The following is a 72,089-nucleotide window of genomic DNA, read 5'->3' as shown; positions in this document are numbered from 1 at the left end:
AAATTACTTTTTGACTAAGAATCATTGTGTTTTTCCCCATGACATTTCTTTCTTTTATTAAGAGAGCTGGTGATGAGTATTCTTCAAAGAGCTGGAGCAAATAATCCTAAAATTTGTATGGAATCAGAAGAAACCCCGAATCACTAAGGAAATGTTGAAAAACAAAGATAAAACTGGGGGCATCACGTTACCTGATTTCAAGCTTTATTACAAAGCTGTGGTCACCAAGACAGCATGGTACTGGCATAAAAACAGACACATAGACCAGTGGAACAGAGTAGAGAGCCCAGATATGGACCCTCAACTCTCTGGTCAATTAGTCTTTGACAAAACAGGAAAAAATATACAGTGGAAAAAAGACAGTCTCTTCAATAAATGGTGCTGGGAAAACTGGACAGCTATATGTAGAAGAATGAAACTCGACCATTCTCTTACACCGTACACAAAGATCAACTCAAAATGGATAAAAGACCTCAACGTGAGACAGGAATCCAACAGAATCCTAGAGGAGAACATAGGCAGTAATCTCTTCGATATCAGCTACAGCAACTTCTTTCAAGATATGGACAAGGGGCATTAGAGAGGGGAAGGGAATTTGGGTAAATTGGAAGAGGAGATGAACCATGAGAGACTATAGACTCTGAAAAACAATCTGAGGGGTTTGAAGTGGCGGGGGGGTGGGAGGTTGGGGTACCAGGTGGTGGGTATTATAGAGGGCACGGCTTGCATGGAGCACTGGGTGTGGTGAAAAAATAATGAATAATGTTTTTCTGAAAATAAATAAATTGGAAAAAAAATGTAAAAAAAAAAAAAAAGATATGTCTCCAAAGGCAAAGGAAATAAAAGTGAAGAATCCATGAAACAAGATGGGATAGGGAGGGAGACAAACCATAAGTGACTCTTAATCTCACGAAACAAACTGTGGGTTGCTGGGGGGAGGGGGGTTGGGAGAAGGGGGGTAGGGTTATGGACATTGGGGAGGGTATGTGCTTTGGGGTAAATTGGAAGAGGAGATGAACCATGAGAGACTATGGACTCTGAAAAACAATCTGAGGGGTTTGAAGTGGCGGGGGGGTGGGAGGTTGGGGTACCAGGTGGTGGGTATTATAGAGGGCACAGCTTGCATGGAGCACTGGGTGTGGTGAAAAAATAATGAATACTGTTTTTCTGAAAATAAATAAATTGGAAAAAAATGTAAATTGAGAAAACAATTTAAAAATAAAAGATACTAAACCGAAAAAAAAAAAAAGAAAAGAAAAGAAAAAAAAGCGAAAATAAACTTTTGGGACTTCACCAAAATCAAAAGCTTCTGCACAGCAAAGGAAATAGTCAAAAAAACAAAGAGGCAACCCATGGAATGGGAGAAGATATTTGCAAATGACAGTAGAGACAAAAGGTTGATATTCAGGATCTATAATGAACTCCTCAAACTCAACACACACAAAACAGGCAATCATATCAAAAAATGGGCAGAAGATATGAACAGACACTTCTCCAATTAAGACATACAAATGGCTATCAGACACATGAAAAAATGTTCATCATCACTAGCCATCAGGAAGATTCAAATTAAAACCACATTGAGATATCATCTTACACCAGTTAGAATGGCCAAAATTAACAAGACAGGAAACAACATGTGTTGGAGGGGATGTGGAGAAAGGGGAACCCTCTTCCACTGTTGGTGGGAATGCAAGTTGGTGCAGCCATTTTGGAGAACAGTGTGGAGATTCCTCAAGAAATTAAAAATAGAACTTCCCTATGACCCTGCAATTGCACTCCTGGGTATTTACCCCAAGGATACAGATGTCATGAAAAGAAGGGCCATCTGTACCCCAATGTTTATAGCAGCAATAGCCACAGTCGCCAAACTATGGAAAGAACCAAGATGCCCTTCAACGGATGAATGGATAAGGAAGATGTGGTCCATATACACTATGGAGTATTATGCCTCCATCAGAAAGGATGAATACCCAACTTTTGTATCAACATGGACGGGACTGGAAGAGATTATGCTGAGTGAAATAAGTCAAGCAGAGAGAGTCAATTATCATATGGTTTCACTTATTTGTGGAGCATAACCAATAGCATGGAGGACAAGGGGCGTTAGAGAGGAGTAGGGAATTTGGGTAAATTGGAAGGGGAGGTGAACCATGAGAGACTATGGACTCTGAAAAACAGTCTGAGGGGTTTGAAGTGGTGGGGGGTGGGAGGTTGGGGTACCAGGTGGTGGGTATTAAAGAGGGCACGGCTTGCATGGAGCACTGGGTGTGGTGAAAAAATAATGAATAATGTTTTTCTGAAAATAAATAAATTGGAAAAAAAGATAAAAAAAATAATGATACTGTTATGCTGAAAATAAATAAATTTAATTTAAAAAAAAAGAGAACTGGTGATGGAACAGTTTTAAAAAGCATTTCATTATTACTTATGTTTTGTATTCAAAGTTGCTGCTGTCCATTGTGCAAGGTTTATGCTGTTATCTTCTTGATCTTAACATATTGTGTTAAAGGAAGGTTTCCTGATGACAACAGGACTCATTTTCCTTCCCCTAATGGTTCTTAAATCATTTGCTGATTAAAATGTTCAGGGGATACTGTTATCTAGTCCTATCATTAGGAACATCCACCAAGTTTGTATCTGCACAGGCAATGAGAACATCATCGTTTTCAGATGTCAATGTGAAAATGTAAAAAATATGCCTCTTAGAATCAATAAAATATGGCAGTCTGTATTTTTGCTATAACTAGAAGTCAATGTTATTTTTTAATAAAATCACAATAATTTTTAAAAAAAGGGCCACTCAAGAAAACATGCGCATATGTATACAAACAACAATGTGAAGTTATATACCAAGATATAAGACCTGACATTTGTTTGGTAGTTACTCTTGCCAGACACCATGCTAAGGATTTTACATACATCATTTCACTCAGTCCTTACACAGTCCTACCTAACACACAATCCTCTTGAAAACTTTATTTGATCCTTAAACAATCAACATTTGAACCCACTACCACTTGAGTATGCAATGAAAACATACCACCACAATCTCTCACTCAGCTGAGTAGGGGTCCAAATAGGTGGATAGAAACAGATTCAACTTGCCAGTTTCAATATCTCACTCTCTTTCCTAGTAAAGGCTCTTGCACTTTGATGGGACTCAACAAATATCAATGGTTGAATGAATGCCAGTGAGATACAATAATAGTCCAAATTATTACAGATTATTATAGTCTGTTGAGTGTGTAGTACATACAAAGTACTGTGCTAGGTGTTTTAAATAAACATGTTCTACCTTAATTCTTAGCAAATAACTTGCAAGGTAGGCATTTTAAAGAAGAACAACCTGAGCCACAAAGGGGTTAAGTGACATGTCCAAATTCATGCAATCAGTGAGAGAACTATGTTTGTATCACAGTAAAAAACACTTTGTCCACCACCTTCCAATAGCCTCAAACAGCCTATACAATCATATGCCCTGGAGGTACATTTAAGATTACCTGGGATTTCTGCATTTTCTAGGTTAGAATATAAGTCAGAGTCTAAGTTCTCAGGAATCTCTGAGAATGTTCCAGGGACAAATGAGGATGACTCTTGCTGAGTCACCATGAATGTTCATGCACCTCTTGGGTATTCAAATAGTCTGGCAGAACTTCCATTTCTCTTTTTAAGCCACTGACTCAATCTGCCTACCATAACCTAACCTGTAATTGAATTAGCTCTTAATAAAATGACATATACTTTGAATCTATCTTCATTGCAGCTTCAGAAATTATCCCTTGCCAATTTTTCTGGGTCAAATAACACTTTGTGTCAGGTGATTAGTGAGGAATTCTGATGTCATTCATTTCACTCTCTACATATCTCCCAGAAAAGGAAGAATTGGGATATAAATGACTGTGCTACAGAAACATATATTAGCTTAGGTTTATAAAGTTGTACTAACAAATCTTTAAGGCCCAATTCAAATCATTCCACCTCCAAGAAAACTCAGATTCCCTTGTTTCTCTCATTTTAAACTCTCATAGCAACTTGCTTATAGTTCAGTACTTAACATAGTCTACTTTCTTTTCTTTTCATAGTCTACTTTCTATTAAAATTATTTATGTACCCCCTCACCTATCATGAGTCCCTTGTGTCCTTCTTATTTACTTTTTCTTGGGTCCCTTATAGCACCATTTTTTTGTATATGGAATTTGCTCAACAAATATTTGTTGTAGTGGTCCAAATGTTCAATATTGAATACTAACTCTTATTCCAATTTTGATTTTTTTTATCATGATCCGATTAGTATGGTTAACTTTTTGAAATAATAGCCTAAGAAAATTCCATTCTTTCCGTTTCATTTTTTTTAAATACAGACAAAATGAAAACAAATTCCAGAGCCTGGCATCTTTCCAAGTACACCAATAATTGCTTTTCCTTTTTCAGTTGCATTGAACTCAATCAATCAACTTAACCCTTCACAAAACTCAGTGGCAAAAAGTGAGTATAGTTTGGTGAAGTTATGGAAATTATTGGCATATAAATGCTCCAACTTTCCCATGATGAGTTTTATCTTATTTACTTACTGTGATTTCTGGAAATTCCTTATCTTTACAGTGTGCTCTGTAGTAGGTACTCAATATTTACTGAATTGGTTGAATTATTCTTGGTTCCTAGATTCATTTACCAGAATCCAAACTAGTGTGTCTTAGAAAACTCTATGATAATGGGTTAATCACTCAGCAAGCAGCCAGAGAAGGTTTTTAATTTGTGACCAAGCTCATGCTGAATGTAGGTTCTGAGAAGTCTTCTTTTTTTTCTGAGAAGTCTTCTTTAAAACTGCAAATCAAACCATATTGGCATGTTTTTGTTTTGTTATGACTTAATTCCATATTTTCCACATAGTGCAGAAATTTAGAAATAAGGAAGATGTGGTCCATATACATTATGGAGTTATATGCCTCCATCAGAAAGGATGAATACCCAACTTTTGTAGCAACATGGATGGGACTGGAAGAGATTATGCTGAGTTAAGTCAAGCAGAGAGAGTCAATTATCATATGGTTTCACTTATTTGTGGAGCATAAGAGATAGCATGGAGGACAAGGGGAGATGGAGAGGAGAAGGGAGTTGAGGGAAATTGGAAGGGGAGATGAACCGCAAGAGACTAGGGACTCTGAAAAACAATCTGAGGGCTTTGAAGTGGCGGGCGGGGGGAAGTTGGGGGAACCAGGTGGTGGGTATTAGAGAGGGCATGGATTGCATGGAGCACTGGGTGTGGTGCAAAAACAATGCATACTGTTATGCTGAAAAGAAATAAAAAAAAAGAAATTCCTTCTAAATCTATATGACATTCAAACATTTTAAAAATTTTAAAAAATAATAATTGAGCAACTGAAAATATTCTTGGTATGTATTTGGTATCTAAATAATTACTGGAAGAACTATTCAAAAAACCTCAACCAACATATTTGGAAATGATTATAGCCCAGTGCCTTAGGTAGATTTGACTGTGACCTACTAAAGTGTCCTCTAGATGACTCCACTGAAAAATAAGCAACAACGTATACCCGAAGAATGCAGTTACCGCTGATTCAATTATTTTCATTAATATTCTCTGCAAGGCTCTTACCTGGCTCCTGACTTCACATACTTGAAGAGTTGTCATGGGCAATATTAGACTTGTATGTGCAGACCTAGGGCCAAAACAAGAACCAGATTAGTGGAAGTTACAAAGATACAGTTTTTGGTTTAATATTTTACAAAATATTTAATTATTATAAATTATATAATCACCAAAAATTTATTTACACTCACTGACTTTTTTATAATAGTAAATATAGAACTTTGAGGATGAAGGTGGAAAACTTTTAAAAAATCATTCATAGTCCTATCAACTGGAAAGAATCACTGCTATCTTTGTGACTATCATATATATACTATTTTAAGAAAACAATTTTCTCTCTTTCTCTCTTCAGTATGGGAAGTTGGGGTACCCCAACTTTGGAGGTGTGAAAACAGCAGCTGACCTCTCTGTCAAGGCTGTATGTGGACAGTAGGACACATGGGCCCTTTTAGAACTATGACTTGGGGGCCCATACCATGACTGTGAGGGTCCTCTGATTCATATGCATTCATATTTCTTTCACATTCATCAGTTTTATTACTACTTTCATATGGATAGTCTCTCTTTTATAGACTTTTTTAAGCTTTATTTAGGTAAAATTGACAAACCTGTATGATATTTAAAGCATACATGGGGATTATTTGATATTCATTTACATTGTGGAAAGATTCCACCCATCTAGTTAATTAACACATTCAACACCTCTTGGATTTACTTTGTGTGTGTGAGAGAGAACCATATTTATTTTTATTTGCTCTTTCAATAAATGCTAATAATTCACATTGCTAACATTAAAAGTGGCCAGGGCACCTGGGTGACTTAGTTGGTTAAGTGTTGGTCTATTGATTTTAGCTCAGGTCATGATCTCAGGGTCACAAGATAGAGCTCCACTATGGCCTTTGTGCTCAGGACAGAGTCTGCTTGAGATTCTCTCTCTCCCTCTCCCTCTGTTCATCCCCCAAATAAAGAATAATAATAATAATAAATAGTCCTCATCTTGGAAAGTCTAGGATGTAGAAAACTAGAAAATCTTTAAGACCACTTCCTTCATGCAGGTTTAAGCAAAGAACTGGATGTTTTTCTTCTTTGTGCAGTACTCATCAGCATAAGAGCTTTCCCATGTTGAGCCCTGAAATGAACCAGCCTTTCCTATTGCTGTAACCCACACAAAAGCCTTTGACTAGGTATTACTTTATTTTTCAATGGGGGCACTATAGATGAAGAATCAAGATTTAGGGAAATGAGGTACATTATTTGCCTCATTTCACAGAGGGAAAACAGAAACAAAAGCACCCTGTCCCTCCCATAATTGTTTAGACTCCACCTGTCACTCTGAGAGAAAAAAGACTGTGGTGGTTTTGGATTGTATATGTGAATGCTCAGATCCGCCTGTCAGGTGTCCTGAGAGTCTGCAGTGGCAGGGCCAGCCCGCAAGCAGCTGGCCCAAGCTCACTGGGTCCTGGTCCTGATTTTCAGTACCCAGGACAGCGGCTGGAGTTGCGAGGAGCAGGGCTGCAAACATTCCCAATACTCTCTCTCCCAGGCTCTTCCGTCTATCTTCCCAGAAACATCCCGTTATAGAGACACCTCAAGTGGTCTCCAGTCCTTCCCAAAGGTGAATATAGTCTTCCCCTCAGAGTCACAGAGCTTTCAGGCTGGACACCCACGTGCCTGGCAATTCTGAGCTGCAAGCCGGCCACATTTTCCGGCTCACATCACGGCAGAAAGCAGACAGACCTGGGAATGGTTATCGGCCAAGAGCTGCAGGCGAACAGCTAATCCAGTCCTGGAAGGGGGCACTGGTAGTTAAGCCCTTTAATGGCCTCAGTCCTATGATAATTAGTCCTGGCCTGGAGCTAGCGAATAGCGAGCCCTTCTAACCTGAAACGGAGCCTCATCCACTGCTCAACGCTAATCCCTTGCACAATGAAAGCCGAACTAATTCACTGGGTAAACACCCTCTCCAGTTACTTACAAGCTGTCTTATTTCAGCCCCAAACCAAATAGAGAGGCGGCCAGTGACTGGAGAGAAAATAAAATATTAAGAACTCATTTTGCCTGAAACTCCCCCTGGGATGCTTGCCTATCACAGTATTTTGTTATGGCAATCCACACTGACTAATATAGATGGAAATAATTTCATTTTAGAAAAATTATTCTGTACTTATAAACCTGATTTTTCATTTACTTATAAACCTGCTTCACAAACATTCAAGAGCAGTCTCCTGGATGCCAGGCGCTGTTCTAGGCATTAGGCATAAGAGTGGAAGAAAAGCTGGATACGCTTCCATTCTCAATTCTATGGGCAGAACAGTGGATGCCTGGTCTGCACAGAACTAAAAGCTGTGATATGCACATTTATGGGTCAGACAGCAGTTTTCCTGGGGACACAGAGCTGCCTGAATTAACCAGCTAACTACATTTAGAAAACATACAGTATTAGCACAGCCCCATTTCAAAGAGATTAAGAAAAACAGAGAAAACTCTTCCTGGACATGAATGCTACTAATTGCATTTTCTCAGTCCCAAGCACCTGCCTTTCAGAAACAGGAACAGCTATAACCTAAACTTTCAGTAGAAGATGACACTATTATAGAAAAGAAGATTTTTGTCCAGGAAGCCAAGATGAAAGCTCCCCATCTCAGTTTCTAGAGCAGAACATAAGAATTGTTCTCCTTTGAAAAGTGAGAAGATTCGAAGTATCTATATTCCTGTGCTTAAGGCAAGCAGAGAGTTCTTAAATGCTGACTATGTTTACCATGTTTTAATCTGAAAAATTCTTAGAAGAGTTGCATTGGAATATCAGATTTTCATGTTTCATGACTTTAGCAAACGGGAAAGCAGTGTTTTGTTAACCACCATAAGCACACAAGAGCCATTATCTTTCAAAAACTAAGCAATTTGCACGAAAAAAATCAACTCTTTCCAAAAATGTTTTCCATGGTGGCTTCTGCAGATTTGGGGGATTAAACTGCAATTGTCAAGCTCCTTCTGAACTTGCTCTTGATCCGATTTTGGGTTTCTTGAGAGTATAAACAATATGCATCATCTCCTGGACAAAGATGTGGTCTCCAGTGGATAGTCATGCATCATTCAATGCTTACCAAGCTCCACTAGTTCCAGGCACTTTCCTGCATCCTAGATGTAGGCTGCCTAGAGGCAAATGAGACAGACCTCTACCCCCCCCAATTATTTACAAGCTAACACTCGAGATGAGCAGGCAAACAAACATGGGTGGATATCACTGGCATAGCATTAATGGGGAATTGATACATACTCATGACAGAATACAGAGAATCATGAAACAGACATAGGTTTTCAGGCTGACCTTGGTTTGGATTATAGCTACTTTCTAGCTTTGTGAACTGGTGCAAAGCATTTAACCTCTCTGAGCTCTAGTCCCCTCATCTGTCACATGGAAGAGCAATGTCCAAATGTACAGGGTAGTTATAAAGATTAAATATTAAATTCTAACCAGTTCTCTAGCACACCGCCTATAACTTTCTGCTGGTCCAATAAATATTTGTTCTGTCTCTTTCAAATAACTGTCAATATTATTTGTATAAATCACTTATTTCATCTGAGCTACATATGATTACCTTCAAGTGATCAGAAATCCAAGTGGGCTATGGTAAGAGCAATTGAAGTATTTCTTGTAGTACTCCTAAGAACTTGGTTTTATGCTCAATATTTGCTTGATTTTTCAGAAAGCTGTTCTTCAGGATGTGGGCCTACCATGAATCCAGCAGACATGGAAGATGCCTTTCTCCAAGCCAGGGAGGGGCTAAATCAGGAGACAGCAGGTCTCCCTTGTAAAGAGAGGGTGGATCCTGGTGTCAAGAAGTCAGGAGGTCAACACTAGTCTTTATCACTCAGAATTCTGACCCTGGCTGGAAATCTGATGGGTACACAGGACCCTGGGTCCATGGGATAGGGGTGGAAGAGTGGAAGAAAATAGGAATCCCCCCAAGAAAGGGTTAGAGACTGCAGTACCACTTAATGACAGTAGACATTCAGGTGCAAGAGGACCAGGAAGGAAGTACAGCTGCCACCAAAGTTGTGTCAGGTCCATTAACAGTAGGGACCAGGAAGAGAAGTCAGGCTGGGCCCAGTCAGCTCTCAACACATTACCAGTGATTCCCTTTGAGAGCCTATGGCTTTCACCATTGTACTGTCAGCTGTGTCATACCTACCTGATGCTAGAATGTCCACTGCCACCTGCATTCATTCTGGGACAGCTGACTTTTGTTTCCGGTTTACTTAATCTGCCTTTTTTCTGAGACTTCCTTCACTTCCCAATTTTAGTTTCTGACTTGGGTTGCCTGCTTCAAAACTACTCAGCTTAAACTCCCACCTCAGTCCAGCAGGCTGGGGTCTTGTGCCCTGGGCGCCTGGACTGGGCTGGGGTTACCTGATTCTTACTGTGGGCATGGAGCCAATGATAATCTGAGACAATGTGTCTGGGGTGAAATTGAAGGGAAAACAAATCACATAATCCACTATGGGAAGGAGTGCAGCTAGAGGGGAGATGGCAAGCAGAGAGCATTTTTACGACCGCCCTCAACCCTGAGAAGAGGAAGAGCTAGGGTACCAAGCTTGGACACATCCATAAGCCCATGATCTCTGATCTCTGAAATTGCACATTTGAACACGAGAACATCTTGAACATTCGTCAAGGAAGTAGCATAGCAGGATACAAGAAGCTGTCTTTCTGTTCATGTGTTTCTACCTTCATGTCACACTGCTCATGCTGTGTGGAGACCACTTTCATCAGAAAGAAACTGAGATTCACCAGTCAGGAAACAACAGGTGTTAGCAAGGATGCAGAGAAAGGGGAACCCTCATACACTACTCGTGGGAATGCAAGCTGGTGCAGCCACTTGGGAGAACAGTATGGAGATTCCTCAAAAAGTTAAAAATAGAACTACCCTATGACCCAGAAATCACACTACTGGGTGTTTACCCTAAATATAGATATGTAGTGATCTAAAGGGGCACCTGTACCCCAGTGTTCATAGCAGCAATGTCCACAATAGCCAAACTATGGAAAGATCCTAGATGTCCATGGACAGATGAATGAATAAAGAAGATGTGGTATATATATACAATGGAATATAAGGCAGCCATCAAAAACCTCCAAATCTTGCCATTTGCAATGGCGTGGATGGAACTAGAGGGTAATATGCTATGTAAAATAAGCCAATTAGAGAAAGACAATTATCACATGATCTCTCTGATATGAGAAATTTGAGAGGCAGGGCAGGGGTTCATTGGGGGAAGGGAGGGAAAAATGAAACAAAATGTGACCAGGGAGGGAGACAAACCATAAGAGACTCTTAATCTCAGGAAACAAACTGAGGGCTGCTGGGGGGATGGGGGGTGGGAAGGGATAGGGTGGCTGGGTAATGGACACTGGGGAGGGTATGTGCTATGGTGAGTGCTATGAATTGTGTAAGACTGATGATTCACAGACCTGTACCCCTGAAACAAATAATACATTTTATGTTAATAAATAAATAAATATTTTTAAAAAGAAAAAGTGAAAAAAGGCAATTGAGGCTCTAGTCAATAATATTGTAATAACATCCTATGGTAACAGATGGTGACTACTTATTGTGGTGAGCACTGAGTAATGTAAGGAATTGTTGAACAAATATGTTGTACACCTGAAACTAATATAATATGGTATATTAATTATACTTCAATAAAAAATAAATAATTATAGATAAGGAAAAACAAAACAAAAACAGATTCACAGATACAGAGAGCAAATTGCTGGTTGCCACAGGGGAGGAGTATGGGGGATGGATGAAACAGGTGAAGGGTGCTAAAAGGTACAATATTCCAGATTTGAAATATATGTCATGGGGCTATAACATACAGTGCAAGGAATATAGTCAATAACATTGTAATACATTTCTATGGTGACAGATGGCAACTAGATGTATAGTGGTGACCATTTTCTAATGTATATAAACTATCAAATCACTATGTTGTACACCTGAAACTAACACAGTATTATGTTAATTATTCTTCAGCAAAAAAATAAATAAAAGCTGAAAAAATGAAGGCAATTGAAGGAGGTACTAGAGGTTTTCCCATTGCTGATATTCTACATCCTCAACTGTAAATTAGACTATATCATTCCTAAGTCACAGGGGAAGAATAATTGTGGAGTCTATACTGCTGAATCCTTATTGAGTGTTTTCAGGGTAGAAAGAGAACACTGGAGTCACACTAGTTAGATTTTAGCAACTACCAGGGAAACCTAAAAACTATGGTCACCAGTGAAAACAGGACGGTCACCCCTACCTGTGGAATCTGTACACCTCATTATCTGAAAGCACAGATAATTTAGCAAGTTAAGATGACAATCCTAAATCTTGACCACATTGGTCAGTTTTCTCATGTTTCCCCAGATTATGTGGGACCCTAAGAGTTAAGGGAAGGGTCTGAAGGTCCCTGACCACACTCCCTCTGTTACCTCCCCACAGTTTGGTCAGAGTTAAGGGAAGGGTCTGAAGGTCCCTGACCACACTCCCTCTGTTACCTCCCCACAGTTTGGTCCCTAACTTCTGCTAATTCCCAACTTTAGATACGTGACTCATAACCTCCTGGAGACTCAGCTTCCTCCTCTGTGAGGGAGATGGAACTAACGTGACTGACCTGTGTTTTAGGGTTATGCCAAGGATCAAGAAATATAATGGACAGGAAGGAGCCTTGTGAAGCACCACCCACATGCAAAGTATTATATTTAAGTAAGTGCTTAATAACTAATTTTACATGAAGATAACAATGTTACTTGATACTTAAGTTTTCTCAGCACTTTCCAGATTTCTGTGTTTGACAAGTTAATCCTCAATTCCATGTTATCTACTTTGTCAGCCAATAGAGGATCTTGGTCTCTTCAGGAAATTTAGTGAACAATGAAACAGAAATAAAGGCACAATTTGGGTATTTCATGTTCAAAGACTTGTCTAAAGTATTAACTTCCTATAGAGAGCTTAAATCAGGTGTAATCATACAAGATCTCAGATGTGGTGGAGACTTTTTTTTCAGTTTATAATATAGGGATGATAGGCCTAGGGAAAAATAACTTCTATTATTATTGATAGAAATGCAAAGTTATTATGCACAATGCTGGTTTTCTGAGCATTTTTCATGTACATGTTTTTGTCTAGCTATTTATCATTTTTTAGTCCATTAGTTGGTTCTTACCTAATATTCTGAGAATGTGTCCATCAAATCAGAATCTGAGGAGCTCAAAGCCACCAATCCCTTTCCTGATGAGGATGGTCCAGAACACCACAAAATAAATACTGAAGGATCTACGGGCAGCAAGGGCCTATAATTGATACAACTTTACAGGTACTTAGGGGTGACAGGTTATTTATAGATGGTTGGAAGTGACTACAACCCCAAATGTCCTACACCAGTAGCCACTGTCCTATCTCAGAGGACCATCAAACCCTCACCAGCAGAATCTGATTCTCCTTCAGAAGTGAGTCATCAGGCTAGAATGAGCCAGGTCCTAGAGACCTTTTAGACATATCATGATGGGGCAGACAGAAAGAGTCCCTTAGTAACATAAAAGTATTTGACATCAGGGAATTCTAAACTGTGCCATTGAGAAGGCACGACCTTTAGATTCTGGAGACAGACATTAAGAACAGACACAGACATTCATGTTATGACGCCAGATAGCCCCCACCACAGGGACTGAATAGGACTGGACTGGGGCAGAGGGTAGGCACTGAGAAGAAAGCTCAGACAAAGACCAGGCCCTATGGAACAATATTAGGGCCCTAGTGTACAAGGTGAGGGTTCAGACATAGAAAACAAGGTTAGAGCTACAATCTTGGAACCTGGATTTCAGGACAGAACATAAACAGTAGCAAGTCGCATGAGACTATGAAGTCTAGGAAACTGCTAGAGTTAGACAGGTACAGAGAAAAGACAGGCCTGAGCCATAGGTGGAAATAGTTGAAGGACATCTGGGAGGATAATTTGGCTAAGGGTAGGATTTTGAGCACCACTTGTTTCTGGAGAAATGGCCACACAGCATGAGCTTAGGCAGGTATAGCAGGGGCAGGCCCTACTGTGGCTGATGGTCAGTGCCCGAATAACAACATGGGGTAAAATTGGGCATGTTAAGTTGGACTTGTCACAGAGAGGGCAAAGTAGGGTCCCCATGACTACCTGCCTTGGTGTCAAGAGGACTGAGTTTTTGATTCTGTCATGGAGCTCTAGCCTCACTCAAGGAGGACCTTTCTCCAGGGATCTTAGACCTAGGGTAGCCAAAGATGCTCTAGATAGGCTGGAAGAGATGATCCTCACCTAGATAGGAGCCTTTCACTTTCAGATTACATGAGTTTTTCTCTCAGGGCTAGGATCTCTGTCTCATGGCCAGTGTCATTGTTACCTAATATCCAAGCTCGCCTTCTAACTAACTAGCAAACTGATTTCACTGGGACCAGTGCTGTGCCTGGCTTAAAAACCAAACCAAACCAGGGCGCCTGGGTGGCTCAGTTGGTTGGGCAACTGCCTTCGGCTCAGGTCACGGTCCCGGAGTCCCGGGATCGAGTCCCGCATCAGGCTCCCAACCCCATGGGGAGTCTGCTTCTCCCTCTGACCTTCTCGCCTCTCATGCTCTTTCTCAAATAAATAAAATATTAAAAAACAAACAAACAAACCAAACCAAACAGATTTCCAAGCCCCTTAATGAATATGCATAGCCTTATGATGTTCTGGTAAGTGAAGTATATAAGCTGAAGTTAATGAGGGAAGAAACTCTGAGCACTGGTAATTGCCAGGTAGAGTGCTTCTGGCAAGAGCCTTAAAAGGGGACTGACTTACTAGGCATATACCTTTCTACATGTGCCTCTTTACCCATTAACCTTTTTCTTTCCTCTTCTCCTTTTCTCATTACTCCTTCTCCTTCCTTCCTCTTGCTTCCTACCTATAACTCTGATGTGCTTGCCAGAACTACAGTGATAATTCTGTAACCAGGAGGCAACCCTGAGGATAGATAGAAACCATTGCAGAGCACCAGCAAGGTTGATGCCAACCTTCAGGCTTCATATGACAGACTCACTCCTTTTCCATGTTACTGTAGTTGGCATCAATATTTTGCTGCCAACCCTGACACTCTTTAGTGCATATCTCTTCTAGCTGGACCACTAGGGATGGGAAGTTCACATGGAGGGAGGAAGAGGCTCTCACAATTTAGGAGATCTGTTGCCTTTAGCTGCCATAAGTGGGTAATGGGATTTCAGTGATGACTTCCTTGACTTAGTTGTCTTCTCTAGCTGAGAGACCAGAAGAAGGTGGACTTTTGGGAGAACACAATGTCTAGAGGACACTTTGGCAAGGTCTTTTTCTCCAAGACTCCAAAGTCTGTGTCATGTAGTTGGTCTCTTAATATTATTTATGTGTTGAGGGGAAAAAAAATACTGGCTGCTTTCTTTAAATTAAGAACTCTTGGTCTGGAGAGTGTGAGCTTTTGAGAGCTTGATATTCTTGATCATGTCCCTAAATCTGGATCTTCTTGACTTTTGGAAATTTAGTTCTCTGGCCCCCAATCTACTCCTGCCAGTTCTCCAGCAGGAAAAGTCATGTTTTTTTAGGATTGAGGGATGACAGGGAAGAGAGTAAGAGATGTTAAAAGTTAAAAGCTTTTCTCAAACTTCCCCACAAGAGCTAGGTGATGTGATTGCAGATACTTGAAGAACATATTCCTTTCCTGCTTTACTCCTGAATTAACATAATTAATCACGTATAACATATATTCACTATAAATAATGTTTTTCTGTTCAGGCTATGATGCATCACCTATGGACAGCACAGCAAACTCCTTCCAGTGCTCCCACTTTCTTCCCCACCTTCCCCACCTCAATCTCCCAAGCCCTGCATCTGTTGAAGGTCCATTAAAGAAATCATTTCCCACCCTGCCCCCACTAGCACTGCACACCTGGTAATAAATAATATGATCGTTGCCTAACAGGCACTCGGAAGAGCCCTGTGATAAATAAAGAGACTTCTCATCTCTCCACAGGCTCTGCAGCGAGGGCTGGCAGAGGAGAGCTCGCTATTAAAGAACTCGCATAGCCACAGGCAAATTCTCTCATGCATCTCCTTGTGGAGACCTTTTCTTAAAAACTGAGATTGCTCTGATGGTTCAAGGTGCTATTGAGTTCTAACTCCAGTCACAGCATCTGAGACGATGCTTGTGTCTGATAAGGTTGCTGGAGAATAATGTGAAGGAGAGAGAGGCCTGGTAATGGGTTGCTGTAAGGATAGGACCAGGCATCTTTGCCCAGAGCCTGAAGACAGAAGCGCTGCTCTTGTGGAAAGGCCTCCCCTGCCCCACCCCCAGATTCTTTTCCATTTTTATTGCATTAAAAAAACACTCTCTAAACATGCACTTCAGAAATCATTTTTTTCCCTAGCTCCAAGCTAGTAATACTACTCACCAACTGATTTTGTATCATGAGAGGTTTTGAGAATAATTCTGTTTTTTCTCATTCAGGTTTTTTTTTTTCCTGTTTTGTATTGAGAAAACCAAAGACGGAACAATTGCATTTTGTGCCTTCCTTTTCTCCAGTTGTGTGTTGTTTCACAGAATTTTCTACCTTATCTTATTCTTTGGCCTTCAAAACCTTTTACAAAAACAAACAAACAAACAAACAAAACCCCACAGCCATTATTTCATGGTATTTTATTTTCCTCTTTTCATTTTCCTGTCTCGGGTCTGTGGTCTTTGGGACCTCTCTTTTTCAATTTGGATTCAATGAAAGTGAATTTCCAGGGTTAACTAAATTTAGAAGTTCAGGCCATTTCAGAAACCACAATACAAAAGACAAAAGATGTGAATTCAGTCCAAAGACAGATTATCTTAAAGCAACCTGGAGAGGACAGGGAGCAGAGATATGGGAAGGATTTTATTAGTTTGCCTTGCTCAGTGTGGCCAGATACCCTGCCTACTTAAGGCAGAACCAGTACAGGTGCAGTGGAATGGTTTAGGGGCTGTTACAACACACTTGTAATTCCCCCATTCTTTTCTTTTTCACTTTCGGACTCCAGGAGATATAGCATAGGTAAAGCCTAAGAGTTCTGTGAGTCAAAGGCCTAATTCCTTCCAAGTATGAGTGCATGCATGTGGTGGGGGGTGGTGGGGTGGGGAGCAGCATCAGTAGATGCAGGTTGTTTTTCACTCATGCCCTTCTCTTACCCACTGTTTGAGGTCATTTCTAAGGGTGAATAAGTTAACAAGAATACTTGCTCAGACTCAGAATACAGGAGAACTGGTTGTTTACCTCAAAGAACATAAGCTTGGGTAAAAATTAGCACAGGGAGATCAATAATGGATTAATAATACAAGAGTGTTATAGTGAAGTTCTGGGCTACAAGGTACATATACCAAACGCTGGTAGAACCCAAGTGGCGAAGCCTTGGATAGTCAGGGCCATCATTAAGGCCAAAGTGGGATTTATGTGGGCCTTGAAAGGATTAAAAGATCTCTTCTTGACTATGGGCTTCTAGAGAGAAGCCATTTAACAGCAGTCCTCCATTATGGATTGTCTCCGTGACTATGCACTGCCTGGAGCCTGTTGCATAGGAAGGTGAACATACATGTTTCTCTGATTCTAGCTTCCAGGTCCCATTTTGAAACTATGAACACTTGCTTAGAAGAGAGGGCACTGGATGTGGCATTCCTTCAGTACTGATGGTTTCTGACCCACTCTCCATTATCAGGAATAACATCAGACCTGCTCTAGACACCTAAGGCTCCAACATGGGTGATGTAGCACAGGAAATTAGATGAGACCTAGAAGCCGGTTCCAGTTCTCCCTGTCTAGAAATCACCAGCATTAACTTAGGGTGAATCTTTTCCTATTCTTAAACTTCCACTTCCTCATCTATTCTAAAGATCCAGTGAGATGGATTCTAGGGTCATTTTGGGCTGCAGCCCTCAGCATGGTGATGTACACGTCCTGGAGGTCAGCCATGCTTATTGGCCTTGCAACAGTTTATGGTGTTGACACCTGGCAATTGCAAACACACCATTCTGAGTTATACAAAGATCCAGAAGGATTTTCAAACCCTCACTTCTGGTGTGGCCAGTAGGTAATAGCCAAGCAGACATCTAGGATTAGTGATTTCTATTCCCAGGAAAGAACAGGATTCTAAAGGAGAGTTTTGGGCATGATCGCAGTGACAGCTGTCCTGTCATGTATAGCTTCATTTGAAGGCAAAATATGGGCATAGATTATGAGACTAGAATCCCTATGGTTTAAATTCAGAAGTCTAGGGCAGCATGTAAGAAATCCCAGGTGATTTAGGAAAAGAAAAATCTCTAGTTTTAAGTAATTTTAGAAAAATCAACCTGTCAATTGGTAGACCTGAGGCATGGATGAGCTATATAATTTGTGGGGACCTGTTCCAAACGAAGATGTGGAATCCCTCATTCAAAAATTAAGACTATCAGGGCATCTGGGTGGCTCAATCAGTTAAATATCTGCCTTCATCTAAGGGCATGATCTCAGGGTTCTGGAATCGAGCCCAACCGCAAGCTCCCTGTTTGGCAGGGAGCCTGCTTCTCCCTCTCCCTCTGCAACTCCCCCTGCTTGTGCTCTCTGTCAAATAAGTAAATAAAAATCTTTTTTTTTCCCAATTTATTTATTTTCAGAAAAACAGTATTCATTATTTTTTCACCACACCCAGTGCTCCATGCAAGCCGTGCCCTCTATAATACCCACCACCTGGTACCCCAACCTCCCACCCCCCCGCCACTTCAAACCCCTCAGATTGTTTTTCAGAGTCCATAGTCTCTCATGGTTCATCTCCCCTTCCAATTTACCCAAAAGCACATACCCTCCCCAATGTCCATAACCCTACCCACCTTCTCCCAACCCCCCTCCCCCCAGCAACCCACAGTTTGTTTCGTGAGATTAAGAGTCACTTATGGTTTGTCTCCCTCCCTATCCCATCTTGTTTCATGGATTCTTCTCCTACCCACTTAAGCCCCCATGTTGCATCACCCAAAGAACAAATAATCCAATCAAGAAATGGGCAGAGGACATGAACAGACGTTTCTGCAAAGAAGACATCCAGATGGCCAACAGACACATGAAAAAGTGCTCCATATCACTCGGCATCAGGGAAATACAAATCAAAACCACAATGAGATATCACCTCACACCAGTCAGAATGGCTAAAATCAACAAGTCAGGAAATGACAGATGCTGGCGAAGATGCGGAGAAAGGGGAACCCTCCTACACTGTTGGTGGGAATGCAAGCTGGTGCAACCACTCTGGAAAACAGCATGGAGGTGCCTCAAAATGTTGAAAATAGAACTGCCCTACGACCCAGCAATTGCACTACTGGGAATTTACCCTAAAGATACAAACGTAGTGATCCAAAGGGGCACGTGCACCCGAATGTTTATAGCAGCAATGTCCACAATAGCCAAACTATGGAAAGAACCTAGATGTCCATCAACAGATGAATGGATAAAGAAGATGTGGTATATATACACAATGGAATACTATGCAGCCATCAAAAGAAACGAAATCTTGCCATTTGCGACAACATGGATGGAACTAGAGCGTATCATGCTTAGCGAAATAAGTCAAGCGGAGAAAGACAAATATCATATGATCTCCCTGATATGAGAAAGTGGTGATAAAAATCTTAAAAAAGAAATCAAGACTATTAGTTGGCAACAGCAGAGCATCAAAGACCAGCAGGGGCCCTCACAAGTGTGGGGCCCTGTGCTATTGCATAAGACACACCCTCGTGAAGTCGGCTCCGCTGGGCACATGGAGGAGGTGAGGATGATGATTATTGGTCTTGCAGAATGAGGAAAGTCCCAAAAGGTCATTTAGCTTACTTAGTGCAATGAGCTCCGTGCAGTATCCAACTGACTGAGCTCCACACACATGGTGAGTATAAGACTGAAATTTTTTAGGTGATTCTAATTTAAAGCATTCTCTAATATTATTGCTCACTGCCTAGGTTTTATTGTCTTCTTCTTGTTTTGCTGCTCAGAAAGCATAGACATCAAGCATATAAAATATGTTCACTAATTTTTGGTCCTTTATTTCAATAAAAAACTATGTATTAGATTGTTATTCTTTGTTATACAAGAAGATGCAAGGGCTGCTGAGGACATTGCCCTGGCCTTCAAGGAATGATGGATGCTTCTCCATTCATCAGAGCAGGCCCAGATGTACCTCTCCATAGCGATACTTTGTCATGCATCAAAAGATGCAACTTTTTGTACTTGGGCACAACAAAATGGACTTCTTTAACAATAGTTTGTGAAGGGGACCTGTGACCTTTTTAGGCTTAGTACTCTGGGGTTTGGTAATTTAACAGAGACCCAAAGATGCTTAAAGTGTTATAGTTGAAATTTTTGCTGAGAAAAAAATTTGAATCAAGTCTGTAGACTGGAGTGGAGGAGGCAGGCAATTATATTGGCCACTTGCCTTTCACTGTGACTTCGGAGTTTTTCATTTATGATTACCTGTATAGATCACAGGACTAATTCTATGATGCAGTAATATTTACAAGGTGGGACATTAACAAGGGACTAAAAATTTACTTTTCTAAATTGTTAAGGGATGAATATGAGTGAAACTTGGAGTTATTCAGACTAGTAATCTCATAACTAGTTTAACACAGAGATTTTTTGCTGAATTTCTTTTTCTCTATCTATTTTTATACCCCATCGGACCCATTGGATTATAGTTTCCCACTATTTCTGACCTTCCTAAGTAGTCTGAAGTCTTTCAACATACGCCCTAAATTTGTGTCCTTTCCTACATTGGTGGCAGGGACTCAGTTTTCATATGCAGCAGAGGAGATATACTAATTAGCATGTTTAAATTAAAATACTTTATTTGCATAGTTTGCATTTGGGTGGAAGGATTTGTAAAGAATATTTTACTTGTAAGTCCGTTAAACATTTGGGATCTCAGGTCGTTAATAGTAACCTTAAAAGATAAGATTTATGAATTGCTGTTTATCAAAGCACTTATTTTTTTCTTTACAACTCAATTAGCCAACATATAGTGTATCATTAGTTTCAGAGTAGAGTTCAATAATTCATCAGCTGCATATAACACCCAGTGCTTATCAGTCATTTCATATGCCCTCCTTAATATCCAACCCAGTTACCTCATCCGGCCATCTACCTCCCCTCCAGCAACTCTCAATTTATTCCCTATAGTTAAGAGTCTTGTGTGGGTGCCTGGGTGGCTCAGTCGGTTAAGCACCTGCCTTTGGCTCAGGTCATGATCCCAGGGTCCTGGGAATGAGTCTGGCACAGGGCTCCTTGCTCAGCAGGGAGCCTGCTTCTTCCTCTGCCCCTTCCCTCACTCATGTTTGCATGCTCTTTTTCTCCTTTTTGTAAAAACAAATAAATAAAACCTTAAAAAAAAAGTCTCTCAAAACAATCTGAGGGTTTTGAAGGGGCAGGGGGTGGGAGGTCGTGGTACCAGGTGGTGGGTATTATAGAGGGCACAGATTGCATGGAGCACTGGGTGTGGTGCAAAAATAATGAATACTGTTATGCTGACAATAAATAAAAAATAAAAAAATTTTTAAAAATCTCTCATGGTTTGTTTCCCTCTCTAAGTTCTTTATATTGTTTCAAAGCACTTATTTTTAAAGATCCATGTGTCTTTAGTGCTAGGAAACCCAAGAAATTCAATAATGATCATCTCAGAAATCCCCAAGAGTCTTTAGATCAAGCGTTTAGTATGAAAGCCATTATAGGACTAGACAGTGGTGACACCTGTTATTAAGGAAAGAATAAGCACTTGTTTTCCCTAGGGAGACATTTTCTATGTTCCCCCCCCAGATTTTCAATTTCAGTATCATCCTCTCTCCACACAGCCCCTAAGGGAAGAAAGTTTTTCTGAGTTCCACATCTTCCATCCGAAGAACAATATCTCTTTTCAAAAGCATGTGCTACAAAAGCAACATGGACGGGACTGGAAGAGATTATGCTGAGTGAAATAAGTCAAGCAGAGAGAGTCAATTATCATATGGTTTCACTTATTTGTGGAGCATAACAAATAGCATGGAGGACAAGGGGTGTTAGAAGGAGAAGGGAGTTGGGGTAAATTGGAAGGGGAGGTGAATCATGAGAGACTATGGACTCTGAAAAACAATCTGAGGGGTTTGAAGTGGCGGGGGTGTGGGAGTTTGGGGTACCAGGTGGTGGGTATTGTAGAGGGCACGGATTGTATGGAGCACTGGGTGTGGTGAAAAAATAATGAATACTGTTTTCCTGAAATAAATAAATTGAAAAAATTAAAAAAAAAAAAAGCATGTGCTAAAAGCCCTCACTGATTCAAGAGTTAAATGTCAGGTCCAAAATATCATTGCTAAGACAATGTTGATGGTTAGGGAGCTTACCATTTCTGTTTTCTCCTAGGAGTTTTATAGTTTCAAGCCTTAACATTCAAGTTTTTAATCTATTTTGTGTTGATTTTTGTGTTGGTGTAAGACAAAGGTCCAGTTACATTCTTTTGTATGTAACTGTCAAGTTTTCCCAATACCATTTATTGAAGAGACTCTCCTTCCCTCATTGCATATTCTTGCTTCTTCTGTCATAAATTAATTGCCCATTTATGTATGAGTTTATTTCTGGACTTCCTATTCTGTTCCATTGATCTGTATGTCTATCTTTATGCTAATACCATACTGCTTTTATTACTGTCTTCATAGTACAGTTTGAAATAAGGAAGTGTGATACTTCTGGTGTTCTTTCTCAAAATGTTTAGGCTATTTGGAGTCTTTTGTAATTCTATACATATTTTAGAATTATTTGATCTAGTTCTGTGGAAAATGTCCACTGGAATTGTGATAGGGATGCATTGAACCTATACATTGCTTTGCATAGTGTGAACATTTTAACAATATTAATTATTCCAATCTATGAGCACAGAAAATCTTTCCATTTATTTATGTCTTCTTTAATTATTTTTATCTGTGTCTTACAGTTTTCAGTGTATAGGTCTTTCATCTCCATGGTTAAATTTATTTCTTGGCTTTTTATTCGTTTTGATGAGATTTGAAATGGGATTTTTTCCTGAGTTTTCTTTCATTACTAATGTATAAAAACAGAATAGCTTTTTGTATAGCAATTCTATATCCTGAAGCTTTACTGAATTCATTTATTCTAATGGGTTTTTTAGTGGAAACTTCAAGATTTTCCATATATAGTATCATGTCATTTGCAAATGTGACAGTTTTACTTCTTTTCCAATTTGTATACCTTTCATTTGTTTTTCTTGCCTAACTGCTATGGCTAGGAGTCCGATACTATGTAGGATAAAAGTTGAGGAGAGTAGGCATCCTTGCCTTGTTCCTGATTTTAGAGGAAAAGCTTTCAGCTTTTCATGGTTGCATATAAGCTATGTTGTGGGTTTGTCAACAATTGCCTTTATTGTGCTGAATTATGTCCTCTATCCCCACTTTGTTGAGAGTTTTTTTTTTTATCATAAACGAATGTTGAAATTTGTCAAATGCTTTTTCTGCACCTATTGAGATGATCATGTAATTTTTATTTTTCATTCTGCCAATGTGGATTATCACACTAATTGACTCACAGGTGCTAAGCCAACTTGTGTTCCTGGAATAAATCCCACTTGTTCATGATATGTGATCCTTTTAATATATGGTTGAATTTAGTAAGCTAACAGTTTGTTGAGATTTTTTGCATCTGTGTTCATCAGAGATATTGACCTGTAATTTTCTTCTTAAAAAGCTTCTGCACAGGGGTGCCTGGGTGGCTCAGTGTGTTAAGCCTCTGCCTTCACCTCAGGTCATTGTCTCAGGGTTCTGGGATCGAGCCCCACATCAGAGTCTCTGCTCAGCAGAGAGCCTGCTTCCCATTCTCTCTCACCTGCCTCCCTGCCTATTTGTGATCTCTCTCTCTCTCTCTGTGTCAAATAAATAAACAAATAAATAAAATCTTAAAAAAAAAAGCTTCTGCACAGTGAAGGAAACTATCAACAAAATGAAAAGTCAATCTACTGAATGGTAGAAGGTATTTTCAAGTCATATACCCTATCAAGGTTTAGTATCCAAAATATATAAAGAACTCACACAACCAAATAACACAATAATCCAATTAAAAAACAAGTAGTGGGTTGTGCTTTAAATAAATGCTTTAAATAAATTTTAGATTTTTTTCCCAAAGAAAACATAGATGATTATCAGGCACATGAAGAGATGACTGACATCACTAATCATCAGAGAAATGCAAATCAAAACCACAATGAGATAGTACCTCACACTAGTCAAAATGGCTAAGTATCAAAAAGATAAGAAGTAACAAGTATTGGTGAGGATGTGGACAAAATGGAACACTTGTACACTGTTGGTGGGAATGTACATTGGTGTAGTCACTATCAAAAACAGTATGGAGTTTCCACAAAAAATTAAAAACAGAACTACCATGTGATCCAGCAATTCCATTACTAAGTATCCATCCAAAGAACATGAAAACACTATGTTTGAAAAGATATATGCACCCCTATGTTCATTGCAGCATTATTTACAATAGCCAAGATATGGAAACAACCTAAGTATTCACTGATGGATGAATGGATAAAGATGTTACATATATATACATACATACACATATATGTAATGGATTATCACTCAGTCATAAAAAGAACATCTTCCATTTGTGACAACGTGGATGGACCTTGAAGATATTATACTAAGTGAGATAGAGAAAGACAAATACTACATGATTTTATTTATATGTGGAATTAAAAAAACAAACAAACAAACCTCTAAAACAAACAGAAAAACAAAATCCAGACTCATTGATACAGAGAACAAATTGGTGGTTGCCAGAGGAGGGGGATTTTGGAAGAGAGAGACAAAATAGTTGAGTGGGACTAAAAAGTAAAAACTTCCAGTTACAAAATACATAAGTCATGGGGTTATAATGTACAGCATATGGAATACAATCAATAAAATTGTATTAAATTTGTAAGGTGATGAATGGTAAATAGATGTATTGTGGTGACCATTTTATAATGCATACAAATGTCAAATCACTAAGGTATACACTTGAAACTTATATAATATTGTATGTTGGTTGTACCTTAATAAAAATTTAAAGAGAGTTTGGTGTTAGGGAAGTCTCTATGTCTTTAAAAAAAAAAAAGGAAGCAAGAAAGAATAATTCTCAGTTTTCTAGAGTTCTAAAACTTATTTTTTAAATTAAAAAATTTTAAGCTAAGGATTTACAAATCAGCTATTAACTTTTAAGAGTTTCATTATAGTTTTAAAAATCATAATTACTTGAGTAGGGGAGAGGGGGTGTCTACTTTATTCCTAATGGAAACTATATAGATGAAGTGTCTATATAAAAAATGGGAGCTGTGATTATATTAATACTGTCTAACTGATATTCAATAACTCACCCTTCTATTTCCTATTGTCCATATTTAAATACTTCAAAAAGAATTCTAATCAAGTGGAAATTAATAGGGGAGGAAAGACTGGGGCTGGCAGGAGAAGGTTCTAATCCCACTATCGCTTAATATTTCAAAGTCTCTTTTATTTTCTTAATAAAAGGGCAAGAGAAAGAGAGGGAGAGAGAGAAAAGGGAATTAATCCCTTGCTCTGAACTGTCCTCTCATCTTAATGCTTTAAATAAATTCTAAGAGAATATTACACATGAGAAGGCTATTTCTGGCCAATGGCCAGGCTTTAGTTTTGCTTCTCAACTTTTTTCCATCTTTCCTTCTCCCTTCCCTTTATTCTACCTGTCTTCTCTCCCCTCTTTTCTCCATTCCCAAGATCTTTAAAACCCAGTGATGGGAGCTATATTTAAAGTCCAAGTTCCTCTGATATAATCTGGCTACATATCTTCCCCTGCCCTACTTTCTTCCCCACTCCATCACCTGGGGACAGTGCACCCTTCAGAAACACATCATGTGCATTCCTGCCTCTGTGTTTCTGCACTTGTTAGTCCCCTCATTTCCTCCACGCCTACTTTTTCCTATTGGGCTCGGTCCAATTTATTATTCAAGCCCCACCTTCTCTATGGAAGTATCTATATGTAGCTACTTTAAAACGGTGATAATCATGAAGCATTATAACTATGAATATTTATTGAACAATTCCAGTGTGATAAGCAGTTTACATTAATCCTCTTGGTTATCCCTAGGAGACTATACCAACCTTGTAGGTGAAGTCTGGGATTAGAAAAAGTTAACTCAATTCTCAAAGGTTGGGGGACTCTTGAGTGGGAAAGCCAGAGGCAGAGCTCTAACATTTGCTTCCTCTCTTGTTCCTGACTGCAAATGCACTTAGAGTCAAAACCCACATGGTTTAATAATTTAAAGTTAATTATTTCATGACAACATCAACTTTCTTAAGCAAAATGATAAGTTTTGTGACGAGAACAACCATTCATTTGTATGTCCCTAGGATCTCATCTGGGATAGGTGCACAGTAGATTCTCAGTGCCTACTTAATGATAAAGGTCTGGATTTTTCCCTATGAATTTTATTGTTTTCACTGTATACACTCAATCGCCATATAAACTCAATTTACATCTTCCAGGGATAAACATTATCTTGTTCTTCCTCAAAATCGAACTAAATGAGTCAATGATGACACATTTGCTATCTAATATATATTATCAATCAATAGATCAATTAATTCATTAATCCATTTAACAAACAGCTACTGAACACTTTCATGTGCCCGACACTATTTTAGGCACTGGGAAATTGAGCAGTAAAGAAAATACACCAAAAAATAAAAAATAAAAATGCGCCCTTATTACATTGCCCATACTTTAAATTGGGCGACACAGAAAAAGTCAATAGGTAAAATATATGTTAGATGGCAATGAGCTATAACAGAAAATAAAGCAGGAGAGGAGACAGGGAGTTGGTAGAAGAGGTGATGGTGCTATAATGTTGAATATAATGATGCGGGAAAACTCACTGAGCATCGACTAGGAGGAGGTGAAGGAAGGAATGTGGATATTTGGGTCAATAGGCAGGCAGAAGGAAAAGCAAGTATAAAGGTGGGAATGTGCCTGAAATGTTCAAGAATCAGCAAGAATTTCAGTGTAGCATATTTACCTCTAATAACAGAAGGGAAATTATTTCTTCTAAGTATGCTTGTGTGTGTATACATTGGTAGAAGTTTAATATAAACCTACATAGGCAGGAAAATCCCCAAAGTCCATACATGTATTTTGAGCAGAAAAATAGGAAAGGAGTAGAAATGTGTTACTACAGGGGCACCTAGATGGCTCAGTGGGTTAAAGCCTCTGCTCAGGTCAGGATCTCAGAGTCTTGGGATCAAGCCCCGCATCAGGCTCTCTGCTCAGCGAGGAGCCTGCTCCACCACAACCCCCACCCCTGCCTCTCTGCCTCCCTCTCTGCCTACTTGTGATATGTGTCAAATAAATTAAAATATTTTTTAAAAATGTGTTACTACAAAAAAAAAAACAGTACTGGAATAACTAGTCACTGTTTTAGCCCAGGTTTCCTAGAAAACGAAGTATGACGTCAGAATTAAGAGCTGAGACTTTTTTTGGGAGGTAAAATCCCAGGACAAAGAGAACATAAAGAGAAGTGAGGCAGGGAGAAAGAGAAGCAGGATGAGTTTATGCATGATTTTTCTGGTCTCTGCCTCATTAGGGGCCTGGAAGAAACAAGCAAATGACCTTGCAAGGGCACCTGCAGAGCAGAAGCTGTGGCTAGTCCAGTTCCCAGGAAGGAGAGATGAGAGAAAATTTTATTGGTTGGTCCTTTGCCATCACATGCTTCCCATTGGTCAAATTTCATCCTGTAGGTAGATAACCACCCAACCCTCGACCTGGGACTTCTAGGTTTTGCTTTTCCAGTTCCCATGCCTGCAATGTGACAACTCAGTTAAGTTTAGATGTAGAAAGAGACAAGAGACTAGACCTGCACTTGGTAAGCCTGGTTGCACAGCAGCTGCCAAGGGGGAGGGCCCAGCATCCCCAGGCAAACTGGTTGGCTCCACGCATTGGGAAATGTGGGTTCTAGGTGGGGTTGGTAGGCAGGATGCAGAGCAGTGACTAAGGGTCTGGAGGTGTCAGTGCTGAGGGAATAGAGGAGGTATATGGGATGGATCTAAAATAATCAGTAACGATCAAGAGCATACGCTTACACAACCCTCAAAACAAATGAGACAGAAGCCCTATTTCCCCTAAGTTTCTGATAAATGATGTAGATTAGTGATGCGTGTATGTATGTATATATGTAAGCATGTGTATATGTATATGTATATACATATGCATACATATATTCTGTGACAAGGGGAAGAGTGAAAGATGCATTGGGAAAAGAACAACCTAAGCTGTAACTAAGAAATATAATAGAACATGATGTTGACTTGTTACTCTCAGGAACACAACTAGCTAAATGAAGTTACCCTAGCCAGGTCAGTTTCAGCTATAAGCATGTCCTACTAAGTTAAAGCCAGTGGAAGAGTTTGATAGCCTAGGTCAGAGAACAAAGAAAATCAAGACAATCTAACTGTTTTTAATATGACTGAATCTCCTACTTTTTAAAATGGGAAAAATGATCAAGTTGATGGATTTTAATCATGGCTGGAAAAAAAATCACTGTGTGAATATTATAGGTATCTAAAATACTAGATAAATCTACTCTGCTATATATAATTTTTTCAATTTTCAAATCATTTAGTTATTGGAGAGACATAGTCATAGAAGAAACTCCAAAAATTTAATTTAGCAAAATGTGATATTTTTTATAAAGCAAAACAAATCTAGAAGGAACAGAAACATATAAATATCTAACCAGATATATTACTAAGGCAGAACTGTGCACAACACATTTTTGATGTTTATCATAAGAAACCTCTTTATAAAGATTGAATTTAGAATTTCCTACATTGTCTCCAGGTTTTTATTTGTTTGTTTGGGTTTTTTGGGGGGAGGGGGATTTGATGTTTTCTAGTTTGTTTGTTTTGTTGTTCGCCGTTCTTCCTGCCTCTGGATGTGATACCTACACATAAGCTACATTGCCTTGGCCTTGCTCTAATCTGTCTTCCCTCTGAAAAACAGTTTTGTAAAAATTCAGTCAATGAAATTGGTCTGTTGAACTTCAGCTTGGCAGCATAGGAAGAGCACGCATTTTGTAAGCCAACTATCTCACTCAAGAGGTTGCTTACAGAATTGGCAGCTAAACAGGGCCTGGAGAGCGTAAGGGCAACCCTTCATTTTACATCTGGTAAACCAGAGTCTAAAGAGCAAAAGAGACTCACTAAATACCTCAAAACAAAAAGAAATGCCTCTTGACTTCCATGAGTATGCATTTAAAAAATCTACTTCCATGTCTACACACAGGTAGGAAGCATGAATAAAGAAGAAATTTAAGATTCAGTTGAAACTCGTATCTTTTATATTACTTATTTATTACTGCATGACAAATTACTTTAAAGCTTAGTAGCTTAAAACAATAAACATTTTCACTCACAATTTCTGTTGGTCAGGAAATCAAGAGCAGTTAAAGTGGGTGTTCCTGGCTCAGGTCTCTCATCTTGCAGTCAAGATATTGGCTGAAGCTGCACTTTTGAAAGCTTAACTGGAACTAAAAGATTTGCTTCCAATATGACTCACTCACATGACTGTTGGCAGGATGCCTTGGTTTCTTGTACATAGGCCCCTACATTGGGCTGTCATGACTCATAGCATGGAAATTGGCTTCTGCCAGAACAAGTGATCCAAGAGATAGAAGCCACGGTGGTTCCACTGGCTATGCCTACTGGAAGTCACATGCCATCCCTTGTGTATGTTATACAAGTCAGTCCTACAAAATGTGGGAGGGTCCTAGGCAGGAGTGTGAATGTCAAGAGGTGGGTATTCTTTAAGGGGTCATCTTGAAGGCTCCCACAATTCTTTTGAATTAAAACCAGGCATTCTTTAACTTTATATGGAGACATACTCTAGTGCTTCATAACTATCATTATCAAGAAACTTCTCTCTAACCAGTTAGGCAGCCTTGTAGTTTTTCAAACTGCTTTTCAATTTACCACCATACTTGATTCCTACAACAGTTAATGAATGTAAAAATAAGATCAAAGATTTTGCTTGATAAACAAAAAAGCACAGACACACAAAAATTAAGTAATTTTCTTAAGGTAACTCAGTGGCAGAGATGAGGGTTCAAATCCTCTTGGCTGAGGCTCATGCCATTTGACTATATTGCCTTCTCTCTTCTCTCATGGTCATCTTTCTTCCTCTTGATCATTACCCATCATTCTGAAATTACTTCAACTCATGGCTCAAATTCGTCCTCTCTATCTCCTAGTCTCCTAGATGACTTCATTGTCTCAGTAAATGAATCCAGTCATTATGCTGGACTCTCAATTTCTTGACCTTCACATCTCCAATGACCTCCCCTCGACCCTAGTTATCCACATTGATGATCACTCCACTATGTCATACTGCTCTACCTCCAACCAGAATAAGCACATTGGAGTAGATAACCCCTGACACTGCTGTTTTTTATGACTGAAGGCTCCATGTTTAACATCTCTGCTATTTACTCTGACAGGTCTCCTCATGATCCCAAGTAGCTTACAATTATGGCTGTGGAAGACCAAAAAACCCCAAATTTATTTGAAGTTACTTTGGTTGTGGCATTTGTGTGCTTTACCCATTCACATCAACATTTTTATGATTATGCTTGCATTTGAATTATTGTATTGACAAAAAATAAGTAAATATTCCTTTCTACATTATGTTATCATCAGCACTCCCATTTTAGAGGTGAAACAACTAAGAGTCATAGAGAATGAAAGGCTTGCATAAACTAAATTGATAAGAGAAAATAGTTTCAGATAAAAATCATGCTTTCTGAGTACCTGATTCCAAAGCTAGGATTCAGGCTGAGGATGCAGGTCTTTATCACCTAGAGAACAGAATGCTGTAATTTTCCTTTCTTGTGAATTTCTTCGAAAATCATCTCAATCCAACAATGCTTGCAGAACTTTTCTTTGACACATTCTCTAGGGAACTGAGCAAGTCTTTCTCACTGATGGCACTGGTCTTACTCAAGTCAGTTAATTCATTCTGTAACAAGTTGATAACTAGTTTAAACCTTTCTTTCTCCCTCCAATGGGGAGAAAATATTCTGTCTTCTGGTTTCTCCTTCTGAATCACAATTTATCTAAAAACTAAAGAGTAAACTGAAAAAATATGCTGTTTAAAATATTTCCTAAGTCTTTTGTCCCAGAAGTGGGATGTTTGAGCTTTGCCTTTTTTTCTGTTGAAGACAGAGAAATTGGACAATGCCTTAAATCTAATTTGGGGCTTAGAGAACAGTTTCCCTTCTCATAGCATTTGCCTGGACCCCAATGCCAAGATTAAAACTAAGACAAAATTTGCTTTTCACTGTTTCTAGGTTTGTTTCTAGGTGTGTCTTTTCCTTGACTTGGGGGCTGTTCTGGGTCCTTCTCCCACCATCTCCTGTGAGCCTTCTTTACATTCAGCAACCAAAGTCTGCCTCCTCAGGTGGATTTCAAATTTGGGGATAAATCCCTTTGGACTGGTGAATACATTTTGCTTTGCTTTTATTTCTCACAGTGAAACTGCTTTATATTTCTAATTAAATAAATAATATATCTTAGTTAGGAAAATATGGAGCAATATATAAAAGTATGAAGAAGTAGGTGAAAAAAAATCACATGAAATCCCAGCTTCTGAGATATCCATTATTAATGAAATTTTGTTGACCTTCTGTTAATGCATATATACATTTACACATAAATATGTAATTTTAATAAGTTGAGTATCCTACATACTATTTTTTATCATGGCCACATTTTAGGTAACCTTTTAGTTTTGCATTATCTCCACCTCCCAAGCTCTTTCTCTCTACCCCCCACACAACCAGCAGAATAACTGCATACATATTTTTCAGAACTTTCTGTATGCATATGTAATTATATTCAGACACAAACAGAGTTTCTTAGATCATTTTTAAACAGAGTTCTTGCTTTGTTGCACTTTCCTATCCAATGTTTATCTACTAATATAGTTTGTATTTATAAAAATAAATGTAAATATTTAAGCATAATCTATTTATATATTTTTGCCAAAATTCAAAATTTTCTTTATATAATAAAATATTTATTTTTAAATATAATTTCTGAGTTTATTTTCTTGGTTAAGATGGTAGCCCAAACCAAGGTTATTCATGTAATCTCCTATATGTTAAGATTTTTTAATTTTATTTTTTACATTTCTCTTTTATCCATTTGATGGTTTTATACTGTATAAAAAGTCTACCTTTATTTTTGTTCAAAATGGATTTCCTGTTGTACCAGCACTATTTATTAAAAAGGCCACTCTTTTTACATTACATTAGAATGTCACTGTTTTTATGCATTATATTCTCTCACATATCAAGATCTGTGTCTGGGCTCTTAATTATCTCTCAATGATTTGTTTGCTTAAAAAAATATATTTTACCAATATGGGACAACTCTCATAATAATATTGGCCATTTTCAGATATTTATCCTTCTGTAAAAATGTTAAGACAATCCACATGCAACCCCTCTTTAAAGACAAAAACAAACAGTTAAATCAGTATTTTGGTAGCTATTAAGTCTTCTTATCTAAGAACATTGTACATCTCTCAAGATGGGATAGGGAGGGAGACAAACCATAAGTGACTCTTAATCTCACGAAACAAACTGTGGGTTGCTGGGGGGAGGGGGGTTGGGAGAAGGAGGGTAGGCTTATGGACATTGGGGAGGGTATGTGCTTTTGGGTAAATTGGAAGGGGAGGTGAACCATGAGAGACTATGGACTCTGAAAAACAATCTGAGGGGTTTGAAGTGGTGGGGGGGTGGGAGGTTGGGGGTACCAGGTGGTGGGTATTATAGAGGGCACGGCTTGCATGGAGCACTGGGTGTGGTGAAAAAATAATGAATAATGTTTTTCTGAAAATAAAAAAATAAATTAATTAATTAAAAAAAAAAAAAGAAAAGAAACTAGAGAAAGAAGACCAAATAACAACTCAGAGGAACAGAAGGGAGGAAATAATAAGGAGCAAAAATCAGTGAATTTGAAAACAGAAGAACAGGGGAAAATCAATGAAACCAAAAGCTGTTTTATCAAATATCAATGAAATTGATAAACCTTGAGCCAATCTGACCAAGAGAAAAGAAGGTAAAAATTATTGATTTCAGGAAAGAAAGAGGGAACATTACTGTAGACACTAAAGGAATTAAAAAAATAAAAAGCAAAACCCCACAACACTAAGGGAATATTATAAAAAATCCTATGCTCATACATGTGACACCTAAGGTGAAATTGACTAATTCTTGAAAGACACAAGTTATCAAAGCTTAATAAGAAAACAGATAAATGAAAAGGTCCTATGTTAATTAAAGAAATTAAAGTGGTAGTTAAGAGCCTTCCAACGAACAATTAAGAAAAAATTCCAGGCCCAAATAGTGTCACTAGTAAACGCAATGAAATGGTTGACAATGAAAATAACATTATTTCTACATGATGTCATACAGAAAATAGAAGAGAAGGAAACACTTCCTAACCTGTTTTATGAGTTCAACATTACCTTAATTCTAAAACAAGACAAAGACATTGCAAGAAAGGAAAACTGGAGACCATGGCCTCTCATGAACATAGTTGCAAAAACCATTAACAAAATATTAAAAAATCAAATATTGCAATTCATAAAAGAGATAACACATCACAACCAAGTGGGGCTTATCTCTGGAATGCAAATCTGGTTTACTACATTAACAAACAAAAGAAAAAATAGTGATTATCTCAATAGATGCAGGAAAAGCACTGAATGAAATTAAAAATCCATTCATGATTAAGACTATAAACTTGGGTAAAAAGAAAACTTACATAACTTGATAAAGGACACTTACAGGATACTTACATAAACCCTATACTAAAATCATATTTAATCCTGAAAAATGGAATGTTTTCAACCCCAGATCAGGAACAAGGCAAAAATGTCCTTTCTCACCACTCATATTCAACAATTTCAGCCAGTAAGTGAAGAAAGGAAAAAAAGAAAGTATACAGACTGGAAAGAAAGAAAACCGTCTACAGTCACAGATCCCAAGATTTCTTATGTAGAAAATATCAAGGAATCTACCCCCCCAAAACAAAACAAAACAATACAAAACAAACAAAAAAAAACACCATCTTAAAACTACAATTGATTTTTTTTCAGGATATGGGTCAATAAACAAAACAATTATATTTCTATATACTAACAGTGAATAATTAGAATTTAAAATAAAAAAATTACTATTCATGATAGCACCAAAAAGTAAAAAAAATACTTATGCATAAATTTAACAAATTCAAGATCTTTATGCTGAAAACTAGGAAACAGTCATGAAAGAAGACCTACATAAATAGAAAGATAAAACATGTTTATGCAAAAGAGGTGATTCTTAAAATGTCCATTTCTTCCCTTTGGCTTATAGTTCCAATGTAATTCCAATAAAACTCCATAGGCTATTACATAGATATTTCAAAGATGATTTAAAAATGTAAGTACAGAAACAATGGAATAGATTAGTTCAAATGACACACCATATAACTTTTTTTTACTGTTTTTTAAAATTTATTTCTTATTTATTTTCAGCATAACAATATTCATTATTTTTTTTCAATTTTTTTATTTTCAGAAAAACATTATTCATTATTTTTCACCACACCCAGTGCTCCATGCAAGCCGTGCCCTCTATAATACCCACCACCTGGTACCCCAACCTCCCACACCCCCGCCACTTCAAACCCCTCAGATTGTTTTTCAGAGTCCATAGTCTCTCATGGTTCACCTCCCCTCCCAATTTACCCAAATTCCCTACTCCTCTCTAATGCCCCTTGTCCTCCATGCTATTTGTTATGCTCCACAAATAAGTGAAACCATATGATAATTGACTCTCTCTGCTTGACTTATTTCACTCAGCATAAACTCTTCCAGTCCCGTCCATGTTGATACAAAAGTTGGGTATTCATCCTTTCTGATGGAGGCATAATACTCCATAGTGTATATGGACCACATCTTCCTTATCCATTCATTCGTTGAAGGGCATCTTGGTTCTTTTCATAGTTTGGCGACTGTGGCCATTGCTGCTATAAACATTGGGGTACAGATGGCCCTTCTTTTCATGACATCTGTGTCTTTGGGATAAATACCCAGGAGTGCAATTGCAGGGTTGTAGGGAAGCTCTATTTTTAATTTCTTGAGGAATCTCCACACTGTTCTCCAAAGAGGCTGCACCAACTTGCATTCCCACCAACAGTGGAAGAGGGTTCCCCTTTCTCCACATCCTCTCCAACACATGTTGTTTCCTGTTTTGCTAATTTTGGCCATTCTAACTGGTGTAAGGTGATATCTCAATGTGGTTTTAATTTGAATCTCCCTGAGGGCTAATGATGATGAGCATTTTTTCATGTGTCTGATAGCCATTTGTATGTCTTAATTGGAGAAGTGTCTGTTCATATCTTCTGCCCATTTTTTGATGTGTTTTTTTGTTTCGTGTGGGTTGAGTTTGAGGAGTTCATTATAGATCCTGGATATCAACCTTTTGTCTGTACTGTCATTTGCAAATATCTTCTCCCATTCCGTGGGTTGCCTCTTTGTTTTTTTGACTGTCTCCTTTGCTGTGCAGAAGCTTTTGATTTTGATGAAGTCCCAGAAGTTTATTTTCGCTTTTGTTTCCTTTGCCTTTGGAGACGTATCTTGAAAGAAGTTGCTGTGGCTGATATCGAAGAGATTACTGCCTATGTTCTCCTCTAAGATTCTGATGGATTCCTGTCTCACGTTGAGGTCTTTTATCCATTTTGAGTTGATCTTTGTGTACGGTGTAAGAGAATGGTCGAATTTCATTCTTCTACATATAGCTGTCCAGTTTTCCCAGCACCATTTATTGAAGAGACTGTCTTTTTCCACTGTATATTTTTTCCTGTTTTGTCGAAGATTAATTGACCATAGAGTTGAGGGTCCATATCTGGGCTCTCTACTCTGTTCCACTGGTCTATGTGTCTGTTTTTATGCCAGTACCATGCTGTCTTGGTGATCACAGCTTTGTAATAAAGCTTGAAATCGGGTAAGGTGATGCCGCCAGCTATATTTTTGTTTTTCAACATTTCCTTAGCGATTCAGGGTCTCTTCTGATTCCATACAAATTTTAGGATTATTTGCTCCAGCTCTTTGAAGAATGCCAGTGGAATTTTGATCAGAATGGCATTAAAAGTATAGATTGCTCTAGGCAGTATAGACATTTTAACAATGTTTATTCTTCCGATCCAAGAGCATGGAATGGTCTTCCATCTATTTGTGTCTTCTTCAATTTCTTTCATGAGTGTTCTGTAGTTCCTCAAGTACAGATCCTTTACCTCTTTAGTTAGGTTTATTCCCAGGTATCTTATGGTTCTTGGTGTTATAGTAAATGGAATCAATTCTCTAATTTCCCTTTCTGTATTTTCATTGTTAGTGTATAAGAAAGCCACTGATTTCTGCACATTGACTTTGTATCCTGCCACGTTGCTGAATTGCTGTATGAGTTCTAGTAGTTTGGGGGTGGAGTCTTTTGGGTTTTCCATATAAAGAATCATGTCATCTGCGAAGAGAGAGAGTTTGACTTCTTCATTACCAATTCAGATACCTTTTATTCCTCTCTGTTGTCTGATTGCTGTTGCTAGGACTTCTAATACTATGTTGAACAAGAGTGGTGAAAGTGGGCATCCCTGTCTTGTTCCTGATCTCAATGGGAAGGCTGCAAGCTTTTTCCCATTGAGGATGATATTTGCTGTCGGTCTTTCATAGATAGATTTGATGAGGTTCAGGAATGTTCCCTCTATCCCTATACTTTGAAGCGTTTTAATCAGGAACGGATGCTGGATTTTGTCAAATGCTTTTTCTGCATCAATTGAGAGGACCATGTGGTTCTTCTCTCTTCTCATATTAATTTGTTGTATCACATTGACTGATTTGCGAATGTTGAACCATCCTTGTAGCCCAGGGATGAATCCCACCTGATGATGGTGGATAATCTTTTTAATGTGCTGTTGGATCCTGTTGGCTAGGATCTTGTTGAGAATCTTAGCATCCATATTCATCAGTGATATTGGTCTGAAATTCTCCTTTTTGGTAGGGTCCTTTCCTGGTTTGGGGATCAGGGTAATGCTGGCTTCATAGAAAGAGTCTGGAAGTTTTCCTTCTGCTTCAATTTTTTGAAACAGCTTCAGGAGAATAGGTGTTATTTCTTCTTTGAAGGTTTGGTAGAATTCCCCAGGGAATCCGTCAGGTCCTGGGCTCTTGTTTTTTGGGAGGTTTTTGATCACTGATTCAATCTCGTTATTAGATATCGGTCTATTCAGGTTGTTGATTTCTTTCTGGTTCAATTTTGGTAGTTTATATTTTTCCAGGAATGCATCCATTTCATCTAGGTTGCTAAGCTTATTGGCATATAACTGTTCGTAATAACTTCTGATGATTGTTTCTACTTCCTTGGTGTTAGTTGTGATCTCTCCCTTTTCATTCATAATTTTATGAATTTGGGCTTTCTCTCTTTTCTTTTCGATTAGTGTAGCCAGTGACTTATCGATCTTATTGATTCTTTCAAAAAACCGCTTCTAGTTTCATTGATACGTTCTACTGTATCTCTGGTTTCTCCCTCATTGATCTCAGCTCTAATCTTGATGATTTCCCTTCTTATGTGTGGAGTTGGTTTGATTTGTTGTTGATCCTCCAGTTCTTTAAGATGTAGAAACAGCTGGTGTGTTCTGGATTTTTCAATTTTTTTGAGCGAGGCTCAAAAAATATATTTTCCCCTTAGGACCGCCTTTGCTGTATCCCATAGGTTTTGGACCGAAGTGTCTTCATTCTCATTGGTTTCCATGAATTGTTTCAGTTCTTCTTTGATCTCCTGGTATCCAAGCATTCTTAAGCAAGGTGGTCTTTAGCTTCCAGGTGTTTGAGTTCCTTCTGAACTTTTCTTGTGATTGAGCTCCAGTTTCAAAGCATTGTGATCTGAGAATATGCAGGGAATCATCTCAGTCTTTTGGTATCGGTTGAGTCCTGATTTGTGACCCAGTATGTGGTCTATTCTGGAGAAGGTTCTGTGTGCACTTGAGAAGAATGAGTATTCTGTTGTTTTAGGGTGGAATGTTCTGTATATATCTATGAGGTCCATCTGGTCCAATGTGTCATTCAATGCTCTTGTTTCTTTATTGATTTTCTGCTTCGATGATCTGTCTAATTCTGAGAGAGGCGTGTTAAGATCTCCTACGATTAGTGTATTCATATCAATATGACTCTTTATCTTGATTAACAGTTTTCTTAAGTAATTGGCTGCTCCCATATTGGGAGCATAGATATTTACAATTGTTAGATCATCTTGGTGGATAGTCCCTTTAAGGATTATGTAGTGTCCTTCTGTATCTCTGACTGCAGTCTTTAGTTTGAAGTCTAATTTATCTGATATGAGAATCGCTACCCCAGCCTTCTTTTGAGTCCCATTGGCATGAAAGATGCTTCTCCATCCCTTCACTTTCAGTCTGCGTGTATCTTTAGGTTCAAAATGGGTCTCTTGTAGACAGCATATGGATGGGTCCTGTCGTTTTATCCAATCTGCAACCCTGTGCCGTTTTATGGGTGCATTTAGGCCATTCACATTGAGAGTGATTATTGATAGATATGTTTTTATTGACATCGAGTTACCTTTGAAGTCTTTCTTTCTGTAGACCGTCTCTATATTTCTGTTCAATGCTAAACTTGGGATTTTTCCTCTTTTATAGAACCCCCCTTAATATTTCCTGCAGTGTCGGCTTGGTGGTTGCATAGTTCTTTTAAGCCTTGCCGGTCTTGGAAACTCTTTATCTCTCCATCCATTTTGAATGTCAGTCTTGCTGGATAAAGTATTCTTGGCTGCATGTTCTTCTCATTTAGTGCCCTGAATATATCTTGCCAGCCTCTTCTGGCTTGCCAGGTCTCTGTGGACAGGTCTGACGTTATTCTGATGGGCTTCCCTCTGTAAGTAAGGAGCCTCTTTGCCCTGGCGGCTTTCAAGAGATTATACCTACAATTATAATTCCTCAATTTGACTATCAGGTGTCGTGATGTTTTTTTGGAATGTATAATCTTGGGTGGAGACCGTTCAGCCTCTAGTACATGAACACTGGTTTCATTCGCGAGAATCGGAAAATTTTCATGAAGGACTTGTTCCACGATATCTTCTAGACTTCTTTCTTTCTCCTCCCCTTCAGGGATTCCAATAATTCTGACGTTGGAACACTTCATAGCATCATTTATTTCCCTGATTCTGTTTTTGTGGTTTCTAAGCTGTTTGTTCCAGGCTTCCTCCTGATCCTTTCTCTCTATCTGTTTGTCTTCCAAATCACTAATTCTATCTTCTGTCTCAGTTACCCTAGCTTTGAGAGAGTTTAGATTAGATTGGAACTCATTGAGAGCATTGTGGACCTCCTCCCTGGTAGCTTTAAGCTCTGCCCTAACATTGTGAACATCCTGTCTGGTCGCTTTCAGTTCGGCCCTCATCAATTCTGTTTGGCCATCCATGGCTTTCTCCAACCTAGCTATTGCCTGGATAATTCTTAGCCTGAATTCTCTTTCGGACATATTGTCTATGTTGATAGCCGTTAGCTCTGTTGCAGAAGGTCCATCCTCTGTATTTTTCTTCTGTTGGGCATTCCTCCTCCTAGTCATTTTGGTGGGAGAAGACTGAACAGATGTAGCTGGATGTATCAACTCTGGTGCAGTCAAGGTGCACCCTGGAACACTTCTGAGCAATCAGGATTCCCCACCCAAACGAGAGACAAAAGAAAAGAAAAAGAAAAAGAAAAAAAGGAAAAGAAGAAAAAGAAAAAAGAGAGAGAGAGAGAGACAGGAAAGAAAGGGTAGATGAAAGAGAAGGTTCAGCCCAGATGGGCCCAAGGTAAGATTTATGAAGTAGACAAACAAAAAGAGATAAAAAGACTGATACAATTATATGGCAAGAGAAAGGAAATATATATATATATATATATATATATATATATATATATATATATGCAAATAAGGAAAGAACCTCGTCAAAAAGAACCACAAGTGTAAAATTTATATGCTATCAGGACAAACACAAAGAACACAGAAACACTGGTGGAAGAAGATGGGAGAGTTCTTATAAATTCTCAGTGTGTGCGAGGAAGGTTGTTTTGATTCTTCCTGGATGTATCTTGATATCTTTGTTAAAGGACTCAACTTTCCTAAGATAAAGGGGATTAAAAATTGGTTTACCTATAAGGGTAGTATTGATTGGGGAAAGGGGATTACTTTGAAGTTAACTCTATATGAATATTAGAGGATAAAAATAAAAAGGAATATACTAGACTAAAGTAAAATTTTAAAAAAAGGAATTCAAAAAATCAAAATGCAAAAGAAAAACATAGGTGTATGTATCAAAAAGTTCAGGTTAGAAAGGTATTATGTAATTTGATGTACTGTACAGCTCGCTGTGATGGTAAATAGGTTAAAAAAATTACCTATGTGTAAAAAAAAATATATATGAACCGGAATAGTGGAAACAAGTGAACAATACAAGTTTTCCTATGAAGTAGTGGTGGTTCTCTTGTAGTCCTTTTTTTTTTCTTTCTTGGTTTGTTTTCTGTGGGAGGGGCCTGCCACGTGGGTTGTCAGTCAATTTTTCCTGAGTTGAGTCCCCCCGCCCCCTCAAGGGGGTGTGCTCTGGGGAAACTGGTTTTTTTCAGGCTTTTGTTCTCTGGCGGTTTTTTTGCTTGTTCACTTTTTTCCCTCTCACCTTGACTGCCTTTGATGGTTTTTGTAGTATTAGAAGAAATCAAACTGCACCCTGATGTCCGTCTCAGAGAGAAGCCCCAGTCTGGGTGCAGAAGCTAAATAAATTCCCCCTTGGCCGCTGGCAGCACAGGTTCCAAGTTGCAGACCCTGCGGGCGCAGGATCTTTTGCTCGTACCCAAAGCCAAGGCAGTGGCGGCTGTCTGGGAGCTCCTGACTGCCAGAGAGGTTCCAAGCAGCGATCACACACTGAGATTTTGCCGCGGGCCTGGGCTGGGGTTGCCCGGCTTGCGCGCACCTCTTTTCAGAGGCAGCTGTGTGTCGGGCGTGCGTCTTGGGCACTGAGAACTGGGCGCTGGTCCATAAGCCGCAGGCTGGGCTTTTGCGCGCCTCTGTCAGGGGAAGACTTTCTCGTGCGTGCGCGGCTTAGGCTTTGAAACAATGGTGCGGGTCAAGGAGCACCGGCCGGGCCTCAGTAACTCAGGGGAGCTTGAGGGACGTGCGCACGTATCTCGAGCTTTGTGGTAGGGCTAGCGCGCGTTCTGCAGACCAGCGCGGCTCCCATCCCCTCACAGGAGCCGGAACCCACGCGCTCTGGGGTGCACTGGCGGCTTAGGGACCAGGAGCTGGTTTCTCCGCCACACTCTCTCTGCCTCTGCGCCGGGAAGGCCGTCTGGGACCGGGGACTTAAGCCCCTGTCCCTAACCGCCCCGATTCCCACAATTTCCCCCCGCAATCCTTTGTTCTTTTGGAGTGCTTTCAACCAGTCTCCAAGTTAATGCTGGTCCCCAGACGCAGGGCACTCTCGCTCATGTCGGGGTATTACTTTCGCACCGGTCGCCTCTTGTGGCTCTCTCCCCCTTTTGTTTATCTTCCAATATCAGCCCGCTGTTCCCATTCTGCTTTACCTGCTCACTGGCGTCTTCTGCCCCTGTAGAGATCCAGACGTGTATAATTCAGATCTCAGGCTGATTTCAAGGGTGATCGGAGTTCTTTGGTAGGTAATCAGCTCACTTTGGGGTACCAGCTGAAAAGGCGCCTCTTCCTACTACCCCGCCATCTTGTCCCCCCCCTCCCACACCATATAACTTTAACACTTAACTGTAGAACTATAGTAATCCAATACTGCGGTGTTAGCAAAAGAACAGATACAGAGATCAATGGAATTGAAGAAAGAGCCCCCAAATTAGTCCTATATAAATACAGTCAACTGGTTTTTGAGAAATTACAAAGTCACTTTAATGGAGAAAGAATATTAGTCTCAATAAATGGTGACAAACAATTGGGTATCCATACACAGAACAAACTTTGATCTAAATCTGATACACCTTATATGAAAATAAATGCAAAATAGATCTAGGCCTATGTGTAAATAGTAATAGTAAAGCTTTATGATTTCTAGGAGACATCATAACCTAAATCCACATGATCTAGGTTTAGCAGAAAGTTTTTATTTTTATCTTTTTTTTTTTAAGACAGGGAATACTTTATTCAAACCCATCAGAGAAATGGACAGTTTGGGTCTATAAGAAAGAATTGTGTTTTAAAGCACAGGTCAGTAATTGCATATAAGAGTATACACTGCTTCATACAAATTAACAGACCAGAGTACAACTTATCAATGTTTAAAACACAACAAGCTTCCCTATAAAAGCAGCACCTTTATGACATTTAAAATTTTTTTTATTTTTTATTAACATATAATGTATTATTAGCCCCAGGGGTACAGGTCTGTGAATCGCCAGGTTTACACACTTCACCGCACTCACCATAGCACATACCCTCCCCAATGTCCATAACCCAACCACTCTCTCCATACCCCCTCCCCCCAGCAACCCTCGGTTTGTTTTGTGAGATGAAGCTTCTCTTATGGTTTGTCTCCCTCCTGACCCCATCTTGTTTCAATTTTCCTTCCCTACCCCCCCAAGCCCCCCATGTTGCCTCTCAAATTCTTCATATCAGGGAGATCATATGATAATTGTTTTTCTATGGTTGACTTATTTTGCTCAGCATAATACCCTCTAGTTCCATCCACATCATTGCAAATGGCAAGATTTTATTTCTTTTGATGGCTGCATACTCATGAAAGAAATTGAGGAAGATGCAAAGAAATGGAAAAATGTTCCATGCCCATGGATTGGAAGAACAAATATTGTGAAAATGTCTATGCTACCTAAAGCAATCTACACATTTAGTGCAATCCATATCAAAATACCATCAATTTTTTCAAAGAAATGGAACAAATAATCCTAAAATTTATATGGAACCAGAAAAGACCTCGAATAGCCAGAGGAATGTTGAAAAAGAAATCCAAAGTTGGTGGCATCACAATTCCAGACTTCAAGCTCTATTACAAAGCTGTCATCATCAAGACGTTTTTAACTTTAGTATTCTACTCTTTCTTCACCCTCCCCTTCAACAGAAACCACACCAACTTCCTCATAATCCTTCTCAAGGGCAGCCATGCCCTCATGGACCTCAGAAAACTCTGCTTCCTCCATTGCCTCACCCATATACCAATGAACAAAGGCATACTTGACATATATCAGGTCAAACTTGTGGTCCAGGTGAGCCCAGGCCCCAGCAATGGCTGTGGTGTTGCTCAGCATACACACAGCTTGCTATACTTTGGCCAGGTCTCCACCAGGTACCAAAGTGTGAGTGTGCATGTATACAGTAAAATTAAAACTTACATTCATACAAGAACCTGCATATAAATGTTTATGGAAGTTTTATTTGGGAAGTCTGGATGGCTCAGTTGGTTAAGCATCTGCCTGTGGCTCAGGTTATGATCCCAGGGTCCTAGGAGAGAACCTCACACTAGGCTCCCAGCTCAGTGGGGAGCCTGCTTCTCCCTCTGCCTGTAGCTCCCCCTGCTTGTGCATGCTCGCTCTCTCTCTCTCTAATAAATAAATAATAAAATCTTTTTAAAAAGTTTTATTTATAATCACTAAAAACTGGAAACCCAGGGGTCCTTCAACAAGTGAATCTAGCTCACTAACTAGCTAGGTAGCTATCTAAATGTCCGGGTATATGTGCGCATATGTATAGGTCAATTAGTACATACCTATATATTTTCTAGTTCCTTTTAGAAGTAGAGACACACCGGTAGCAACGAGTACACCTACTGCCTAGATCTTTAATTTAAGTTACATTCTCCAATAAAAGCAACAAGACTTCTTGGAAAAGTCCAAGGGGTAAGCAGAGAAAATATAAAATGAATATTTCATTATGCCAGAAATTAAGGAAGTGCTAAAATTAAAAAAAAAAACATGGACTCATGTAAAAAGGACACAGCAAGCCAACTGGTAGAGATCCCAATGGCTGAAGATGGAACCATTTCAGCAAAATGATAGTATTAGATTTATAACTCAAGAAAATAAATATCCAGGGGTCCATACTGATAAAAATAAATTATTAAATAAATAAATAGAGGAAGAAAGGGTAACTTTTCTTTACAGAAGAATTCTAGTCACTATATGTAAAAAGAATGAGATAAATAGGAAATCACCACAAGAACACCATAGTAATAATTGCTACAGGTAATATCCTCCAGTGAATGCTAAAATTAGAAGGTGAAGTATGATTTAAGGTAAAACAAGATTTTTACATAGCCCCAAAGTATCTCCCTTCCCAACTACTTATGAGTTTTATTTTTTAAAGACTTTATTTATTTGACACAGAGGGGCGGGGTGCAAGTGGAGGGAGCAGCAGGCAGAAGGAGAGGGAGAAGTAGGGAGTCAATTGCAGAACTTGATCCCAGGACCCTGAGATCATGACCTGAGCCAAAGGCAGACAATTAACAGATTGAGCCACCCAGGCACTCTATTTATGAGTTTTAAAGGGAAAAACAGTAACATTATATTTAAGAAACCTGTCAGACCCCACCTTAACTAAGTGATCAAGATTAACATAATATCACCAATATTAAGATAAATTACATTATTTAGCCACTGATACGATCCACTGAAAAGAGAATATAAGGGTAGCCTTATATAGATAGCCTGCCCTAAAATCCATTACTTCAGCCTAATCATGAAAAAACATCAGACAAACCAATAGCCAAACCCAATAAGGAGACATTCTACAAAATAGGGAGACATTCGACCTGTTACCCCTCAAAAGTGTCAAAGTTAAAAAAAAAAAAAAAGAGAAATGACTGAAAACTGTCACAGATTGGAGGGGACAAAGGAAATTCAACAGCTAAATACAATATGGTATCTTGGATTAGATGCTCAAACATCAAGAAAAAGGGACATTAGCGGAAAAACAAGGGGGAGCTAAATAAGGTCTATAATTAATAGTATTGTGTCAATATTAATTTCTTGTTTTTGACAGTTGTACCACGATCATGTAGAGAAAGTTAGATGGAAGATAGACAAGAACTCTCTGTACTATGTTTATAACTCCTCTGTAAGTCTAAATTTTTCCAAACTAAAGTGTTAAAAATGAATTTTAAATTGTACATCTAGATTTATCTAGCTGATACATTGTTCAGTATATATAGATTACTAAAACTTTATGGTTTTCAAAAATTCTACCTTTATCACTATAGAACATCCTTGTTTATCCTTTCACCTTTTTCATCCTAATTACCCTTATATTCCAACTTATCAGGTTTTAACGTTTGTTTTCATTTGTCTTCAGTTGTTTTTACCTCCGTTTCCTCCCAAGTATTCTTTACTACTTTAAATGTAATAAAGTAATTTTTAAATTTTTATTTATTTTTTTAAATTCTTTTCAGTGTTCCAGGATTTTTTATGCACCACATCCAGTGCTCCATGCAAAATTATAAAACTATTATAACTATTACATACTATCAAATATATATATACTATAACTATTATATACTATTATAAATATTATATAATAACTATAACGATTATATACTATTAATAACTATTAAAACTATTTTAACTATTATAAAACAAAACAAAACAAAAAACATATAGAGCAAAAATCACAATACCCAATCTATTATCTATCTCCTTCCAGGAAAATTTTTCTTATTCATAGTTGGGGTAAAAACTGATGTACTTAATTTTATTCCTTCCAACTTTAGATATACTCTTCATATATTTGTTGTTTTCTCTTTTTCACTTTTCATTATTAGCTTTAATTTGGTCAGATTACCATTTATTCTTTTCTATTAATTTATAAATTCAATCAGGCACTTGTTGCACTATGTCAATACTCGTGATCAAACATATTTCTCTATACTGTTCTGTAGATAACCAGCTCCTTCTATTAACAATGTGCTCATTTCTACCATTGTCCTCCTCAATATGAAGATCCTCAAAATAAGTTTTTTTTTAAGATTTTATTTATTTATTTGACAGAGAGAGATCACAAGTAGGCAGAGAGGCAGGCAGAGAGAGAGAGAGGAGGAAGCAGCCTCCCTGCTGAGCAGAGAGCCCAATGCGGGGCTCAATTTCAGAACCCTGAGATCATGACCTGAGCTGAAGGCAGAGGCTTAACCCACTGAGCCACCCAGGCCCCCCCCTCAAAATAAGTTTTATTTCTTTATCTCCTCCTTCCATAATGGAAGGTCAAATCAGAGTACTTTTATTCTCACACTTCAAATCTAAGGTTTTGCTGAGATAACTTAATACTTTTAGTTCCAGAATTTGATTATATATTCTCCAATAGTATGTCTCTTTCATTTGGAAATCTTTATTTGATAGTTATATTAGAAACATTACCTATCAATCTGTTATTCCCCATCGAAATTATTATACCCAAGGCATGGTTCACTTCTCGCCATTCCTCACCACTTTCTTTTTTGTCTTCTGTTATTATAAGTCTCTGCTCTGTTCATTTGGCTGGAATTCCTCAAATATTTTCTTCAGATTGATATCCAGGCAGTGTATACTCAGAATTCTTGAATTTGTGCAAATATTTTCCTTTTACCATGATAGGTAAATTACATCATGGCTGGGGATATAGAATCCCTGGATTGCAGTCATTTTTTTCTGATGATCTACAGATATTATAGTACTATTTCTGTCTTCTCCAATTCTCTCTGATTCTTTTTCCATCATAAGAGATTTGCTCTGTTTCTAAGATTTTTCTCATTATCCTTGACGTTCACAGCTTTTCCCAGAATGTGCCTGAGTAGATCTATCCTTCCTCATCAATTCTGCCTGAAACTTGGATTTCTAGATTCAGTCTGTCTTCAGCTCAGGGATTTTCCCCCCTATTATTTACTTAATTATTGCTTCTCCATGTATTCTTTTTTTTCTCCTTCTGGAGCTCAATGTTTTCATGTTAGGGCTACTGGTTCTGTACTCTGAGTTCTTATCTTTTCCCTTTCTGCATGTTTTGTCTATGTGAGATATTCCTTCCATTTAATCTTCTAGAAGGTTATCTAAAGTGATCATACTCTCAACTCAGTTTACCTTACTACTTTTAATTAATATATTACTCCTAGAAATTCATTTTATTGCTGTAATTAAACTTCTCTAATTGCTATATATTTGGGGGGCAGGCATCATGTGACTCACCCAGCAGTACTATTTAACTAGGACTTCCTGTTCGATTTTTGGATTATTTTGGATCCCTCTGTTTATTGAGACTCTCTAAATGTTTTGTGAGCTTTCTTTGTCTACTCTTTGGAACTCAGATCCAGCTGGAGACCTTAAGTCATAGCAATCTCAAGACTGATGGACTAGGGGAATATCACAAAGCAAGTGGTCAGTCTATGGCTGAAGTACCAAAATGGGACATTTCTTCTCTCTGATTAACTCAGCTCAAAGGCTAGAGCTCCTCAACTTCAGGAAGACCTCAGCCATCTTTGCCAGGGAGTTGGGTAGGTCCTTCCATTAAATACTCACAAAAGTGGGTGCTGTCCTCCCTTGAGAAAATATACAAATTTCTAAGGCTTAGAGTTCTTTTCTGATTTTCAACTCATGACTCCCTCATCACCAGTTCTCAGGCCCTTGTTAGGCCTAGGAAAGAAAAATTCCTACTCATGCACTGAAGTTAGCCTGGTAGATAGAACCTGAATCTGGTTCACATCCACAAATCTCCATCTATCTGTTAGCCCTGAGAGTCTGATTCCCAAAGGAGGATACTCGTGGACAAATTGTGGAGTTAGGAAGAGGGACCAACCAAAACTATCTATAGACATCACCTTTAAGAATTACCTCTCAGCCAGGAAGAATCAAAACAACCTTCCTCGCACACACTGAGAATTTATAAGAACTCTCCCATCTTCTTCCACCAGTGTTTCTGTGTTTTTTGTGTTTGTCCTGATAGCATATAAATTTTACACTTGTGGTTCTTTTTGACGAGGTTCTTTCCTTATTTGCATATATATATTTTTTTTTCTCTTGCCATATACTTGTATCAGTCTTTTTATCTCTTTTTGTTTGTCTACTTCATAAATCTTACCTTGGGGCCCATCTGGGCTGAACCTTCTTTTTCATCTTCCCTTTCTTTCCTCTCTCTCTCTCTCTCTCTTTTTTTCTTTTTCTTTTTATTCTTTTCCTTTTTTTTTCTTTTTCTTTTCTTTTGTCTCTCGTTTGGGTGGGGAATCCTGATTGCTCAGAAGTGTTCCAGGGTGCACCTTGACTGCACCAGAGTTGATACATCCAGCTACATCTGTTCAGTCTTCTCCCACCAAAATGACTAGGAGGAGGAATGCCCAACAGAAGAAAAATACAGAGGATGGACCTTCTGCAACAGAGCTAACGGCTATCAACATAGACAATATGTCCGAAAGAGAATTCAGGCTAAGAATTATCCAGGCAATAGCTAGGTTGGAGAAAGCCATGGATGGCCAAACAGAATTGATGAGGGCCGAACTGAAAGCGACCAGACAGGATGTTCACAATGTTAGGGCGGAACTTAAGGCTACGAGGGAGGAGGTTCACAATGCTCTCAATGAGTTCCAATCTAATCTAAACTCTCTCAAAGCTAGGGTAACTGAGACAGAAGATAGAATTAGTGATTTGGAAGACAAACAGATAGAGAGAAAGGATCAGGAGGAAGCCTGGAACAAACAGCTTAGAAATCACAAAAACAGAATCAGGGAAATAAATGATGCTATGAAGTGTTCCAACGTCAGAATTATTGGAATCCCTGAAGGGGAGGAGAAAGAAAGAAGTCTAGAAGATATCGTGGAACAAGTCCTTCATGAAAATTTTCCGATTCTCGCGAATGAAACCAGTGTTCATGTACTAGAGGCTGAACGGTCTCCACCCAAGATTATACATTCCAAAAAAACATCACGACACCTGATAGTCAAATTGAGGAATTATAATTGTAGGTATAATCTCTTGAAAGCCGCCAGGGCAAAGAGGCTCCTTACTTACAGAGGGAAGCCCATCAGAATAACGTCAGACCTGTCCACAGAGACCTGGCAAGCCAGAAGAGGCTGGCAAGATATATTCAGGGCACTAAATGAGAAGAACATGCAGCCAAGAATACTTTATCCAGCAAGACTGACATTCAAAATGGATGGAGAGATAAAGAGTTTCCAAGACCGGCAAGGCTTAAAAGAACTATGCAACCACCAAGCCGACACTGCAGGAAATATTAAGGGGGGTTCTATAAAAGAGGAAAAATCCCAAGTTTAGCATTGAACAGAAATATAGAGACGGTCTACAGAAAGAAAGACTTCAAAGGTAACTCGATGTCAATAAAAACATATCTATCAATAATCACTCTCAATGTGAATGGCCTAAATGCACCCATAAAACGGCACAGGGTTGCAGATTGGATAAAACGACAGGACCCATCCATATGCTGTCTACAAGAGACCCATTTTGAACCTAAAGATACACGCAGACTGAAAGTGAAGGGATGGAGAAGCATCTTTCATGCCAATGGGACTCAAAAGAAGGCTGGGGTAGCGATTCTCATATCAGATAAATTAGACTTCAAACTAAAGACTGCAGTCAGAGATACAGAAGGACACTACATAATCCTTAAAGGGACTATCCACCAAGATGATCTAACAATTGTAAATATCTATGCTCCCAATATGGGAGCAGCCAATTACTTAAGAAAACTGTTAATCAAGATAAAGAGTCATATTGATATGAATACACTAATCGTAGGAGATCTTAACACGCCTCTCTCAGAATTAGACAGATCATCGAAGCAGAAAATCAATAAAGAAACAAGAGCATTGAATGACACATTGGACCAGATGGACCTCATAGATATATACAGAACATTCCACCCTAAAACAACAGAATACTCATTCTTCTCAAGTGCACACAGAACCTTCTCCAGAATAGACCACATACTGGGTCACAAATCAGGACTCAACCGATACCAAAAGACTGAGATGATTCCCTGCATATTCTCAGATCACAATGCTTTGAAACTGGAGCTCAATCACAAGAAAAGTTCAGAAGGAACTCAAACACCTGGAAGCTAAAGACCACCTTGCTTAAGAATGCTTGGATACCAGGAGATCAAAGAAGAACTGAAACAATTCATGGAAACCAATGAGAATGAAGACACTTCGGTCCAAAACCTATGGGATACAGCAAAGGCGGTCCTAAGGGGAAAATATATTTTTTGAGCCTCGCTCAAAAAAATTGAAAAATCCAGAACACACCAGCTGTTTCTACATCTTAAAGAACTGGAGGATCAACAACAAATCAAACCAACTCCACACATAAGAAGGGAAATCATCAAGATTAGAGCTGAGATCAATGAGGGAGAAACCAGAGATACAGTAGAACGTATCAATGAAACTAGAAGCTGGTTTTTTGAAAGAATCAATAAGATCGATAAGTCACTGGCTACACTAATCGAAAAGAAAAGAGAGAAAGCCCAAATTCATAAAATTATGAATGAAAAGGGAGAGATCACAACTAACACCAAGGAAGTAGAAACAATCATCAGAAGTTATTACGAACAGTTATATGCCAATAAGCTTAGCAACCTAGATGAAATGGATGCATTCCTGGAAAAATATAAACTACCAAAATTGAACCAGAAAGAAATCAACAACCTGAATAGACCGATATCTAATAACGAGATTGAATCAGTGATCAAAAACCTCCCAAAAAACAAGAGCCCAGGACCTGACGGATTCCCTGGGGAATTCTACCAAACCTTCAAAGAAGAAATAACACCTATTCTCCTGAAGCTGTTTCAAAAATTGAAGTAGAAGGATAACTTCCAGACTCTTTCTATGAAGCCAGCATTACCCTGATCCCCAAACCAGGCAAGGACCCTACCAAAAAGGAGAATTTCAGACCAATATCACTGATGAATATGGATGCTAAGATTCTCAACAAGATCCTAGCCAACAGGATCCAACAGCACATTAAAAAGATTATCCACCATCATCAGGTGGGATTCATCCCTGGGCTACAAGGATGGTTCAACATTCGCAAATCAGTCAATGTGATACAACAAATTAATATGAGAAGAGAGAAGAACCACATGGTCCTCTCAATTGATGCAGAAAAAGCATTTGACAAAATCCAGCATCCGTTCCTGATTAAAACGCTTCAAAGTATAGGGATAGAGGGAACATTCCTGAACCTCATCAAATCTATCTATGAAAGACCGACAGCAAATATCATCCTCAATGGGAAAAAGCTTGCAGCCTTCCCATTGAGATCAGGAACAAGACAGGGATGCCCACTTTCACCACTCTTGTTCAACATAGTATTAGAAGTCCTAGCAACAGCAATCAGACAACAGAGAGGAATAAAAGGTATCTGAATTGGTAATGAAGAAGTCAAACTCTCTCTCTTCGCAGATGACATGATTCTTTATATGGAAAACCCAAAAGACTCCACCCCCAAACTACTAGAACTCATACAGCAATTCAGCAACGTGGCAGGATACAAAGTCAATGTGCAGAAATCAGTGGCTTTCTTATACACTAACAATGAAAATACAGAAAGGGAAATTAGAGAATTGATTCCATTTACTATAACACCAAGAACCATAAGATACCTGGGAATAAACCTAACTAAAGAGGTAAAGGATCTGTACTTGAGGAACTACAGAACACTCATGAAAGAAATTGAAGAAGACACAAATAGATGGAAGACCATTCCATGCTCTTGGATCGGAAGAATAAACATTGTTAAAATGTCTATACTGCCTAGAGCAATCTATACTTTTAATGCCATTCTGATCAAAATTCCACTGGCATTCTTCAAAGAGCTGGAGCAAATAATCCTAAAATTTGTATGGAATCAGAAGAGACCCTGAATCGCTAAGGAAATGTTGAAAAACAAAAATATAGCTGGCGGCATCACCTTACCCGATTTCAAGCTTTATTACAAAGCTGTGATCACCAAGACAGCATGGTACTGGCATAAAAACAGACACATAGACCAGTGGAACAGAGTAGAGAGCCCAGATATGGACCCTCAACTCTATGGTCAATTAATCTTCGACAAAACAGGAAAAAATATACAGTGGAAAAAGACAGTCTCTTCAATAAATGGTGCTGGGAAAACTGGACAGCTATATGTAGAAGAATGAAATTCGACCATTCTCTTACACCGTACACAAAGATCAACTCAAAATGGATAAAAGACCTCAACGTGAGACAGGAATCCATCAGAATCTTAGAGGAGAACATAGGCAGTAATCTCTTCGATATCAGCCACAGCAACTTCTTTCAAGATACGTCTCCAAAGGCAAAGGAAACAAAAGCGAAAATAAACTTCTGGGACTTCATCAAAATCAAAAGCTTCTGCACAGCAAAGGAGACAGTCAAAAAAACAAAGAGGCAACCCACGGAATGGGAGAAGATATTTGCAAATGACAGTACAGACAAAAGGTTGATATCCAGGATCTATAATGAACTCCTCAAACTCAACCCACACGAAACAAAAAAACACATCAAAAAATGGGCAGAAGATATGAACAGACACTTCTCCAATCAAGACATACAAATGGCTATCAGACACATGAAAAAATGCTCATCATCATTAGCCCTCAGGGAGATTCAAATTAAAACCACATTGAGATATCACCTTACACCAGTTAGAATGGCCAAAATTAGCAAAACAGGAAACAACATGTGTTGGAGAGGATGTGGAGAAAGGGGAACCCTCTTCCACTGTTGGTGGGAATGCAAGTTGGTGCAGCCTCTTTGGAGAACAGTGTGGAGATTCCTCAAGAAATTAAAAATAGAGCTTCCCTACAACCCTGCAATTGCACTCCTGGGTATTTATCCCAAAGACACAGATGTCATGAAAAGAAGGGCCATCTGTACCCCAATGTTTATAGCAGCAATGGCCACAGTCGCCAAACTATGAAAAGAACCAAGATGCCCTTCAACGAATGAATGGATAAGGAAGATGTGGTCCATATACACTATGGAGTATTATGCCTCCATCAGAAAGGATGAATACCCAACTTTTGTATCAACATGGACGGGACTGGAAGAGTTTATGCTGAGTGAAATAAGTCAAGCAGAGAGAGTCAATTATCATATGGTTTCACTTATTTGTGGAGCATAACAAATAGCATGGAGGACAAGGGGCATTAGAGAGGAGTAGGGAATTTGGGTAAATTGGGAGGGGAGGTGAACCATGAGAGACTATGGATTCTGAAAAACAATCTGAGTGGTTTGAAGTGGTGGGGGGTGGGATGTTGGGGTACCAGGTGGTGGGTATTATAGAGGGCACGGCTTGCATGGAGCTCTGGGTGTGGTGAAAAATAATGAATAATGTTTTTCTGAAAATAAATAAATTGGAAGAAAAAAAATAATGAATACTGTTATGCTGAAAATAAATAAATTTAATTTTTAAAAATCTCAAAAAAAAAGAAAAAAAGAATTACCTCTCAGGGGGCGCCTGGGTGGCTCAGTGGTTTAAAGCCACTGCCTTTGCCTTGGGTCATGATCCCAGGGTCCTGGGATTGAGCCCCACATTGGGCTCTCTGCTCAGCAGGGAGCCTGCTTCTTCCTCTCTCTCTGCCTGCCTCTCTTGCTGCTTGCGATCTCTGCCTGTCAAATAAATAAATAAAATCTTTTTAAAAAAAAAAAGAATTACCTCTCAGTTTCATGCACAATCCACAAATATGCCAGGCCATTCCTCTATCCTCAGCCTGTCCCAGTGGAACATCATATTTCCAGACAAAGAGACCTTAACTTCTCAGAACTCACCTATTGTAGAGAGGAGAATTGGGCAAAAAAGTTATCTTTCTAGATATCATTATTCATTATTATTAATCACTGCCCTAATGGTGATGGCAAATAGATTTAATCTTGTTTTTCAACTCCAATTCATTCATTGCCAACAACTGAGCACAAAGAAAGTCCCAGGTTCTATCCTAAGTACTAGAGATACATCAGTGAATCCTGAGTCCTTTGGAAACTCCTCTCAGCTCTTGACATACAGTCTGAGCTGAGACATAGGGTGCTACAGGGGCTCCTGGGTGGCTCAGTGGGTTAAGCCTCTGCCTTTGGCTCAGATCATGATCTTAGCATCCTGCGATTGAGCCCCACATTGGGCTCTCTGCTCAGCGGGGAGCCTGCTTCCCCACTGCCTGCTTCTCTACCTACTCATGATCGATCTCTCTCTCTCTCTCTCTCTGTTAATAAATAAATAAAATCTTTTTTTTTTAAAGAAAGAAATAGGGTGCTACAATCAATTAATGGCGTCTGGCATGAACAGAGGACTTCAACATGGTAACATATGTGTCAAGTATTTGCTATCCCTGCCTTAGAATCATGCTCATTTTACTTCTGGGTTGGAGTAGAATGTATCATTCTATTTTACTTTGAGACTTTCTTTTTTGTGACTTGTTGAAATTTTTCTGACTCAGGAATATTTAACAAATTCTGTACTAAATTTGGATCTACAAACCTTCTAGTCTCCTTAATATTGGTTGCTATGTGTCTCATCTTTTCGTTTCTACAACTACAGAAGTACTTTCTAGCCCCCCTTCCTTAAGCACAACTTGGCAGAAGCTATAAGGAACAATATATTACAGCTCTTTGGCAATACCAGTAACCATAAATGTCATTTTAATGTTAAAAAGGAGTAATTTCCTGTTTCTAAAGGAGGAAACCACTCCTCTCCCACTAAGTATTTTGAATCATTATGTTGTTGAACTGGACAGTGAGAGTCTTATACCCTAGGCACTTCACTTATCTCACATAAGTCCAAGCCCACTGTAATTGCCGTTCCTTTGTAAGTAATTGTTCTTTTCTCTCTGGCTATATTAAAGATTCTCTCTTCTTCTTAGGAATTCTGTAGTTTCACCATAATGTGTCTAAACACAAATTTTTAAAATTTATGCTTAATAGCATAATTTTGTCTCTCATCAATGCAGGAAAGTTCTCATCTATTATCTCTTTAAATATTGCTACTTCTTCATTAGCTCAGTTCTCTCCTTCTAGGACTCTGATTTAATGCATTTAGTTCACCTTTTTTCCTCTCTGCCCTGCATTCTGGATAATTTTTCAGAACCAACTTCCAATTCATCAATTCTTTATCCAACTGTTTCTCATTGATTTTGCAAGTCATTATTTTTTTTAACCTCAATTTTTATATTTCTATTTCTGGAGGTTCTATTTGGTTTTCTTTGAAACTGGCTCTTTCTTGGTCTTTTCTTTGAGAGTCACAAATTAAATTTCTTCTTTCATTTCTTTAAATATTTAGTCATGCTTATTTTATATATTTTGTGTCCAATAATTAGGAAATCTGTTTTTGTGGTCTTGATTTTGCTATTTTTAGACTGAATGAGCAAACTTTAGCTCATGTTGCACTGTTTTGTTCTAAGAGTTTTATTTTTGATTGTTTGTATTTATTGAATTTTATATGGAGAATTACTTGAGGTTTAGGTTTAAGGTGAGTTCTTCAACAGGGTATCTTAAAGCAATACAAAACAGAGTGCACTTTCAATTAAACACTTACTTTGGATTTTTGGCTCACACATGTAATGTAAATTCTGGTCCACGAAAGGGCCAGTGTATGGTTACAAATTCCCAAGGAAGACATCATCTACAACTAAGGAAAGTCTCCTTTCCATCTTCTTTGGTAGGGTAATTTAGCCCTAGTCCACAATTTATTTTTTCCCTGAGTGCCATTCTTTGGGAGACAGATTTAGGCAGAGAGCTGTGATCTGACTTCCTACCTTGTGCTGATCTTAAATTTTGTCTGTTTTCAAATCAGCCCTTGAAAACTGAAGCTCTGATTTATCTGGAATAAGCTGATATCCCAGGGCAACCATTGGCTCATTGCCTAATTACCTTTCTGGATTACTGCCTTACTATTTTTAGCCTTAAATATTTTCCTTCCACTTTGCCAACTTAGCTACAGATTAAAGCTATTTGTATTTAAACATTTTATCCAGTGTTTTCAGATATTTTGTACAGGAGGAGACTCTGAATATTTTAGTTCACTATATGCTAGAAACAGGTGTGTCCATCATGTTTATATTTACCTTCACATCTGTCTACCACTAATCCACTTACTCAGTTTTAGGATAGCCAGTCCCTTGGATGACAGCCCTTTAAAGAAATCCTCTTCCTTTCTGCTCATGTCCACACCCTTCTTTTCACTGCCCACAACTGAAATTTATTAATAAAATGAATCTAAATAGAACATAGAGATACACATGCTTCTAAAATAACTTATGCTGGGACGCCTGGGTGGCTCAGTTGGTTAAGCAGCTGCCTTCGGCTCAGGTCATGATCCCAGCGTCCTGGGATTGAGTTCCATGTCGGGCTCCTTGCTCCGCTGTCGGGGCCTGCTTCTCCCTCTGACTCTGCCTTCCACTCTGTCTGCCTGTGTTCACTCTCGCTCGCGCTCTCTCTCTCTGACAAATAAATAAATAAATAAAATCTTAAAAAAATAAAATAAAATACCTTATGCTGTGGATGGAAAAAGTGAATACATCTTTATAATCTTTTCTCTTTTACAGCTCCTCTTCTAGGCTGATAGTGGTAAAGATCATCTCTCAGGTAAACCAAAATAGTCGAAAATGGAATCCGAACACTTAAAAAAATCATCATTATCACCTCAGCACACAACATATATCTTATTCAGTAGATAATTGCTAAGTACCTACCACGCATTTCAGATACTACACTAAGTTCCAAGAGCACAGCAAATGAGGCTCGCCCAATCTGAAATGACATTGAACATGTGCAGTGCGAAATGCTAACATACGTGCAAACAAAGTCAGTCCACGCAGGGTCCTGTCCTGATGCACTTCCACCAAGTTTAGCTCCTGAGGGCTCATCACTCTATGTTTCTCCTGTCCTTTCCCTAATAAGCAACCTTGATAGTGAAAACTCTGGGCGGAATCTTCACTCTCCCCGTAGCTGAAAGATTAAATAAAGTACACAAAATAGCCAACAAAACTCAGCAAATCCCCCAGTTTTGCCCTTTTGAAGAGAAATCATTTTCTCCTAAAGAAAAGGAATTTTAAGTTATATTCATTAAAAGTGGCTGGCTGGCAGTTTGTATTTTTCAGAAAGTTCATCAGTTTAATATAATGTGCTGTTCATTTTAAAAGAAGTGGTCCCTTATTAGAGATATGATTTATTCTTAGATAAATCACTGAGTTATGGCTCACTGGGGTATATATTTAATACTGTCAAAAAAATGAAAGGACACCCCAAACTATCTGCAGTGCCACAGCTACTCATTCTAAAAAGGATCTGAAGCAGCTGAGCCCCCTGGGTGTTAAATGTAATCTTTGCCCGGGATAAAAGCACGGAGAATTGCTGATCTTCATAAAAAGATCTGTCTCTACCCACTGCCTTCCTCCTCTCTCTTCTGCCACAGTTCAGTTCATTGTCAGAAAGCTCCAAACTAAAAATTAAGGGGGAAAGTGGGTTATGTTCATGTCATTTAAAAAAATCTGCAGCCAGACAGGATTCCTTTTTAATGCTTGCCAGAGGGAAGTTCATCACTAAAACAAATATAGCTTCTTGATGGTAATGGATAAATTTGACTAGAGAAATAATGGAAAACCTATAGAAAAACAGGAAATATGTTTCCCCAATCTTACTGTTATCATCAATTGAATGAAATGTAGTATTGGCTGCCAAAAGTAACTACATAAAAAACTCATGTAGCACCAATTTCCAATTCTGAGTCAGAACTTATGCCTTTATTTTCACTCTGAGATCTCATCTACTTTTATCTGTATGGATTCTACTGATGACATCTAGATCTACAGCTTCTATCCTGACCTCTCCCCTTCACAGAACACCCTCATTTTAGGCCTCTTAATATTTCCCACTTTGATACTCAACTCCACATCAAATTCAGTGGGACCAAAACAAAGCCTTACCCTTTTCTTTCATTTTATTTCAAACTGTGTTTCCTTCCAACTTTACCATTTTACTCAAGGAACTCATCTGGTCTCCCAGTTGAAAAAATTTGAAAACATCTTTCACTTCAATCTTTTCACTCAGCTTCTGTGACCAGTTTGTCACGAAATCACCCCATTCCCTATCTGAAACACTCCTTGGATATACCCTTACTCTTTGTTCCTGCTGTGGAACAGAGCAGGCAGCCTAGTTAAGCTTACACCACCTGAGACTTCCATTAAAAGACTTCTTTGTGATGTTCTCTAGATCCACTCAGTCCTTCTTTCTGCATTTCAGTTCATTTGACTTTAGCTCTAAGAACCACCCTAAAGAGTGTCTGCCTTCTTGCTTCCACATTATAACTGATTTTCTCCAATATTACACCCATTTGTACTCCTGTGTTTTTGTCCATTTTGCTTTCCTTTCTGGGAATATCTACCTTCCCCTTCCCCAACATTTGCCTACTCAAATCCAGGTCATTCTTCAAATCCACATATGTAAATTTAGTTAAAAATAAGTATTAAGTATTTTAAAATACAGCAATTAATTGACAATGATCTGGTTACTCTTCTTCCCCAACCCTGCTCCAGACCCAAACCAGTATATCTAAATATTATAAAAGCATCATCCTTCCCTCAGAGACTAGGCAGAGTCATATTAATTTTAACTGAGTTCTATCTTCCCTTTAAAAATGATCCAATTGGGGGAATCTGGGTGGCTCAGTGGGTTAAAGCCTCTGCCTTTGGCTCAGGTCATGATCCCAGGGTCCTGGGACTGAGCCCCGCATCGGGCTCTCTGCTCAGCAGGAAGCCTGCTTCTTCCTCTCTCTCTGCCTGCCTCTGCCTACTTGTGATCTCTGTTTGTCAAATTAATAAATAAAATCTTTAAAATTAAAAAAAAATGATCCAATTGTGTCTATTACAGACTTTCTCTCTGTTATTATACTGGTGTGAGACATAATATAATGATCCTATTTTACAATGTATAATGATCACAGGTTTTCATAGACCTTAACATACGAGGTAAGACAAAGACTGGCTTCCATCTTCTAGGCTCTGGAAGAAAATCATGGACTCTATAATCTGCAGAATAAGGGGTCTTTCCACTTTGAGTGTTCTTTGGTCTGCCCATTTTCTCTCTCATGAATTTGGAGCATTGTCTTCTGGTTTCATGGAGCCTTGACATGAAACCTGCTTTGTGACATGATCAAAGATATATTCTGAGTCACCAATAGACAAAATAACTTATTTTCCTAAAAGATATCTCCTTACTTCTAACTTAAATCCCTCTGATGAACATCTGGCATGAACATCCCTACCACAGATATGAAGTAAGTTCTCCTTTGGAGAACCCTCATGGGTTCCTGGACCTGTGCCAAAAGTCCTAAAAGTGCAGTCCTAGAATTTCAACAGTATTCTCTGTTGAGAAACCAACACAAGTCCAAGTCCAAAAGAGGCTAATATTTTATGTCATCTACTGAGAATCATGGAGAATATAGTCTTAAAAAATATAATAGCTTTCCATACTTGTTACAGTGTTTTGTACAAACTGGAAAAAAATAAAGACATGCTCTATTTATTTGAACTGAGCAGGTTGTAATTTCATTTCAGACAAAAATGCTAATAAATACATTTGGAATAATTGGCTTCATAAAAAATTTTATGTTTATAAGTATGGTAATTTCATGAAAGCCACAAGTTTTAGGCATACAAACCTTATAATGTATAACCATTCATAAATTAGCAATCTGATTTCAGTGCTATAAAATAGTATAGTAATAGTTGTTAATTATCTTGTTTCCAATTGAAACAAATAATTTTCAATCTTTTGGCTTTTGGCTATAGAAGTTCTGGAAAATATTTCTCTCCAAAGAAAATGTATCTTGGGTTGGAGACTTTAGCTCTTCACTGTGCAGGACAATCAGCTCTGGAGACACAAGGGTTGCTGGAGTACATATCATGCATAGGCATCGTTAATCAAAGTCAGAACCAAGGTTTGAGCAAGCTAATTTTGCTCTGCCCAAACCCTCCCAATATGACACAAAAACCATGCTCTTCAACAGTATCTTTAACAAGAAATTAACTCTACAAATATACTGTGCTTTCAATAATTTTGATGAAAATTCCCAGAATATGGTTACACAGTATGTGGTAGTTCCTTGGAAAAATCACTTTTAATTACATCTCTGCTGGGGGAGGGCTTGGTTGGGGAAGGGACTTTATCCTCTCTTCTCTCTTGTCCCCCAACATCTCAGGTTGTCCATCTGCTTCTTCCAGGATTTCTATATTCCCATCTCATTAACTCACACACCTTTATCTTGTGGAACCATGTAACCCTACCCCAGCTCCTCTGACTCTGAACTTGCTTCCTCCACCGCTGAGGGCATTTAATTTACAAAGGCTCCTCTATTACCTGGAAACACCCGACCCAATGAGGCAGAGAGATTAGAAACAATTTTAAGTATTGTTTTCCTCCTTATAAGCCTCCCTTTATCATATCTGTCATATGCTAAAAATGGATAAGGGGTCAGTTTAAATGGTTTCAGCTTCACATGGGTAACCAGACTTGTGCAGGTGGCATCATGACTGCCTTTTCTGACTGGATCACCTGCTGGGCAAGGAGCAGCAAACAGTAGGTGGAAAAAAGACTGTATTTGGGTAAAGCAGAGAAGTAGATGGCAGACTAAGAGAAAAAGGACTGCATTCAATCTTTTAAAATACTTAAAAGTGGCAGATAAAAGGAAAAGGCACTGATCCCATGATGGTTCTGTTAAGTAATGTAGAAAAGCCATGACATTACAGGTGAGAAGCAAGGTGACATGACTTGAAGAGTGACATCACTGAGATCAGCAGGAGCCGAGGCTGGCTGGCAGCCCCCAGAGAGTCAGGAAAGGAAGCCCTGCAGCACACCCCCATACTGTGCCTAGGTGCTTGGTGTGGGGAGTTCTGGACCAAGGTAACCCTGAGTAACCTTTCTTTAGGTCACTCTATTTTTTTTTTTTTTTTTAAGCAGGATGTGGATCCCGATGTGAGACTCATGACCCTGAGATCAAGACCTGAACTGAGATCAACAATCAGACACTTAACCAACTGAGCCAGCCAGGTACCCCTCAGGTCACTGTTTTACCACAGCTTTCTCACATTTGTCTTAGAAGTAGATTTTAGATGAGAAGTCAAAAGATAAAAAAGATCAGGGAAATAAAACAGGTGGGGATTTTATATCTGGCCATCTGTACTGCTGAGGTAGTTGCTCTTAGTTGGCTTTTAGACTTTAACCCAGTTAAAGTCTTCTTAATTAATGTTCAATTGGTATAAGACCCTATATTGACACTGAATGGGAGACAAAGATAAATAATTCATTTTTAGAAATTTTTTCATACAAGGTACAATTATTCCTACCTGTTTTGTCTGATTTCTGATCTATTATCTTTATTTTAACCACAACACTTCACTTATGGGGATTTTTTTTTTAATCTAATGCTTTCTTTAAAAAAGATTTCAGGTAAGCAATCAATTGAAACTAAATAAAAATATAACAAACATATATAAAGAGAATCATAATATAAGACATGGTCCTTGCCTTAGGGAACTTGCCCTGGATTGAGAGATACAGGTGTATTTAAGGCAGACTGACAAGGCAAATAAAAGTTCCATGGAACACTGAGGGCAGGCTTCATCTAAGGAGGAGCATTTAAGAAAGGAATGGAAATTGATAAGAAGGAGCAGAAGAAGAGCATACCAGGTAGAGGAAACAAAATGTATAAAGCTCCTGAGCTGGACAAGAGTTTGGCTAATTTGAGGAACTGAGAGCAGACAGGTACTGCTGAGCCCAGAGACCAGAAGAGGGTGGGTGGCAGGAGGGGAAGTTGCCAAGGCAATGACTGAGGAGAACTGCTATGAGAACCACAGGATAGGTGTGGTGATCACTCACCTATAGAGGGACAATAGACCACATTCTTGACCTAAACAGCAACACCCTCATATCCTTCGTGTGCACTGTACCAGGTTCTTCCATTATTGGAGAAAAGATTTTTGTGGGATCAGTTACTGGTTAAGTGGCTAATGGTCACACACCTTGATCACTTTGTGGCTACTGGTCAAATGCTTTGCTAGCTGATTAGTTTGGCCCTAATGGCAGTCAATGCCAATGTCAATTTCCTTATAAGCTTATCCATTCCCTCATTTATGTATTCATTCAAAACATATTAAGCAGAGTCATTATCATATTCCTCGTCACAGCATTTGCATTTAAAACTTGTTTCTTTGTGGTTGTGTTTATACAGCCAACTATATAGCCAATTTATATAGCCAACTATATAACAACATGGTGTTATTCATAGTTGCTTAAATCTATGAACGTTCCCATTAAAAGCTAAGCAGAGAAGGAAGGGGGCACCTGCCTGGCTCAGTCAGAAGAGCATGAAACTCTTAATCTTGGAGTTGTGAGTTCAAACCCCATGTTTGGGTATAGAGATTACTTAAAAGTAAAATCTTTAGAAAAATAAAGACTAAGCAGCAGATGCTTGGTTAAGGAATGAAATATTCATTTATAAAACAGTTTCAGTAGGAGAATCTGGGGATCCTCATCATGATCTAATTGATAACAACTTTCCAGGAACCTATCAAATAGGCAAATTTGTTTATTTTAGAAAAGTGACAACGTCAAAAGGTATTTCAATCCTGGATTATTAAATAGAAAAGTTGTATTAAAAAGATAGTGCTGAGGAATAAGAGGAAGAAAAGAGGAAAATGTAGGAAATCCCCTAGAAGGAATAGGGTATTGAGACACAAATCTATTTTCAGGGAAATTAGAGAACTGAAATCTCCAATAATGATATAGGGGGAATAATGCTAAAGCTGTGGAAGTCAAATGCAGATGTAGAAAAACTCCAAGAGAGCTTTCTGATGGTTGCAGGCCTCAGGCAAAACTGTCATTCCAAAGCAGACCGAACACCCATCTGTCACAAGCCCTTGATGAGAGCACTGAAAACAGTGTGCAGAGTAGTAGCAGTAGTAGTAGCAGTACTTTCCTGAGTAAGATATAGCTCCAAGGGTCTCAGGAAGCAGGGAAAGATTACACTGTACTTGAATTTCAAATCAAACGAAGGAACATCCATTTAAAAGGTGTTTTTCTATACTTTCATATTCCCCAAACGGTAAAATAATATGACAGACAACAGGAAAAGCTTCGATTGTGAAAAAATTCTTTTTTTATTAATTTTTAAATTTTTTTTATAAACACATAATGTATTTTTATCCTCAGGGGTACAGGTCTGTGAATCGCCAGGTTTACACATTTCACAGCACTGATTGTGAGAAAATTCTTATTCTAGTTCAAAGATTTCCAAAATAAATGATATAAATGTAATAGTATAAAAATTGATGCAGGTAACTGTAATCCAGAAACTTTCTCCATATGAAATAAAAACAACAAAAAGACAAACTGTAAATGTTTTCTTGGAAACAACTGTAGCTTTTTGATTGATTAAAAACAACTGCAGCCAGAATTCCACTACCGTCTAGAATGTAGAAAGTTAGCTCATGTGTTACTCCCACCCTACCAGCTCAAAAAAGAAAGGTAAACCACAAAATCATAGCTTTTCTTTAACCCAGTAGAGAGTTGAGATCTTGGGGCAAAAAATAGCCAGAAATCCAAATGAAAATCACCCTATCCAACCAGGAACATTGCCTCAGCTGTGGCGGAGCATGGGAGAGAGGGACCCCAGGAACCAGCCAATGGGCAAAAAGAATGGAGGTAAAGGCCAAGAAGTGTGTGGTAGCATACAAGCACAGGATCCCCAGGAGCTACAAATAGAAGTGGAGCTCGCACTTACTTCACAGACCTACACTGGGTCTCACAAGAAACCATGAGGATGCAGGCAGAAGAAAGGCAAGACCTTCCCTCAGTGGCACAAGCCTGGAAGAGGGAAGTGACTGCCACTGCAAGAAGTGTATGGAACCCTATATGAACCTTCTCAGCTTCCTCCAGGTGAAACCCCATTGTACTGGGGAAAGGATAAAAGAAACCTCTTTGGCTCGGGTCATGATCCCAGGGTCCTGGGATCGAGTCCCGCATCGGGCTCCTTGCTCGGGGGGGGGGCCTGCTTCTCCCTCTGCCTGCCTCTTTGTCTGCCTGTGCTCACGTCTGCCTGTGCTCGCTCGCTTTCTCTCCCTCTGTCTCTGACAAATAAATAAATAAAATCTAAAAAAAAAAAAAAGAAACCTCTTTACTCATGGAGAAGGAGCAGTATTCTGGCCATTGGGGTGCCTGGGTGGCTCAGTCTGTCTTTGGCTCAGGTCATGATCTCAGGGTCCTGAGATCCCCATGTCAGGCTCCCTGCTCATGGGAGCATCTGACTCTTGGTTTCAGCTCAGGTCATAATCTCAGGGTCTTGAGACTGAGCCACACATAAGGCTCTGTACTCAGTGCAGAGTCTGCTTCAGATTCTCTCTCTTCCTCTGCCCCTCCCCCTGCTTATTCTCTCTCTATCTCTTTCTCAAATAAATACATAAATCTTTAATAGAAGAAACACTGGTCATCATTGGAGCATGCAAAGAAATCACCTAATATTTTTAAAACCAATCAATAAAAGGAAAGAATCAAGCACCTTAGCTGTCCTTCCTTCATGAACTGTACCTTACGGAACCCTAGTAGTTGTTGAGGGGCAGCTTCTCTTTAGCTGAATGTATTGTAGCTAATAAGGTAAGAAGTAAAAACAGAGGGGCACCTGGGTGGCTCAGTCGTTAAGTGCTTGCCTTTGGCTCATGTCATGATCCCAGGGTCCTGGGATGGAGCCCTGGCATCAGCCTCCCTCACCAGTGGGAAGTCTGCTTCTCCCTCTCCTACTCCCCCTGCTTGTATTCCCTCTCTCTGTGTCAAATAAACAAATAAAATCTTAAAAAAAAAAAAAAGGAAGTAAAAACAGAATATCACCCTTTGGAATGCCTTACAAATTAATGGATCTAGAAAATAATCATCAGTGGGTGATAACACCCCCAAAATGGAGAAAAACAGACAATATGTACCTCCTGTTAGAGCACCCAACACAAACTATGAAGTAGTCCTAAAAAATCCAAATTATTGTTTAATATCATTATTATTATTATTACTATCATCATCATAATAATAAATCTTTCAGGCAGGATAATGCTGTTATGGTATATTTATAAAAAAGGAAGCTTATAATTTAATTTGGACACTTTTACAGATAAAATGATGAAAAGAATTAGGTAGGGTCTAGATGAAATGACATTGCCCATGAGTTATAATCACTGAAGCTATGTGATGGGTATGTAGGGCTTAATAAAATGATTCTATTTTTGTATGTATTTGAATTTTTAAAAATTCAACTATGCACTGTAAAAAAATTTTTAAACCATATGAGCAGTGATAGCTGCTGAGAAACAATTTAATAAAAATCCTTACCCATTATTTATTATTTAAAACAAACCTTGATATAATAGCAGTAGATGAATTCTTCATGAATATTATTAGAAATATGCAGTTATATATTTACATATATAGTCAACCTAAAAGCAAACCGAAAAACTACATAGGAATAAAAATACCTAGGAATAAAAGAGGAAAATGTGCAGATCAAAACAAAAAGATTAAGTGCTACTGAGGAACACAAATAGACCTAAACAGACTTTGGTTAGAAAGATTTCAAAAATTATAAAGCACTTCTTCCAAAGTTAATCTTGAATACAACAAAATGCATTCAATAGAAAATAAAGATGCCAATAAAAATTTTTTCTGGGGGTAGATAAACTGCCTCTAAAGTTCATATGAGTAAATAAAGATGCCCCCCCAAAATCTGAAGAAATATTACTATCACAACCAGAATTCAAATATATTAAATAATTAAAACATACTGCTGCCTCTAGAAAGACTCAAATATACATAGAAATATAGTATTTGATAAACACAGCATTCCTAACTAGTGAGAGAAAAATGGATTATTCAGTAAATGGTGTTACAACATTAGGGAAGCCCTATGAGAAATTTAGATTTCTACTTTACATTTTACCAAAATTAATTCCGGATGAATGAAAATCTTATACATATGAATGAAATCATAAAAATACAGAATGAAAATATGAAACTTGTTAACCTAAACTTACCCACTACATTGGGGAAGGCCTTTTAAAATATGAAAAAAAGTCCAGAATCCATAAAATAAAAGACTGATAAATCCAACCTTATAAAAATTAAAAATTTCTCCAAGAGGAAAAAAAAAAACAAAATCAAAAGACAAATGAATAATTGAGAAATATCTGCAATCAACTGGCTGGAAAAAAAAAATTCCCTTAATACATTAAGGACTCCCACAGTTCAATAGGAAAGAGAATAGCAATGCAATTTGAAAAAATGGGCAAATGATATAAACAGTTCATAGAGGAGGTACAAAAAGCTCTTAAATGTATAAAAAGGAACACAGTCTCACCTATAAAAAGGGAATTTCAAAATAAAGTTGGTAGAGGTTTAAAAATTTAATAGCCCAATATAGTAATGAATCTCTGGTGGGAGTATAGTTATGTTTCTTGTGAAAGCAAAAACTGATTCACCCATACGAGGGATGGTTTAATAGTATTGATTAATAATAGAAATGAAGTGACTGAGCAATTTGAATTCAGGAGATTTATTTTCCAAATACTCTCCAAATATGCATTAACAAATATGACATGTACTAGGTAATCATTACAATGTTCTGTAAATAGCAAAAGATTAGTGATAATCAAGACATTCATCAATAAGGATCTAGCTAAATAAGTATATCACATACAATGGAATACTATGTAGCTACTAAAAAAAAAGGCAGCTCTACATACATGTATATATGCTTGTATAGGCATCTGTAAACTAATGACACATAATAAACTAGTAATAATAGTCATCTCTAAGATAGGAAGTTGGTTGTCTAAGGGTTAGGATTAAAAAATAGATTTAATCTTCATAGAATATCCTCTTAAAGCTATAGAATTTTTAACATATGCCTTCTGTACCTATTCTAATATATTAAGTACAATAATTTTAACAATACACTGTGAGTTAGAAAAAAAATACAATGTGATGTATCCCCCACCAAGGCATGCACACACATATATTTAAGGATAGCTTTAGAAATCAATGCTCATAATTATGACAGAATATCCTAGAACATTTAAAGGTGACTGCTTAATCATCTAAGAAATATTGTCATTAGTGGAAAGTTCATTAAATATATTTGTAAATAAATACTACAAAAAGTAGAGTACTACTACAAAAAGTCTAAGTGTACTACAAAAAGCCTAAGTGTAAGCTTGATGAGTTTTTACAAAGTGAATATGCCTGAGTCACTAGCACCCAGATCAAAGAAGAAAATATTATCAGCACCCTAAAAAACCCCTTACAATCACTAGCCACCACCATGATGTCTAACATTACAAAGTAATTTTGACTGTTTTGAATTATACATAAATAAAATCGTACAGTGTGGAGGGTTTTTTTTTAATTTGGTTTGTTTTTGTTTTCTTGATATCTAGCTTCTTTTGCTTAACATTATATTTATGGGATTCATCCACATAGTTGCATATTATACTGTTATTCTCATGTAATGGTCCATTGTGTGACTGTACCATTCATCCATGTTGATGTGCATTCAGGTTGTCTCTAACTTCTGACTGTAATAAAGAGTACAGCTCTGAATGTTCTTGTACATCTCTGGGTGAACATATATGCACATTTCTGTTGGGTTTATACCTAGAAGTGAAAGTCGCTGGGTCCTAGGATAGGTGAGCATTTTTAGTAGATATTATTAAGCAGTTTTCCAAAATGGCTGTGTCATATCTCACTCTCATTGTGTGTGATCAATTTCATATTTTAGCCATTCAGGTGGGCAACTAAAGTTATTACATTGCAGTTTTAATTTACATCGCTTTGTACCTGTTCAGTGATGTGCCTGTTCAGGGTTTTTGCCCATTTTTCTATCAGGTTGTCTGAGTTTTTATTATTTGTTTGTTTTATAGTCTGCATATGAGCCATTTCTCAATTATGTGTAATGCAAATAATTCTCCAATTCTGGGGCTTTTCCTCCATATATCTGCTTGGCTCTCTCTTTTTTCACATCTCTGTTCAGATGTCACACTGTCAGTGAAGCCCACCCTGGTCACCCCATATAGTAAATTTTTTTGTGAAACCACCTGATACTCCTCACCTCTATTTCCCTGCTTTGATTTTTCCTTAGTACGTACAACCATATGACATGCTACATACTTACTTGTTTCTTACTAATTTCTCTTCCCCTCCCACCCTACCCCCAATGGCATGAACTTATTTTATTTTATTTATTTAATATGTTCCAGACATTCAATACATTTTTTTGTTGTTGGAAGAATGGGTATAAACTAGATGAACTGCTCAGTGCTTTATACATATTCTCTATCTCTCCTTTATCCCTGAGTCTATGAAACATGTTATTTCCAAATTCAAACACATATTGATGTATGTTGTGTGAACAAATTTTATCAAAAAGTGATGTCAAGTTTAATATTTAAGAACTGAAAATTAAAGATCACCTTTTACTCCAAGGGTCCAAAAAAATTCTATTGATTCTTTGTCTCTTTGTTTTAACCATGAATCATCTACAATGATGATTATTCTAGCACTGTACATTTATACATTATGTTACCAAATAAATTAAAAAGAAACAACATACTAGTTCAAGCACTCCATTATTATAAAAATACAAAGAACTCCTCAAACTCAACACACACAAGACAGACAATCATATTAAAAAAATGGGCAGAAGATATGAACAGACACTTCTCCAACCAAGACATATAAATGGCTATCAGACACATGAAAAAATGTTCATCATCACTAGCCATCAGGGAGATTCAAATTAAAACCACACTGAGATATCATCTTACACCAGTTAGAATGGCCAAAATTAACAAAACAGGAAACAACATGTGTTGGAGGGGATGTGGAGAAAGGGGAACCCTCTTACACTGTTGGTGGGAATGCAAGTTGGTGCAGCCTCTTTGGAGAACAGTGTGGAGATTCCTCAAGAAATTAAAAATAGAACTTCCCTATGACCCTGCAATTGCACTACTGGGTATTTACCCCAAAGATACAGATGTCGTGAAAAGAAGGGCCATCTGTACCCCAATGTTTATAGCAGTAATGGCCACAGTCGCCAAATATGGAAAGAACCAAGATGCCCTTCAACGGATGAATGGATAAGGAAGATGTGGTCCATATACACTATGGAGTATTATGCCTCCATCAGAAAGGATGAATACCCAACTTTTGTAGCAACATGGACAGGACTGGAAGAGATTATGCTGAGTGAAATAAGTCAAGCAGAGAGAGTCAATTGTCATATGGTTTCACTTATTTGTGGAGCATAACAAATAGCATGGAGGACAAGGGTCGTTAGAGAGGAGTAGGGAATTTGGGTAAATTGGAAGGGGAGGTGAACCACGAGAGACTATGGACTCTGAAAAACAGTCTGAGGGGTTTGAAGTGGCGGGGGGGTGTGAGGTTGGGGTACCAGGTGGTGGGTATTATAGAGGGCACGGCTTGCATGGAGCACTGGGTGTGGTGAAAAAATAATGAATACTGTTTTTCTGAAAATAAATAAATTGAAAAACACACACACACACACAAAAGAGTGGCATTTTGAAAATTTAAAAAAAAATGGGCAGAAGATATGAACAGACACTTCTCCAATCAAGACATACAAATGGCTATCAGATACATGAAAAAATGTTCATCATCACTAGCCATCAGGGAGATTCAAATTAAAACCACATTGAGATATCATCTTACTCCAGTTAGAATGGCCAAAATTAGCAAGACCGGAAACAACATGTGTTGGAGGGGATGTGGAGAAAGGGGAACCCTCTTCCACTGTTGGTGGGAATGCAAGTTGGTGCAGCCACTTAGGAGAACAGTGTGGAGATTCCTTAAGAAATTAAAAATAGAACTTCCCTATGACCTGCATTGCTCTACTGGGTATTTACCCCAAAGATACAGATGTCGTGATAAGAAGGGCCATCTGTAACCCCAATGTTTATAGCAGCAATGGCCATGGTCACCAAACTGTAGAAAGAACCAAGATATCCTTCAACGGACGAATGGATAAGGAAGATGTGGTTCATATACACTATGGAATATTATGCCTCCATCACAAAGGATGAATACCCAACTTTTGTAGCAACATGGACGGGACTGGAAGAGATTATGCTGAGTGAAATAAGTCAAGCAGAGAGAGTCAATTGTCATATGGTTTCACTTATTTGTGGAGCATAACAGATAGCATGAAGGACAAGGGGAGATGGAGAGGAGAAGGAAGTTGAGGGAAATTGGAAGGCGAGGTGAACCATGAGAGACTATGGACTCTGAAAAACAATCTGAGGGGTTGGAAGGGGCGGGGGGTGGGAGGTTGGGGGAACCAGGTGGTGGGTATTAGAGAGGGCACTGATTGCATGGAGCACTGGGTGTGGTGCAAAAACAATAAATACTGTTATGCTGAAAAGAAATAAAAAATTTTAAAAATACAATGACCTAATTATGTCAACTTCCAGAGAACCAAAACAAAGAATTAATTTCTTGACTAAATTCATCATTATTTTCAAAGAAGTTATGTGAGTAGTACTAAAAGGCATTACTATAAAAAGTCAGTGAGTATTTAAATGAAGAAAAGAAAGAAAAATATAACTTAATATATTTCAGACATGATATTTAGGCTCAAATGTATCATCCAATATGTGCTGCTATTAAATATTATAATACCAATCCAAAAATTGTGTCACTTATACAAGATATAATGTTTTTACCTGAACATTCCATTTTGCATGTCTTATATTTCAATAACTTTCACAAATCTTTCTTTACAGCTACTAATTTTATTTAACCAAGTATTAATAAATAGATACATATGGGAGGAAAAAGTCAGTGAGTATGAGAGAACTTTCCTTATGTCTATGAGTGAACAGGGAGAATGGAGCTTCAATTATCCCCACTGAACAAACATGCCACTTTAGATAATTCTATGTTGTCTAACAAGCATTCACTAGACATCTCCCCTCTGTACATGGCCCAAGTTTCATTTCCAGAACTCTCAGAATAGATGACTTAGTGGGAGAGAACGTGTGTGCCTAAACTGGCATATGAGATTAGGTAACAAACAAAATGCATTATCCTCCTTCCATCACAGTCTTAATGTCTGTTACCAGTCTGACTTGGGCTTTTGGCTTCAGGCTGAATGAAATCTCTGACTTGAAAAGGATTAAGAACAAACAGCCCTGTCCTGCTTCTCTCCTAATATGCTTTGGGACAATAGGGGTACAGAAAAGAGTGTCTCATTTGTGAAGATAACTTAATTTAAATAGCAGTTCATGAAGACTGACTTGAGCAACATCAGGACTTCTTTGGTTTTCTCCCATCCTGTATCTAGGGCCGCCCCTCATCACAGTCTTCAAGACATGATATGTGCTCCCCATCCAGGTGAATTTACACAAAATTGATTAACACTTCACTTGCATGTTATTGAACTTGATGTATGAGTTTTAAATCATATAGCTCATGGCACTTAGTCAACAAAACACTAAAATGTCTCTTTTTTATAATGATTTGGATGATGTGGCTGAAGTTTCCTAAAAATTATTGAGACTATAAACCAATTTGTTAAATTTAGTGAAAATTTTCCATATTAAGTAAGATGACTCTTTTTCTATGCAAAACCTTCTTGTGAAAGGTTAAATGACTTTTTCATCATTCTTTCAATGTCTAAGATAAATGGTCTTGGGTTGTCAGCCAGATGATATTTAACTCAGCACTCTACCAAAATTAAAAACAGCCTATGAGAAGAGGAAGAAAGAGATACAGGAAAGGGGGCTGAACAAAATAAATGGAACATTCATGTTTGTATGTGTATGTTTAGACTCCCAGCCAGAATATAAATGATCACAAAATGATTGTGGGTTTTTTGCACCCTTTTCATGCTGTCTGACTCAGTGTCCAATGTGATGGCATTACACAATGAACTACTGGAGAGACACAACCTGGAACAGGAATACTGACCTTCAGAAAAATTGTGAAGAAGCAATGGTGTATCTTTGGTGCTTGCCAACAGTTGTTTCCTCCATTCTATCCTTTCCAGTACTCCTCCATCCTTGTAAACACTTTAATTTTTCAAGGGTCCAGGATCTCTCTTTCAGTGAAAAAGAAAATGCCCATGGAATACCTACTATATCTAGGTACAGCGCAAGACACTAGGTACAATGCAAGATACTTCCATAAGAACAAGGAAGATTGATCTTGCTTGAAAATGTACACTACAGGGGCGCCTGGGTGGCTCAGT

The sequence above is a fragment of the Neovison vison genome, chromosome 6 (assembly GCF_020171115.1).
Source record: "Neovison vison isolate M4711 chromosome 6, ASM_NN_V1, whole genome shotgun sequence".
In the NCBI taxonomy this organism is placed as follows: domain Eukaryota; kingdom Metazoa; phylum Chordata; class Mammalia; order Carnivora; family Mustelidae; genus Neogale; species Neogale vison.
The sequence above is the reverse complement of the archived record's forward strand: the minus strand, read 5'-3'. Positions refer to the sequence as shown.